This window comes from Gobius niger (assembly GCF_951799975.1).
Source record: "Gobius niger genome assembly, chromosome: 16".
NCBI classification, from domain to species: Eukaryota; Metazoa; Chordata; class Actinopteri; order Gobiiformes; family Gobiidae; genus Gobius; species Gobius niger.
The window spans coordinates 31,031,579-31,103,667 of NC_136867.1; the positions used below are offsets into that span (position 1 = coordinate 31,031,579).

A 72,089-nucleotide genomic window follows, 5' to 3' on the forward strand; every position below is an offset into this window, starting at 1 on the left:
TAAAATAAAAATAATAATAAAAAATAAAAAAATTATATAGAGGAAAAATTATTTTGTTTTTGAGGACATTTCGGGTCTTGTACAGAGAGATCATGGACCCAGTGACTGATGTAAATGATCATTTTTCTAATTCATAAATGTTCTTTTTAGATTCGACTTGTGAAAGTGTAATGCAGTTAATAGGAAAAACTGGGCCCGGTGACATCATCATATTCTAGAACCTGCAACCCAGCAATTCTGATCTGAGGAGCGAGAGGAGCGTCTGCGCCTCATCATCGCCTCCTCCTCTGCTGCTCACTTTGTTTCTGTCTCAGGCAGAGATTCTCCTGCGAATAAATGAACTTCGCTTTAATGAGCTTCAACCAGCGCAATTACCTTTGTAGCTACCGGTGGTTTGACAGTGAGGGTGACGCAGAGGGGGCGGGGCCAGAGAGGGCGACGCAGAGGGGGCGGGGCCAGAGGGGGCGGGGCCAGAGCGCAGAGTCTGATGTTCAGAATGAGCCAAAGCAAAACCCTCAGCTTTACCCGTTCACAGCCACAGCCTCGTTTCAAAACAACTAAAAACGGACAGTTTCATTTCATATTATTAGTATAGTATAGTAGTATTAGCTGAGTCGGGGCAAAGCTCTCGATTTACCGATCGATCTACGTTCCCGCCCTCACCTATGGTCATGTGATCCTCACCTATGGTCATGTGATCCTCACCTATGGTCATGTGATCCTCACCTATGGTCATGTGATCCTCACCTATGGTCATGTGATCCTCACCTATGGTCATGAGATCCTCACCTATGGTCATGTGATCCTCACCTATGGTCATGTGATCCTCACCTATGGTCATGTGATCCTCACCTATGGTCATGTGATCCTCACCTATGGTCATGTGATCCTCACCTATGGTCATGAGATCCTCACCTATGGTCATGTGATCCTCACCTATGGTCATGAGATCCTCACCTATGGTCATGAGATCCTCACCTATGGTCATGTGATTTGGGTCATGACCGAAAGGACGAGATCGCGAATACAAGCGGCCGAAATGAGTTTCCTTCGCAGGGTGGCTGGGGGGGAGGAGCTCAGTTACCCGGGAGGAGCTCGGAGTAGAGTCGCTGCTCCTTCACGTCGAAAGGAGCAGCTGAGGTGGCTCGGGCATCTGTTCCGGATGCCTCCTGGTCGCCTCCCGCGGGAGGTGTTCCAGGCATGTCCTAGTGGGACAAGGCCTCGTGGACCCAGGACACGCTGGTGGGACTATGTCTCCGAGCTGGCCTGGTGTGGCCTCGGGGTCAGAACAGCTGGAGGAGGTGTGGCCTCGGGGTCAGAACAGCTGGAGGAGGTGTGGCCTCGGGGTCAGAACAGCTGGAGGAGGTGTGGCCTCGGGGTCAGAACAGCTGGAGGAGGTGTGGCCTCGGGCCCAGAACAGCTGGAGGAGGTGTGGCCTCGGGGTCCCCCCAGAACAGCTGGAGGAGGTGTGGCCTCGGGGTCAGAACAGCTGGAGGAGGTGTGGCCTCGGGGTCAGAACAGCTGGAGGAGGTGTGGCCTCGGGGTCAGAACAGCTGGAGGAGGTGTGGCCTCGGGGTCAGAACAGCTGGAGGAGGTGTGGCCTCGGGGTCAGAACAGCTGGAGGAGGTGTGTGTGGATCGGGAGGTTTGGGCATCTCTGCTGAGACGCTGCCCCCGCGACCCGGCCCCGGATAAAGAGAAGAAAATGGATGGACGGATGGAATAGTATTAGTGTTTATTTAGGACCAGACATTCTTATTGCCTCTCACTCAGGCAAGTAGAAATGTTTGGAAAACCTGCTTCACAGTAATAATGGATGAAATAGATGTTAAATAGATTTTTTTTTTGGTGATATTCATCATGTCAAAGTGGGGGGTACGTGACTCGTGCACGGCTGCTCCCATAAAGCCCAGTCTGCTTTTACCAACCCCCCACCAGTCAACCACCGGGCTCTCGCGCTGTGGAGCAGAGCCTGCTAATGAAAAAAATGTCTTCGTTTGTGCTGTTACGTTTTTGAGATATGAATGATTGTTTTATTGGTCAGATCTGAGGCACGTGCTCATTATAAAGCTCTAAAACGGGGACAAAAGGTGACACCGTCTCCTGTACACCTCTGCTGTTTTGTGCTGTAAAGTTTTCCGTTTGTGCTGGTTCGGTTTTTAAACTATTACAAACTTCAGAGCCTTGAGGCGTCACTCTCGTCCTCCTCTGAGGCGCGCGCACGTGTCAGAGGCGCACGGCAACACACACAAAAAAGTGTGGGCGGGGCACATCCACTTTTCAGTCTCTGTCAAGTGACTCTCAGTCTGTGGACTTGTTTGGACTTCTGTGCTCGTGGACTCGTGAAACGTCATCACGCGCGGCCCAAGTCCTGTTCACATTCAAAGTTCGCTTCTCAAGCCGGGCTCAGACCAAGCGGCAAAAAAACGCTTTCCGTCGCTCAGCTTGCTCTACTTCCTTCGCCCCCCCCCTTGTGCAGGAGGTGGGTTTGAGACGCAGCTTTTGCGCATGAGCCAATTACGCACAGGTGTCTGTCAGATCTAGTTCTGTGGTTGGTGGAGCCGCCGCCGGAAATGGCTCTGTATTTGCATAGCGTTGACATTTTTTTTAACGCTAGTCTCCGCTGCGGCCGCCCGTGTCTCGCCGCTCTCCTGTGGATTTCCGGAGGCTTCTTTCCGGTCGCCAGGCAGCATCGGGAATGAATGGAAGCTCGCCGCTCTCCTCTCTTCTGCCGCTCTAGGTCTGAGCCCGGCGTCAGCAAGTTCGCTGTAAATCCCCGGATGAGAACTTGCTCCGCCCGTTTTACCCAGGATGCATCAAGGAGGCCGTTTCTCAATCCCCAGTATGCGTACTCAGTACTCGTGAACTCGTGAACTCCGGGGTACGGACTTGCGGGTTCAGACTCGGAGAACGGACTTGAGGAGTTCACGAGTTTGGACTCGGCTTTTTCAGCGTTTGGAACGAGTGAACTCGATGACATCACAGGAAGCAGCTCCTGAACACAGGGCTGTGAGCTTTTATAACATTAAATCACCTCATATGAAATTAAAAGGGTGACACTGCAGGCGAAGTGGAAATATGTTTTTAAAGACATAAATTATACACTTTTGCAATAATAAAACATAAATGTTTACATTTTAGACAATTTCACATTATTATTTTTTTTACAATTATAGCCTTTAAATAAGGCGTTTTGTGGAAAGTCATTAAAAAATCTGATGTGCAAACTGAAACAATAATAATAAAAAACAAATAGGTCAAATTTGAACTTGTTTGGGGCAAATTATTCTGAAAAAACAAACAAACAATTTAGACTTTAAAATATGTAGCTGTTTTTGAAGTTCCCATATAAAGATGTGTCTGCAGCGCCCCCTATATAAAACAATGTAAAAGTAAAATGCATTTGTCCTCAATGACCTGTTCATGACGTTAAGATTTTAAATGAAACTGTTGCTGTTGTGAGAACATGAAAGCATGTTTAAAGTTGTTTCCACACGTCTGCTCAGAAAACCATCTTAAACAGGAGACACGTCTCTGAGGAAAAAAGACTCTTAAACCGGGAACATCTCCGTGTTTATTTCCATGTGCGCGATCAGCTGTTGTTCAGGTGAGGTTCTCAGTGCGCGCGGAGGAGGGGCCGCTGCAGGCGGGGGCTCGCGGTGAGGCGCGTGCTCAAAACGAAACGGATTGTGGGAAATATAGCTGGCGGAGACGCACAAGTCTCCTCTGATGCATCCTGGGTAAAACGGGCGGAGCAAGTTCTCATCCGGGGATTTACAGCGAACTTGCTGAGAAGCGAACTTTGAATTGGAACAGGACTTGTGCCGCGCGTGATGACGTTTCACGAGTCCACGAGCACAGAAGTCCGCACAAGTACACAGACTGAGAAACGGACGGAGACTTGTGCGTCTCCGCCAGCTATATTTCCCACAATCCGTTTCGTTTTGAGCACGCGCCTCACCGCGAGCCCCCGCCTGCAGCGGCCCCTCCTCCGCGCGCACTGAGAACCTCACCAGAACAACAGCTGATCGCGCACATGGAAATAAACACGGAGATGTTCCCGGTTTAAGAGTCTTTTTTCCTCAGAGACGTGTCTCCTGTTTAAGATGGTTTTCTGAGCAGACGTGTGGAAACAACTTTAAACATGCTTTCATGTTCTCACAACAGCAACAGTTTCATTTAAAATCTTAACGTCATGAACAGGTCATTGAGGACAAATGCATTAGACTTTTACATTGTTTTATATAGGGGGCGCTGCAGACACATCTTTATATGGGAAAAAACAGTTACATATTTTAAAGTCTAAATTGTTTGTTTGTTTTTTCAGAATAATTTGCAATCCCCAAACTAGTTCATATTTGACCTATTTGTTTTATTATTGTTTGTTTGCACATCAGATTTTTTAATGACTTTCCACAAAACGCCTTATTTATAGGCTATAATTGTAAAAAAAATAATGTGAAATTGTCTAAAATGTAAACATTTATGTTTTATTATTGCAAAAGTGTATAATTTATGTCTTTAAAACCATATTTCCTCTTCGCCTGCAGTGTCACCCTTTTAATTTCATATGAGGTGATTTAATGTTCTAAAAGCTCACAGCCCTGTGTTCAGGAGCGACTTCCTGTGATGTCATCGAGTTCACTCGTTCCAAACGCTGAAAAAGCCGAGTCCACACTCGTGAACTCCTCAAGTCCGTTCTCCGAGTCTGAACCCGCAAGTCCGTACCCCGGAGTTCACCAGTACTGAGTACTGAGTACGCATACTGGGGATTGAGAAACGGCCCCGGCTTCAGTTTCTGAGGGTAACACGCCCACTTCGAACAGTCTGCGCGCTCTCTCCCGTGGACTTCAGCGCTTTGTAAAGGGAAATGTGTCTCTGCATTTAACCCATCCTTCGATGAAGGATGAAAAATATGTCAATCGTTTGTGCTGTTACCGGTTTGTGCTGGTCTCCAAACGGACAGAAAAAGCAAACATACACTGCGCAGATGCGTGATGCGTATCTTTGTGTCCCACTTTGTAGTGGTTATATGGTAATACTGCACCGCTGCTGTAGGGGTGCAAGTATCTTTACTCAGAATGTACAAAACTACTCTAAAGTACAGTTTCTCCAAAAGTTACACAGATACTTGTACTTGAGTATCTGTAACTGAGTACTAACCGCCTCTGCTACAGTTACTTAAGTACAAGTACTTTCCCTTGAGCTCTGAGGCTCAGGGAAAAAGTGAAATAATTAACTTTTACTAAAATGATTTTCCTGCAGAAATATAAAGAATCATGGATCTGAAGATGTGTTTTAGTGACACATGTACGAGTGCAGTACTTTTTACTTTGACTTATGAGAGATATTATGACTCTTACTGAGAGTAAATGTTAAAGTCACACAAGCTCCATGTGTTAAACACAGGCAGGAAAACAAAGTGTTAACTTTACATTTTATGAGTAAAAGTCTGAGGAAACAAACTTACCACAGAGTCTGCATCAGCGTGAGCCTTTACACAGTCGGTGTGATTTCCTTTTACCTGAGACACCAGTCCCCTCTCTGTGCTGGGTACACAGCGTGTGTTTGGTACCCAGAGGAGGAGGAGCTACTGCTGCGTGACGCATATGATGAAACGGACAGCGGTACACCAGCAGCCAAAAGTGTTTGTGAAACTCCTCCCTCATGACTTCCTAAGCTTAGCTCCTCCTCCTCCTCAATAATACAGACTGTTCTTCATGGTGTTTGTAGAACCACAGCGTGTTCTCTGTTACAGCTCTGGACTCAGGCTCAGCTCTGAGGGTGAAACTGTGTAACTCTGGGTTCCTGAGAAATCTAAGCTAAACAGAGGCTACATTTGATCAAAATGACTGATTTATTTCTAGATTCTGAGATGATGAATGCTTTATTAAACCCTCTCCTCTCCTCCTCAGTGGGGGAGGAGAGAGGGGGAGACAGTGGGAGATCAGAACTAAAACTGTGTGTGAAAAGTTTGACATTAATTAATAGTTCTGCTGCTGATCTATGGATGGATGAACATTTGTCTTGGGCTCGTTGCTGCAGCCGTCACACATACAGCACAACCACTCATATAAAACCCTTCAGTTCATCTCAGGTCTGACTCTTCACCTGCTCTTCATCCTCACTTTGTTTAAAAGAGACACAGATTTGGTCAGAGCCGTGGGAAGATGTTTTAGTGAGGAGGCGCTGAGGGACAAAATTTACCCCCAAATACTTTTCCTGAGCATAAATCCTTTGTATTAACCTCTTAACTCCCGCCTGAACCCAGAGCATTTTCTCCAGTTCAGCTTTACCCAAATCCTGTAGGCCAGTGTAACGCCTCATTTGAAAGACCTACAAAACTAAATGGATCTTTTTCCTCACGGCAGATTGTTTTTCATCACTTTTTTTGTCGGGCAGTCGACTCTTTTTTGTCACATTTTCGTGACTTTTTTTTGTCACTTTTTTGTCAAATTATTCACATTTTTTTGTCCATTTTTTCTCAATTTTTCATCAAATTTTTCTCACTTTTTTGTCATTTTTTTTTTTTTACATTTTTTGTCACTTTTTCTCAGTGTTTTCTCACTTTTGGTCACATTTTCATCCTTGTTTTTGTCTCAGTTTTGTTGCTATTTTCACACCTTTTTCCCAGAAGCTTTTGGATTGGGGTAAAGCTGGAGAAAATGTGCTCGGTTCAGGTGGGAGTTAAGGGGTTGATATTGCCTGCAGCTCACAAACTATCCACCAGGGGGTGCTAGTGCTTCCTCTCATTTCCTTTTGAAATGATCTTAGACTAGAAAGAGTGAGAACATTTTCTAAATATTCCACTAACAGTGAGTTTTTCCACACTGAGATATGTTCTTACCTGAGCTTAGACGAGTTGATGCGTAACTGTCTGGTCTTAACGTGTGCCCTCAGTCACGCAAAAAGACCAAAGATGTTGTTAGCATTTAGCCTCTCCTCCTCTCCTTTATGGGGCCAAACGGGGGTGAGGTTAGAAGCGACCCAAGCTCTTCCACGTTTCCCCTATTTAAAGCAGTACTAAGTAACTCTTGCCCCTAGAGGCTATAAGCGCAACTGCCGGTGTCCGTGAGAGTAAATACTACGCTGACAGAAAAGGCAAAGAGAGAGAGGGATATTGTACATCCAATTATACAATGGAAATGATTTTTTTCACTCAAACTTGGCTGTAAATACTGTTTAAGTGGCGCTAGCCCGCAGCTAGCTTTGCCCCTGAAGAATTATAAAATATATACAAGGTTTTATACTGTTTTTTATTCTTATTACTGTTTAGCTTGACTTAACAAAATGTATGCGAAGTATTCTCAGTTCTCTGTTACAGCGGAAAAGTACCAGAACACCAAAGTGTGTGAGCACAGAACCCCCGTGCCCCATAAAGAAATAAACAACTGCCTTTCTCCAGAGGATCTTATCAGTTGCAACATTCCATTGAAGACATAAAATTGGGGGTCGCGGGGCGGAACTATGTGACGCAGCAGAAGCACTGGAGCCAATGGAACCAATGAGATTTAGTTTTAGGCTCATGAATATTCCAATGTTTAATGTGATACAAATACTCTGCTTTCTTAGTTTTGACCCAGTCTCTCCTATGGCAATGGACAGCTGGTAGACTCGATGTTAGGGAACTAGGGAAGCAGAGCTCTGTATTAGATGACCTGTTAGGGAAATAAACCTTCGTGACTTAAATCTTCTGAATCCTGGTCATCTATATGCTGGTATGTGTTATTAGCTGGTAGTGTAGCGTTGTTTGTCAATAACTCTTCTTCCAGTGTTGAACACGCCTGGTGTTGTCCGACGTTTGGGTAATTAATTAGGAAGTGGACAACACAGGAGAAGGAGTGAAAAACTCCTTACTCTACACCCCTTAGCCTGTTAGCTGATTCCATTAGTGGGTATTGGTGGCTTTGACCTGGTGGCAGTCAAGTTGCAAGTGTATATTTTTGGTCAAAGACACCAGGGGGACTACGGAAAGGATTTATTAAGGTGAGACTCTGCAGGTGAATAGGGAAATAAAATAAATGTAGAGATGTCAATATGAAACTTCTGCTGAACATCACAGATATAAATATGAGAAAAAAATGTGTTGCACTTTTTCTGTCATTTTATGTTTTCACATAAAAATAAAGCATTTTGAGCATTAAAATGGCCAAAATTGCCTATATTTTCACGAAATCCAAATAATGAATTGATCCAGATTAAATGTTATGGTTTTATTTTATTGACATATCAGTAACTAAGATTTTTTCAGAGGGATTTTGGATATTTTGTTTAGTTTTTCAATAAACTAATCATCAGTGAAAAAATCTGTAAAAACTCAAATTCCGCCTGTTTTTTTGGTTTCAAAGCTGAATAAATCAGGTTAGGAATTAGATATTAAAAAATCCCTCTGAAAAAACCTTCATAATGTTGTTGTGTCTCAGCCTGTAAAGTGTGGAGTCTGTGGGAGCTTCTATAAGGGCTCAGGCTCTGCCCGAGTGCGGCTTCTCTCATTCAGAGAAAACCAGCCCTGAAGTTTTGTAGCGAGTGCGCATGCTCGGCCCGTTCTTCCACTTTTCCGCTCCAGCGTCTCGTAGGAGGAAAAACACCATATTTGGGTGAAAGCGTCATCACGGGGCCCCTTAGCAGGACACGTGGATGTCAAATCTGTCAATATTTATGAATGAAAACCCGCGGGAAAGACGGCCTTTCTACTTCCGGGTCGCCCCCACCTCGCAGACAAAACATCAGAAAATAAACATCATCATTTTTATATCTGACATGAAAACTAAGATGTAAAGGGAGGAAAACAGATACAAATCTCCACTTCCACCACTGCGGGAAACATCAATACTTTCACCTAAAGTGTCTCGCATTAAGGTTAACAAGTTACTTAGTGTTGCTTTAAAGGTGGTTACGTGAGTAGTTACATGATCCAAGTATAGCTACACAAAATTAAACATGTCAATTTTCTAAGCGGATGATGTATTACCCAGACTCTAACCCTAAGGTTGGAGCCCCTAACCCTAGCCTTAATCCTAACCCTAATCTTAACCCAATTCTAACCCTAATCCTAAAACCACATCTTGACCCTCAAACAGTCCCTCAGATAAGTTAGGACCCCCCAAATTGTCCACCCGAGGTACCCACCCACGGCTCAGCCAATGGTGAGTTACCCCCCAATCCGCCTTTAAAGTGGCAGAATAACTGCTCCATGTGGACGGGGGGTTGAATCTATGAGATAATGAGGATAAAGCAGCCGCGCTTTACTTCACAGCCCAGTCAGAATAACAGGAAACAACATTTTGCATTATAATTCCGAGCAAAGACCATGTTCCCTGGTAGTTGATGGTCTTTACGCTGCTTTAAAGGAACAGGCCGGCGTTTTTCCACACTGAGATATGTTCTTACCTGAGCTGTGACGAGTTCTTTAGGACCTGTCTGATCTTCAGTCACGTAAACACAGCACAGACGGCGTTAGCATTTAGCCTCTCCCTCTCTCCTCTATAGCGTTAGCATTTAGCCTCTCCCTCTCTCCTCTATAGCGTTAGCATTTAGCCTCTCCCTCTCTCCTCTATAGCGTTAGCATTTAGCCTCTCCCTCTCTCCTCTATAGCGTTAGCATTTAGCCTCTCCCTCTCTCCTCTATAGCGTTAGCATTTAGCCTCTCCCTCTCTCCTCTATAGCTCCAAAACAGGTCAAGATAGAAGCTACCAAGCTCTTCCACGTTTTCCCTGTTTAAATATGGTTACGTGAAGTGTTCCACTGGTAACTTGAATGAACAAAGGCGCGTGTTTAGTTTGAAGGAATTTTATGTGGGACGAGATTGATTGTCTTTGACTAGTGGTGGCGCAGGTGGTAAAGAGGGTTTCCTCATGTGCAGAAGGTTGGTGGTTCAAATCCCCTGTATGTTATTGCTCACTTTGCTTTCTTGGCTTTATTAATTTGCAATTTATTATATTTCCTGGATACTTAATTTATATGTACCATAATTTTAAACTTTAATTTATTTTTACTCTTTAACCAACATTAAGATGATCTATATCTCTGGGAACAGAAATAATGTGTTGTGTGTTGTGGTAAATGATGACAACCGGCGGTATAACTTGTAGTTTTAATTTATACCGGGCAACAGGATACGCAGCAGGTACATGCCTGGCTGGTAGGTATCGGCCATAGAAATATATACAGTATCGGCGCTAGTAACACACAGTGCGCATGTCCGAAGTACGGAAGCTTAGTAGGGCAAACATAAATATTACTGTAAACACAGTCTACATAATGGTTGATGCTTCTGCCTGTATGTCTCACAATTGGAATCACTATTGACAGTTTGCGCATGAGCCCCATATCCCCGGTTTATTGTAAAGCCCTCTGTTATTCAAATGTCATTTATCAGAGCCTACGTGAAGGTGCATCTGTTTGAGGTGAGCCTATTGAGGTTCATAGCGCCATCTAATGGACATATAAGGATACGTCCCTGAGTCCTGACAGGACTGTCCTGAGGCACGCCGATAAACAAACCCCAAATAACCCCGCCCACATAGATCCTCAACACTGTTACCGCGGCAGCTCTGCTTCCCTGTCTCCGTCTAAAACCAGGGAGGGCTACTGCTGAGTTGAATATCAAAGCTAAATCTATCTAAAACCACATACTATTCCTTGTATAATAACAATTGTTCTCTCATAATTTAAAACTAACGTAGTGTTTGTTTGTTTTTTCACCCAGATTAATGCGTGTGGCTCGTTACTGTAAGACTTACTATAAGAACTGTCGGATCACCAGCCACCCAGCTGTGCCATAAGAAAGCAGGAACTGGCTCTGACTCAAACTGCTGTACCTGGGACACTTTCGCCACAGCCAATCAGATCATGACTCAGGGAGCCCAAACGCTCTGACGTTTTGACTTACCATTGACAGTCTGTTCAGACTCTGCTTCAGTCTCTGGTGAGTAAAACATTTTACTAACGACATAATTCCTTTGACTAAAACCTTTACTCCTATAATCCAAAGTTACATCGAGACTTTCTTTTGCTACAGATGTTTAAGGTCGACATGAAACTTTTGTAACTTTAACTTTTACTCACTATTATACTTATTCTAACTTTTTTTTTTTACTACTCATGCAAGAGTAAATATACTTCATTATTACTCAAGTAGAAGTAAAAAGTACTGAATGATACAGTGCAAAATGTGCTCTATGTCGATATAACACGAGATGTGTTATATCGACATAGAGCACATTTTGCACTTTGTGTCAATGAGTATTTCTGCACATTGTTCCCTCGTTCATTATTATTATTATTATTTATGTTCTAAAATCCCTGAAGTCTCAGCTTTATTTTTTACAACTATTCTAAGTGTGTTCAGTCAGTAAAACCCGTCACACACACGTCTCTCAGGGGGTCCGGGCTCCTCATGCCTGGTGTCACTGGCTGCTTGTTTTGTCTTAGAACATGTTAGATTCACAGACGTGAGGATGTAATGTTCTGTCTTCTGTTATTCAAGAAGTCACTCATGAACATTTGTGCTGCGAGCTTCTGCGAGCTTCTGTGAGCTATTTATTTTTCAATGGAGCCATGAACGTGTCCCTTTCACCACGGTTTGGGCGTCGAACAGGGCTGGACTGGCAGAAAAAATCGGCCCGGGACTTTTGGGTCAAGACCGGCCCTCTAAAAAAAAAAAAAAACGTCATATTCAATGCAGTAGTCGAGGTGATGAGCAAAACAATAAGGCCTCGGCTTGAACTAAAACAGTATAAGCTACAAATCAAGGACAATAGCTGCATTTTGTTTCTGCTGAATTCAAGCTCAGGCCTCAGACTCAACACTTTCATCCTTTCATTCATAACTTGAAGGAACTTTTGTAAAACTTCTAAACAATCTTAAAATGTGAGTTCTGTTAATGAAGTTCCTCTCGCGACTGCAACACAAATAAACCTCTCAAAACCACATGATCGACTGTAGATGAAGATGAAACGGTAAAACTCACCACAGAGTCACAGAGGTGTGGAGTGAGGATAGAAATCCCAAAAAGGTCAAACATTGTAAATCCTTTCAATGGAAACTAGAAGATTTACAAACTGCACTGACGACGAGGAGCAAGAGTCACCTGACAACTCCCAGCATGCACTTCTTTGCAAACATTTGTCTAAAATGTATAAAAACAGAGGTCTGAGGTTCTGTGGGTCCTGGAGGGAGTTACAATAAACTATTTCCTCTTATATTCACACTGTGAGGGGCATGAGTGTTATGTCCCAGAGGCCCATCGCTCATTATACCAGATTATCTGAACCATGACTCAAGAAAGGCCACTAGAGGGGTGTAAAAGGCGTCACGTCCCTCTAGTGGAGGAGTTGTGTAATTGCATAAATGTAATGATAGAGATTCTGATGGCTTTTCCTGTTAATTGTGGGCCGGTGTGAGGTATTATGGGTGTAGCTCCCAGCTGAATGAATACGTGTACAAGTGGGATATGCCTTTTTTCCGTTTTATTTCCAGTGAGATCTCCGTATATCACCACCGTAAGAGCTAAAACATATATTACAGTGCATCAGTTTTAGGTTTAAGTAACATTGCAAACATAAAATAGAACACACATACCTTATTTCCCCATCAGCTAGGGCTAAGAGAGCCATTCAAAACCATCTAACCATCCAACCCGCCATGACCTTTTTAAACACTTCCTGCTTCTTCATAACAGGAAATGGCTTGAGCAATGCCGGAAGTTACCAAAATAAAATCCAAAAAGAAGAGGAGAAAACTTAGTCCAATACAATGGGCCTTATTTCGGTGTGATTGGCCCATCCGGCCCGAAAGTACGTCGGCCCACCGGGAAAACTCCCGAATCTCCCGATGGCCAGTCCAGCCCTGGCGTCGAAGACCTCGCCAGCGTCTTATCGTAACAAGGTTGGCTTCACTTTCAGAAGGCGAGTGTTTTGCTGAGGCGAGCGCCCCCTGCCGGTGCTGTCTAGTATCGCGAAAACGTGTCGTAAAATAAAAAAAGGCGACATTGTACTAAAAATCAATCCGCGTAACAGTGAGGGCCCGCTGTACTGCAGTGAGAGTCAGTACTTTCACAGAGTATTTCTATGATTCAGTACTTTATACTCGAGTAATATTGCAATGAAGTATTAAGTTCAGTAGCACTTGTGCCGCTGTGAGTAAATGTTAAAGTCACAAAAAGTAAAGTATCTGCAGTTTGTGTTTCATACTTTTTTCCCATGACTGAAACAGTTACTCTACTCAAGTACTTTGTTACTTGTACTGCAGTATTAGGTCGATACCTTCATCACAGACTCATGTCCAGGTTAAAAATAAACACTAATCTTGATAATATTGCTTGGATCCACTGGTCTTTACTTCTTATTGAGTAAAGGTATTTGTTAGTGAAGTTGCTCTGACTTGAGTGAATATCGTGACTCGCCTCAGTCACGTATAAAAACATGAAGAAACAGGAAAGACGTGAGTCTGGGGCTTGGTCTGGACTGGGCTTCAGCTCCAGGTGAAAACTCAAGGCAGAAGAATGGAGTAAGGGCGCCACCTGGTGGGGAGCAGATATAAAGCAGCGTGACGTCACAAGCCTGAGCCTTTTCTCTCTCCTCTGGAGCGAAAGTCTGTTTGTTTTTATGTGTTTTATGGTGTGTTTAGAAAAGGAACGAGAGGATATTTCCGTCACTTTATACAAATACTGTGAACTTTGTACGGTTCACACTTCTGATTGGCTGATCAAAGGCTCACAATGGAACAACTCAGAAAAAAATGTTTAAAAATCACAAACGTGAAGTTTAGAGAGTTAACCCCGAACCCCTGGAGACGGATCTACCACAGGACTTTTCTGTAGCGCACGTGCACAAAGCCTTTTCTGGAATCTTTACCCAAAGAGCATTAGTTGTTTTTTGCTTTTGGACACACTTTGATCTGGAAAAGGCCAGTTTTATTTGATTATATTATGATTATCTACTCATTCAAACCAATCAAACTGAACATGTGCATCATGACATGTGCTCTGCTGTAATGAAGGAGGAAACTTCTCATGGTGACGTCACGCGGCTCCTGCAGGTGGAGAAAGACCAAGGCTCGTTTCTGTTCTGAAGCTCTGTCTGAAACGCCATGTTGGAAATGGGGGAGCATGGACCTCATGGGGTTCAAAAGTTTAAGTCAGGTTTTCGAGTAGTTTTACCATATTAGGTTTGTTCCTCTGGAGACTGAGACTGTCCTCTGTGTTTATCAGGAAACGTAAAGCTTAAAGAAACTCCAGCGCCATCAGCTGAGTGACTTCTTCTGGTTACAAGATGATTATATTTGGTTGATTTGGTGTTTCTGTCTCTGCAGTTTGTGAAGAAGAAGAAGAAGAAGAAGAAGAAGAAGAAGAAGAAGAAGAAGAAGAAGAAGAAGAAGAAGAAGAAGAAGAAGAAGAAGAAGAAGAAGAAGAAGAAGAAGAAGAAGAAGAACTTTATTTATATAGAAGAGTGGGTGATGAAGATCCTCAGGATGAAGCCAGACCTTCAGTGAGTCTCAACATCTGCTCTGGACGACTGAGAGCCTCCACTAACTCCTGTTTCTCTGTTACAGACCAATGTCTCCCACTGACCCCCCAGTGTCTCTCACTGACCCCCCAGTGTCTCTCACTGACCCCCCAGTGTCCCTGAAGAGGAGAAACTCTAAACGCGTCTTCATCCATTTCAGACCTGAGTGAGTATCCGGTTCTTAAGTAACTGTTACTCTGATGGGAGAGTATTTAGAGTAAAAATATTTTCCTGAAGTCAAAGATAAAGTCATTAAATAATAAAAATAGTAATAGTAGTTAAAAAGGTCATGTGACTTCAAAGGTCATGTGACCTGTTCCTCCTCAGGAGGAACTCGTTCAATCCTGAATCACCAGGACTTTAACGATACTGATACTTTTAATACTTTAATATTTTAATATATTTGAGTCTAAACAGAAACAGAATAAAGTTGATTAGTTCCATAAAGAGCTTTTCTCTAAGTTTGTTTCCTTTATCTGTGACTTTCCTCAGAGTCGTTCCTGGACCCACAACCTCTGGACCTGGATCTGAACTTCGGTAACTTTGATTTCCAATGAGTGACTTTAACAGGATCAGGGTCAGGGTCAGGATCTGGATCAGGATCAGGGTCAGGATCTGGATCAGGATCAGGGTCAGGGTCAGGATCAGGATCTGGATCTGGATCAGGATCTGGATCAGGATCAGGATCAGGATCAGGATCAGGGTCAGGATCTGGATCTGGATCAGGGTCAGGGTCAGGATCAGGATCTGGATCTGGATCAGGATCTGGATCAGGATCAGGATCTGGATCAGGGTCAGGGTCAGGATCAGGATCAGGATCAGGATCAGGATCAGGATCAGGATCAGGATCAGGATCAGGATCAGGGTCAGGATCTGGATCAGGATCAGGGTCAGGATCAGGATCAGGATCAGGATCAGGATCAGGATCAGGGTCAGGATCAGGATCAGGGTCAGGATCAGGATCAGGATCAGGATCTGGATCAGGGTCAGGGTCAGGGTCAGGATCAGGATCAGGATCAGGATCTGGATCAGGATCAGGATCAGGGTCAGCCCTGCAGTGACTCCCCTGGTTTCTTGTGTTTCAGGTGGTCTCCAGTTGGTTCCTTTGTGGAAAGCACAGCTTCAGTGAGTCGCCTTTAAACACTCAGGATTTATTAAAGATCATTTCATGTAGAAACATCATGTTCTCCTCAGACGGCAGAGACTGTGGCCTGACTCCACACGGAGACCTTCCAGTGTCAGGGCCAGCTCTGTCTCTACAACATCGTCCTCAGATCCTCCAGATGCTCTTCCTCCAGATGCTCTTCCTCCAGATGCTCTTCCTCCAGATGCTCTTCCTCCAGATGCTCTTCCTCCAGATGCCCTTCCTCCAGATGCTCTTCCTCCAGACGCTCTTCCTCCAGACGCTCTTCCTCCAGATGCTCTTCCTCCAGATGCCCTTCCTCCAGATGCTCTTCCTCCAGATGCTCTTCCTCCAGATGCTCTTCCTCCAGATGCTCTTCCTCCATTGTTACAGTTCAATCCACATTTCTCTAAAACACAACAGTATTTCAGACTTTTACTTCTGTCACAGCTGTAGTTAAAGTTTTACTTTAACTTTTCAAATGTTTCAATGTTTTATGTGAAAATGAAGAATGTTTTTTGAGGATTGTTCTCATTGATTTGAAACATCTTCTTCAGGCTCTTTTTTCACTCTTATGTTTATATTATTGTAAAACATTATAAAGAAAAATATGAACATGATTAAAATGACAAAGATGAGATGAACAGATTATTCAAATATATAAATGTGTTTTATTTGATCCTTAATCTCAGGTAAACATTTGCATATTTCCTTCATCTCAAATGTCTAAATGTTATTTTTATATTGAAGAAAAGCTAAATAAAAGTCTCTCCTTCTAAATGTGCATAAGTTTGATTTATCATGTTTTGTTTTTGTCCTTATACTTATTACTTTTAAAGAAAAATGCTGTCGAATTTGATCATAAATAATAAATCAAAGGTAACAGTCCGCTTCCGGTGTGGCGCCGCTCCCTCCGATCCAGCAGGGGGCGCAGCTCCGCGTGCGCCGCTGTTATTGTTGTTAGCAACAGTTGTAGTTTCTGTAGTTTCTGTTTTCGACACTGTTTTTCATCCTTTTCTGTGTTTTCTGGTGCCTGAGCTTCTTCAAACCGCTCATACAGCGGGACACGGCTTTAATAAAGCTCCTCCTCCGGGGTTTTATCCACTTTAGTCACTTTTTCTCTCGTTTGGAGCCGAGGAGGAGCGGGAAGTTTGAACATGTAGCATCTGTTAGCCGCGATGCTAACTCTGACAAACACAACTTTTTCACCTTTTACTCGACTTTTCCTCATGTTTCTCTGACCTGGACGATTTAATCAGACATTTATGAACAGTTATGATGTTCTAGGCCTTTAGTCCAAACTTATTTCAGGAATATTCACGGATAAATGAAGATAAATCAACAGAACATCAGGAATATGATAGAATTAGGCTGAGATGAGGCACAAAGTTAGTTTTATTTTTGTAAATGAAGTCAGACTCGGGTCAGATTAAACCTAATCGTCCAAAGAGTCGCAGCTAAACGGTGTTAACCCAGTGTTAAAGTGCAGGATGTTGGTGTCAGACCCGGGTCAGGACCGGCCTCTGTCCCCGGACACTGAGGACCTGCTGATCCGCTCCACATGGGTCAATCTGCGGGTCCAGAGACACGGCCCGGGCCCTGTGCACCTCCACACCGGACCAGGAGAGTTCTCAACACCAAGAGAGTCGTGTTTATTACAGACTTTGAATCTGGTTTGATCCAGAAACAAAATGTCAGAAAACAAAGACCGACGTGTGTTTGTTTTTGTTTCAGGCCAAATATTCACTTTAAGGAGTGACTTATTTAACGGTTTGACTCACGTGAAGACAGGGCGGGACTGGGACTGAAAAACAGCCCTGGACTCTGACCAGCCCGGCCCAAATTAGCGTAATTGTGACTTCCACAAATCCATATTTTAACCTCTGACCAAACGCCTTAACCGAGAGCATTTCCCCCAGGTCGACTTTTTATTATCATGTTTTTGATCGGCATCATCAGCAAAAAGAGCGGGAAAGGCGGTCGTAGAAACAGAAGCAAAATCATTCATATAAATAATAAATAATAATGTTCCCAAAACTGACCCTTGTGGTGCACCATACTCCACGGAATTCCTTTTAGATTCATGTTTTTTTATACTGGGCTTTACCCAAATCTAAAAGCTTCTCGACTGGAGAGCAACAACGTAACGCCTCATTTGAAAGCTAAGACCTACAAAAGTGACGGAAACTTTTTGTCACGTCATTTTTGTCATATTTTAGTTGTTTTTTGTTGTTGTTTTTTATTTTTTGTTGTGTTTTCATCACGTTTTTGTTTTGTTTTCATCCCCCTTTTCTCGCTATTTTGATGCTTTTCTTTTTAGCTTTTAGATTTGGGTAAAGGTGAGTTGAAGCGGGACTGGTGGCCCTTCTGTGCTCTTCCAGAATGGACATGTGGCCACAGTCCGCCCCTGCGTGAAGATCAAATCTATAATCTTACATGAAATAAGATGTTTTATTTCCAAAATACCTACTTACCCCCCCCCCTTTCCTCTCCCTCAGATATTTGGAAAGTGATCATTTAAATCTACTGCTTGCCTGGAGGAGACAAGGGCATGGATGACTGACAACTTCCTTCAGTTCAACAGCTCCAAAACAGAAGGTCTCCTCATTGGGACCCCACACCAACTCCGACCCCGGGATCAGAACTGCGCTGCCAGGGTCCTGATGAGGGTGCGTAAGTCTGAGCACATCACACCCATCCTCCATAAACTACACTGGCTTCCTGTTAGGTTCAGGATTGAGTATAAGATCTGCCTCCTGACCTATCAGTGTGTCCACGGCAGCGCACCAGTGTACCTTAAAGAACTCATCAACAGCCACAAACCAACCCGACAGCTCCGCTCCTCTGACAGCGCCACCTCCTGGTCCCCAAGACAAAGCTCCGCACTATGGGAGATAGGTCGTTCCAGGCAGCTGCTCTTCCACTGTGGAACGCCCTCCCCAATCATCTGAGGGCACCACAGTCTATTGAGGTTTTTAAAAATAAACTTAAGACCCACTTATTTTGTGCGGCTTATTCTTAGTGTGTTATTTTGTGTTTTTACTGCTATTACTCTTCAGGTTTTTACTATTGAAATGTTTTGTTGTCTTTGCTGTTTGTTTTTTTGTGTCAATTGTAGCACTTTCAGATGTGTTTTTCATATGTAAAGTGCAATACAAATAAAATGTATTATTATTATTATTACTTCTTCTAGACCAGGGGGATCCAAACTTTTTGTCTCCGAGGCCAAAATGAAAAAGTGCCTGTGAGTCTTGGGTCAAACACGGCGACATCAAGCACGAAACACACATATAACTGCAAATTATGAAGCTACTTTATTTTATTTACTTTTAATCTTTCCGATAGCCCACATTTGCATTTGATTCTATCTATGCAAATAACACGCTACATTAAAACAAATGGTAACTCTGGCAAAAGCCTAGTTTTAGTAAAACAAAATCAACCATTGTAACAACAATAAAAAACACCTGTATCTACAGCTCCTACAGTAACTATAATAATAATGCATCGGTTTTATACAGCGCTTTTCTGGACACTCAAAGACGCTTCACATTGCACTATTCGTTCACTCCATACCCAGTGGTGGTAAGCTACTATTGTAGCCACAGCTGCCCTGGGGTAGACTGACGGAAGCGAGGCAACCAGTCTGCGCCATCGGCCCCTCCCACCACCACCAACCACTCACTCACTCACTACATTCTCTAGGCTTCCTGGTGTTACTAAACGGTCTCCCATCCAAGCACCGACCAGGCCCTTCAGCTGAGCTGACGGGATTGGGCAGAGCAAAGGCGGGATGACTTTATTTGTTAACTTAAAGAAAAGGCCACATTAGATCATTTTGAAAGTGTCGGTTCAGCATCAGTTCTTTTATAAGTCAGTTTTAACATATACTGTTGTCGACGTAACAACCTTTGCAATAAAAAAATTGAAAAACTGAAAGTTTCTGCTACAACGCTCTGTGACTGATAAAAACCAAGACTCCACAACAGTGTTTCCTTAACTTTGTGAAAGGAGTGAAACAGCGCCCCCACTTTGACGCTGGTGGTCAAAAAGTGAACTGCATCCATATTTACCTTTGAGAATGAATGGAAGAGAGTTAGTATTAACCACAGCAGCGCTAAAGGCCACTCTCTGACAGGCCAACAGAGTTGTTTCCGCGGGCCCCACTTTGGGCACCCCTGTTCTAGACAAAAATCAAATGTTTTGTTTCCACATGAAGCTCAAAGTCCTCATTCGCAGCCCCCCTGTTTGGGAAACACTGCCTCGTCTAATAAGATTGCACCTATTTCACAAATGAAGCGTTCGTGCATGTTTTTATTTGAGATGTAAAGTTTCCATGTTTTCCTTGGAGCTTTTTATCACCAATGTTCTGGAGTTTGAAAATAAGAAGTTTATCCTGAATCTGGAGTTTTGTTTCATATAAATATAACTTTGATTCGACAAAAACCAACAAGATCAGAATAACTTTAATTCCTGCATTCGTCCATTTCTAACCTAATGTCACGTGACTCCATTTCATTCACTTTAAAGACACTAAGTCAGATTCCTTTCTGCTGATAAACACCTCGGCTTTGGGAAACCGCCGCTCCCCCTCCCTCAGGGCTCGTTTCAGACCGAACACTGTAGTGAGCAGAAACAAGAGCACCCAGGTTTCCACCCGCACCAGTGATAAACATGGGCTTGGTTTTAACCCCTTAACTCCCACCTGAACCGAGCACATTTTCTCCAGTTTGGCTTTACCCCAATCCAAAAGCTTCTGGAAAATAGCAACAAAACTGAGACGAAAACAAGGATGGAAATGTGACAAAAAAGTGAGAAAAAATGACAAAAAAATGTGACAAAAAAAAAGACAAAAAATGATTAAAAATTGACAAAAAATGATACAAAAACTGATGAAAAAAGGACAAAAAAAATGACGAAAAAATGATAAAAAATTGACAAAAAATGACAAAAAAAGACAAACAATTGACAAAAATGAGTTGAAAACCCAACAAAAAAATGATGGAAAAAAAATGTAATGACGTGAGGAGAAAGATCCTCTCGGTTCAGGCGGGAGTTAAGAGGTTAACAAGCATTGTTACCTGCGTATGGTTTGATCATTAAAGTGATGTTTTTAAACTTAACACAAACTCTCCTGGATTCTATGGAAGGCGAGCACGAGGCGCGTCTGGAACCTCAACAATACATCAGCGTGAACCTGGTCCCATCATACTCACATTTAAATGAAAAATATGTCAATCGTGTCAAAGCATATAATCAAATTTATTTATTTATTTATTTGATATGACATGTGTGAACAATAAACATGTACCACACTACAACATTTATAGCCAAGGCTAATAAAAGGTCAATCTATGCTTATTTAAACAACTGTTTTATGAATAACAGAGGCCAGGAAACTGTTTATGTGGAATAAAAGTGAGTTAAAACTAATAGTTTTGCAAGAAAAGAAAAAAGAAACTATGCTGCAGTGCATCATGGGTAATTTCAGCTCTCCGAGGTGTTTCCTTCGTAAATGAGCCAAACGGAGGAGTCGAGCTGCGAGGGGGCGAGTGGTTCAGGTGAAATGGAACTTCTCTCGCCAACCAGACTCCGCTTCTTTACAGAAGAGTCTCCTGTTTATCAATTAATAAACATCGGAGATTAGTCTGGATGCAAGGCTAAATTGGAACACCACTTGGCGGCGCTGTGATGACGCGAATGACGTCGATCCTGGCTGTTTCCCAATTGCCATAGATCTCATCCGGGTTTTTTCAAGTGCTTCAGGCCTTAAACTTAATATTAATAAATGTGAACTCCTCCCAATTAAGTCTTGTACTCAATTGTCCTTGTATAATATCCCTGTCAAATCCGAAGTCACTTACCTTGGCATTGTTATTTCCAAAAACATAGAAGAAAGATGCACTCTGAACTTTGATCCTGTCGTTGAGAAAACAAAACAAAAATTGAACCACTGGCTTCAAAGAGATCTATCTTTAAGAGGTAGAATCCTTTTATCTAAATCGGAGGGGCTGTCTAGGTTAACATATGCTGCTCTCTCTTTGAATGTTAACGCTTCAACTTGTAAATCCATCGATAAAATGCTCTATAGGTTTATTTGGAAAAACAAGCCCCATTTCATTAAACATAGTGTGCTTGTAAACCCAATAGATTCTGGAGGACTTAATTTTTTAGATTTCACCACTTTAAATCATACATTTAAAATTAAATGGATTAGGAAGTTTCTAATGGATCCTATTTCAGTGTGGAATTTTATCCCTAATTATATATTCTCAAAAGTCGGTGGCCTCTCGTTAGTACTAATGTCAAACTTTAAGATTGATAAACTGCCCGTAAAACTAGCCAATTATCACAAACAGATGCTCCTAGCTTGGTCTCTTATTTATAAACACTCTTTCTCTCCCCACTCATTTCAAATTTGGAACAATGCTTGCATTCTATATAAAAACAAATCGATTTTTTTTTCAAACTGGTATAATAATAATTTAATTTTTGTCAAGCAACTTTTCAATCCTGAGGGGTTCCTGATGTCATACTCTGAATTTTTGTCATCCTTTCAGATTCCGGTAACTCCCGAGGAGTTTGCTATTGTTATGGACGCTATTCCTCAAGGTGTGCTCATGTTATTTCGGGGTGGGGTTCATTCACTTACCGAGAGGCCAATTGCTTCTTCTTTGTCAATCTTTGAGACTGTTGTGGGCAAAATCTGTTTTGCCTCCAGTCCTTCCATGAGTAACAAAAAAATTAGAGCTTTACTTCAGAAAGATATTGCTACTGTGCCTTATGTCGGAGGACTCAGGCTGTTTCTCAATTGCGAGGATCCGTCCTCCGTTTGACGTCCTCGGTGGCGGCTCCTCCAGAGTGTCCTCTCTCCGCCGCCTTTGAGCTCAGATGGAACGACCTCCGGAGCGGCTGCGTCAGGTCACGTGTCAATCTATGCTCATTAAAACAACTCTTTTATGAATAACAGAGGCCAGGAAACTGTTTATGTGGAACACAACTTTTTTAAAGTGAGTTCAAACTAATAACGTTTTGCGAGAAAAGAAAAAAGAAACTATGCTGCAGTGCATCATGGGTAATTTCAGATCTCCGAGGCAGCGGAGGATCCTGGAAATAGGGGAAAACAGCCTCTACGGTAGAAACCCAATTCTCTGATGCGGCTCGTGCCCTGGGAGCGACAGGTGGATCGGCCACAGGGAATCGAGTGGTTGGTGCACAGCGGCCAATGAGAGCAGAGAGGGGCGGGATGCCTCTGCTCCCTCCTCTCACGAAGTTCATCCCCGCACACGGTAAAGATACATTTTCCACCCTCTTCAGCCTCAGGTTCAGTCTCTGGTTCAGTCTCTGGTGAGTAAAACTTTTTACTGGTGACTTTACTTCATTTTTCTATAACTTTGAGTCACAAAATCAACGTTCACTCAAGACTTTGTTTTACTACAGATGTTTAAGGTCGACATGAAGTGACTTTAACATTTTACTCTCAGCGGCACAAATACTTTTGTTTTTACTCAGGTAACAGTTACAATACAAGTCATGAGTAAAAGTAAAAAGTACTGACATAATAACTCATCTCCTCGTGTCACTGTAACATCTCCTTTGTATCGAGGATCCTTCATGTTTCTGAACATATTATATCTGTATATTATATGTATATAGTGTGAGCTGTTATTGTATATTATATTTATATAGTGTGAGCTGTTATTGTATGTTATATTTACATAGTGTGAGCTGTTATTGTATATTATATTTATATAGTGTGAGCTGTTATTGTATATTATATGTATATAGTGTGAGCTGTTATTGTATATTATATGTATATAGTGTGAGCTGTTATTGTATATTATATGTATATAGTGTGAGCTGTTATTGTATATTATATGTATATAGTGTGAGCTGTTATTGGCCACAACATTATTCACTGATTGAGTTTGTTTGTTCTGAGCAGAAACCAAGAATAACACATATACAACACAATACTAACCCTAGTGGGTGTATTGTACATGTTAGTTTCCCTCTGATATGAATGAATGAGGGTGGGCCTCACTTCTTTAGCTGTAGTTAATGTTGTAAATCTGATGCTAAATCAGCGTCTCTGTCTTTTTTAAATAAAGCTCTTTTGACTCGTTAGTGTCATTTTAACCACATTTAAACTCATTTAAACTCATGTTAAACTCATGTTAAACTCATGTTAAACTCATGTTAAACTAATGTTAAACTCATGTTAAACTCATTTAAACTCATGTTAAACTCATTTAAACTCATTTAAACTCATTTAAACTCATTTAAACTCATTTAAACTCATTTAAACTCATTTAAACTCATTTAAACTCATTTAAACTCATTTAAACTCATGTTAAACTAATGTTAAACTCATGTTAAACTCATTTAAACTCATGTTAAACTCATTTAAACTCATTTAAACTCATTTAAACTCATTTAAACTCATGTTAAACTAATGTTAAACTCATGTTAAACTCATTTAAACTCATGTTAAACTCATTTAAACTCATTTAAACTCATTTAAACTCATTTAAACTCATGTTAAACTCATGTTAAACTCATTTAAACTCATTTAAACTCATGTTAAACTCATTTAAACTCATTTAAACTCATTTAAACTCATGTTAAACTCATGTTAAACTCATGTTAAACTCATGTTAAACTCATGTTAAACTCATTTAAACTCATTTAAACTCATGTCTCCACAGTACCTTTTGCTCATGTAATAAAACATGTCTGAGTTTGGTTGTTGTTGCTGCTTCTGTTAATGAAGTGACGCCTTTTTCACCAGAACGTTTCAGCTGCTCAGCTCTGTGTCCACCAGAGGGCGCTGTGTGGCCAGTTTGTGAAGATCCTCAGGATGAAGCCAGACCTTCAGTGAGTCTCAACATCTGCTCTGGACGACTGAGAGCCTCCACTAACTCCTGTTTATCTGTTACAGAGAAATGTCTCCCACTGACCCCCCAGTGTCTCTCACTGACCCCCCAGTGTCTCTCACTGACCCCCCAGTGTCTCCCACTGACCCCCCAGTGTCTCCCACTGACCCCCCAGTGTCTCTCACTGACCCCCCAGTGTCTCTCACTGACCCCCCAGCGTCTCCCACTGACCCCCCAGTGTCTCTCACTGACCCCCCAGTGTCTCTCACTGACCCCCCAGTGTCTCTCACTGACCCCCCAGTGTCTCTCACTGACCCCCCAGCGTCTCCCACTGACCCCCCAGTGTCTCTCACTGACCCCCCAGCGTCTCTCACTGACCCCCCAGCGTCTCTCACTGACCCCCCAGCGTCTCTCACTGACCCCCCAGTGTCTCTCACTGACCCCCCAGTGTCTCTCACTGACCCCCCAGCGTCTCCCACTGACCCCCCAGCGTCTCTCACTGACCCCCCAGCGTCTCTCACTGACCCCCCAGCGTCTCCCACTGACCCCCCAGTGTCTCTCACTGACCCCCCAGTGTCTCTCACTGACCCCCCAGCGTCTCTCACTGACCCCCCAGCGTCTCTCACTGACCCCCCAGCGTCTCTCACTGACCCCCCAGCGTCTCTCACTGACCCCCCAGTGTCTCTCACTGACCCCCCAGTGTCTCTCACTGACCCCCCAGTGTCTCTCACTGACCCCCCAGTGTCTCTCACTGACCCCCCAGTGTCTCTCACTGACCCCCCAGTGTCTCTCACTGACCCCCCAGTGACCCTGAAGAGGAGGAGCTCTAAAGACATCTTTGAGGACTTCAGCCCTGGGTCTGAGTGAGTATCTGGATCAGGATCAGGATCTGGATCAGGATCAGGATCAGGATCAGGATCAGGGTCAGGATCAGGATCAGGATCAGGGTCAGGGTCTGGATCAGGATCAGGATCTGGATCAGGATCAGGGTCAGGATCAGGATCAGGATCAGGATCAGGATCAGGATCAGGATCAGGATCAGGATCTGGATCAGGGTCAGGATCAGGATCAGGATCAGGATCTGGATCAGGATCAGGATCAGGATCAGGATCAGGATCAGGATCAGGATCAGGATCAGGATCAGGATCTGGATCAGGATCAGGATCAGGATCAGGATCAGGGTCAGGGTCAGGATCAGGGTCAGGATCAGGATCTGGATCAGGATCAGGATCAGGATCAGGGTCAGGGTCAGGGTCAGGATCAGGATCAGGATCTGGATCAGGATCAGGATCTGGATCAGGATCAGGATCAGGATCAGGATCAGGGTCAGGATCAGGATCAGGATCAGGGTCAGGGTCTGGATCAGGATCAGGATCTGGATCAGGATCAGGGTCAGGATCAGGATCAGGATCAGGATCAGGATCAGGATCAGGATCAGGATCAGGATCTGGATCAGGGTCAGGATCAGGATCAGGATCAGGATCTGGATCAGGATCAGGATCAGGATCAGGATCAGGATCAGGATCAGGATCAGGATCAGGATCAGGATCTGGATCAGGATCAGGATCAGGATCAGGATCAGGGTCAGGGTCAGGATCAGGGTCAGGATCAGGATCTGGATCAGGATCAGGATCAGGATCAGGGTCAGGGTCAGGGTCAGGATCAGGATCAGGATCAGGATCAGGGTCAGGATCTGGATCTGGATCAGGATCAGGATCAGGGTCAGGGTCAGGGTCAGGGTCAGGATCAGGATCAGGATCAGGGTCAGGATCAGGATCAGGATCAGGGTCAGGATCAGGATCAGGATCTGGATCAGGATCAGGGTCAGGGTCAGGGTCAGGGTCAGGATCAGGATCAGGATCAGGATCAGGGTCAGGGTCAGGATCTGGATCTGGATCAGGATCAGGATCAGGGTCAGGGTCAGGGTCAGGGTCAGGATCAGGATCAGGATCAGGGTCAGGATCAGGATCAGGATCAGGGTCAGGATCAGGATCAGGATCTGGATCAGGATCAGGATCAGGGTCAGGATCAGGATCAGGATCTGGATCAGGATCAGGATCAGGGTCAGGATCTGGGTCAGGGTCAGGATCAGGATCAGGATCAGGATCTGGATCAGGATCAGGATCAGGGTCAGGGTCAGGGTCAGGGTCAGGGTCAGGGTCAGGATCAGGATCAGGATCAGGGTCAGCCCTGCAGTGACTCCCCTGGTTTCTTGTGTTTCAGGTGGTCTCCAGTTGGTTCCTTTGTGGAAAGCACAGCTTCAGTGAGTCGCCTTTAAACACTCAGGATTTATTAAAGATCATTTCATGTAGAAACATCATGTTCTCCTCAGACGGCAGAGACTGTGGCCTGACTCCACACGGGGACCTTCCAGTGTCAGGGCCAGCTCTGTCTCTACAACATCGTCCTCAGATCCTCCAGATGCTCTTCCTCCAGATGCTCTTCCTCCAGATGCTCTTCCTCCAGATGCTCTTCCTCCAGATGCTCTTCCTCCAGATGCTCTTCCTCCAGATGCTCTTCCTCCAGATGCTCTTCCTCCAGATGCTCTTCCTCCAGACGCTCTTCCTCCATTGTTACAGTTCAAGCCACATTTCTCTAAAACAGACTTTTCCTTTTGTCAGAGCTGTAGTTTTGTCTTTGTACGTTTGTCGCACTTTAACTTTTCAATGTTTTATGTGAATATGAAGAATGTTTTTTGAGGATTGTTTTCATTGATTGAAACATCTTCTTCAGGCTCTTTTTTCACTGTTTATGTAAAACATTATAAAGAAAAATATGAACATAATTAAAATGACAAAGATGAGATGAACAGATTATTCAAATATATAAATGTGTTTTATTTGATCCTTAATCTCAGGTAAACATTTGCATATTTCCTTCATCTCAAATGTCTAAATGTTATGTTTATATTGAAGAAAAGCTAAATAAAAGTCTCTCCTTCTAAATGTGCATAAGTTTGATTTATCATGTTTTGTTTTTTGTCCTTATACTTATTACTTTTAAAGAAAAATGCTGTAGAATTTGATCATAAATAATAAATCAAAGGTAACAGTCCGCTTCCGGTGTGGCGCCGCTCCCTCCGGTCCAGCAGGGGGCGCAGCTCCGCGTGCGCTGCTGTTATTGTTGTTAGCAACAGTTGTAGTTTCTGTAGTTTCTGTTTTCGACACTATTTTTCATCCTTTTCTGTGTTTTCTAGTGCCTGAGCTTCTTCAAACCGCTCACACAGCGGGACACGGCTTTAATAAAGCTCCTCCTCCGGGGTTTTATCCACTTTAGTCACTTTTTCTCTCGTTTGGAGCCGAGGAGGAGCGGGAAGTTTGAACATGTAGCATCTGTTAGCCGCGATGCTAACTCTGACAAACACAACTTTTCCACCTTTTACTCGACTTTTCCTCCTGTTTCTCTGACCTGGACGATTTAATCAGACATTTATGAACAGTTATGATGTTCTAGGCCTTTAGTCCAAACTTATTTCAGGAATATTCACGGATAAATGAAGATAAATCAACAAAACATCAGGGATATGATAGAATTAGGCTGAGATGAGGCACAAAGTTAGTTTTATTTTTGTAAATGAAGTCAGACTCGGGTCAGATTAAACCTAATCGTCCAAAGAGTCGCAGCTAAACGGTGTTAACCCAGTGTTAAAGTGCAGGATGTTGGTGTCAGACCCGGGTCAGGACCAGCCTCTGTCCCCGGACACTGAGGACCTGCTGATCCGCTCCACACGGGTCAATCTGCGGGTCCAGAGACACGGCCCGGGCCCTGTGCACCTCCACAGCGGACCTCCTGCAGCCCCCAGGAAGACCCAGCTCCACACCGGACCTCCTGCAGCTCCCAGGAAGACCCAGCTCCACACCGGACCTCCTGCAGCTCCCAGGAAGACCCAGCTCCACACCGGACCTCCTGCAGCCTCCAGGAAGACCCAGCTCCACACCGGACCTCCTGCAGCCCCCAGGAAGACCCACCTCCACACCGGACCTCCTGCAGCCTCCAGGAAGACCCAGCTCCACACCGGACCTCCTGCAGCCTCCAGGCCGAGCAGGACGCCTCTTCCTCCGGGTAAGAAGGACCTTTTCAAGACTGTGTAAAGCTTAAAACCTGTCTTACACTTGCAGATGATGACAGATAATGTTCAGTGGACGTGTCCTGCAGGTGAAGCTTAAAAGCGACTTCAAAACCTTATTTTGGAGCCTCAGTTTTGATATTTTACGTTGTATAATTTAAAATATATTTCTGCATGTATTAAACAGGGTCATTCCCTCTCAAATCAACCACGTCCTCCAGACCCGCTCAGACGTCAGGGTCTCTGTAGAAGAAGTGCTGAGCGATCGTGATCTAACCTCACTGCCGTAGAAGCAGGAGGTGGATCTGATCAAGGGTCTTTGAGTTACATGTGAAACAAACATCTCGCGTCCTGTCCAAAAGGCTTCGTCAGACACTTCGACTACAGAGTACAGATGATGACTCAAGAACATTCTTTCAAGGGGGTCCATTAACACAAAACACAGTAAAAGACAAGATACAGACGGGACAAAACACACATTAGGACGGTCACACAGACACAACAAACCTGCTCCACAATCCTCCCAAACCCCTCAAGATACTTAGACAACATTTACAAAAAATAAATAAAAATAAATAAATAAAAAACAACAGAAATATAATCAAAAGGAAACAATTCCAAGAGATGAGGTAAAAGTACAAAATTACAAATACACTTAAAGACATAAACAAGGTGTTTTTAGGTGAGAAAATAAGGAGGCTCTAAATAAACCAAACGATGTTAAAGAACGAATGGATAAAGGTAAACTGTTCCAGTCAGAGGAGCTTTGAACTGAAAAGCTCTGCGACCTATTTCTTTATTAACACGTGGGATTAACACGTTATCCTGCTTTAAACCAAACAAAAAAAGTAACTCATGTAAAGATCAATCTATAATCTTTGCTAAAATGTTTTATATCCAAAATAACAGCTTACACCCCTCCCCTCTCTCCCCTCTCCCCCCTGTTTGTGGTCACAGGTGAGGAGGAGCTGCAGACGATCCGATTGGCTGCTGGAGGGCGAGGGGCGGGGCTAGAGGCGCTCAGACAAAGGTAACGCTCGACTTCACTGGAGACAAACCAGGAGTTTAAATTTAATAATGATCCACTTCTGTGTCAGGAGTCACAGCGCCCCCCACAGGCGACCGGTCAGAGTCACACTGCTGGACTCCCACGATGCACCGGGGCAGGACTCCAGCTCCCACGATGCACCGGGGCAGGACTCCAGCTCCCATAATGCACCAGGGCAGGACTCCAGCTCCCACGATGCTCCAGGGCAGGACTCCAGCTCCCATAATGCACCGGGGCAGGGCTGTAACATGGAGAGAGTGTCGGAGCTCACGGAGTCGGTGCAGAAGCTGCTGCAGAACCACAGGTCAGATCTATGTCCTGTATGTGAAGCTTCTAAACGTGTGACAGCAGGGGGCGCTGTGTGAGGGCACAGGGCTGATTTACCCAGGACATTCAGAGGGAGCTCATTTAAAGAGAAGCAGCGACTTTAACCTCTTAACTCCCACCACTTTTTCTCCAGTTTGGTTTTACCCCAATCCAAAAGTTTTAAAAAAAAGCATCAAAATAGCAATGAAAACAGGGATGAAAATGCGACAAAAACGTCATGAAAACAAGACAAAAAGCAATGAAAAACACAAGAAAAAAGTGACAAAATTATGTCAAAAGACTGACAAAAACGTGACGGAAAAGCAACAAAAATACGACAAAAAAAGAAATGAAAAAAAAAAAAAAAAGCCACAAAAATGTAACAAGAAAGCGACAAAAGAGAGACGTAAATGTGCTGCAAATGCAACATAAATACAAAGAAAAGAAAAAAGACAGAAATGTGACGAAAACAAGACAAAAAAACGATGAAAAAGCAACAAAAACACAACAAATAAATGACCAAAAAGAGTAAAAAAAACAGAAAAACGTGACAAAATCGTGCCGGGAAAGCATCAATGAAGAGCAATGAAGAAAGCGCTGGAAAAAGCCACAAAAGGTGAGAAAAAATAGACGAAAACACACAAAATGCTTCAAAAAGTTGACTGTGATGAGGTGACAAAAAAGCTTTCACGATCACTTTTGTAGGCCTTAGCTTTCAAATGAGGCGTTACACTGTTGCTGTCCAGCCCAGAAGCTTTTGGATTGGGGTAAAGCCAAACTGGAGAAAATGTGCTCGGTTGAGGTGGGAGTTAAGGGGTTGAAACACGATGCAAAGTCCAGTAAATACAACAAACTCCAGCCGACAATAACGACAAAGACAAACAACAGTCTCAGAGTCTCTGTAGGAAACGAGCTCCTCAGCTTTGGGGCTCCGTCCCCACGATCATATATCGGGATCACAAGCCCGATATATCGGTCGACCTCTCGTCACATTTGGATTTAATGTGACCAAAAAAAAGCCGAGCACATTTTCTCCAGTTTGGCTTTACCTCAATCCAAAAGCTTCTGGACAAAAGCTGTGAAAATAGCAACAAAACTGAGACGAAAACAATGACAGAAAAATGCCAAAAAAATGCCAAAAAAATGCCAAAAAAGTGACAAAAAAGTGACAAAAAAATGACAAAAATGTGACAAAAATGTGACAAAAATGTGACAAAAAAATGACAAAAATGTGACAAAAAAATGACAAAAATGTGACAAAAAATGACAAAAATGTGACAAAAATGTGACAAAAATGTGACAAAAAAATGACAAAAATGTGACAAAAAAATGACAAAAAAATGACAAAAATGTGACAAAAATGTGACAAAAATGTGACAAAAATGTGACAAAAAAATGACAAAAATGTGACAAAAAAATGACAAAAATGTGACAAAAAAATGTCAAAAATGTGACAAAAAAATGACAAAAATGTGACAAAAATGAGACAAAAAAATGACAAAAATGTGACAAAAAAATGACAAAAATGTGACAAAAAAATGACAAAAATGTGACAAAAAAATGACAAAAATGTGACAAAAAAATGACAAAAATGTGACAAAAATTTGACAAAAAAATGACAAAAATGTGACAAAAAAATGACAAAAAAATGACAAAAATGTGACAAAAAAATGACAAAAAAATGACAAAAATGTGACAAAAAATGACAAAAATGTGATTAAAAAAATGACAAAAATGTGACAAAAAAATGACAAAAATGTGACAAAAAATGTGACAAAAAAGTGACAAAAAAATGACAAAAAAAAGGACAAAAATGTGACAAAAAAATGACAAAAAAATGACAAAAATGTGACAAAAAATGTGACAAAAAAATGACAAAAAAATGACAAAAAAAAGGACAAAAATGTGACAAAAAAATGACAAAAAAATGACAAAAATGTGACAAAAAAAATGACAAAAATGTGACAAAAATGTGACAAAAAATGACAAAAATTTGATTAAAAAAATGACAAAAATGTGACAAAAAAATGACAAAAATGTGACAAAAAATGTGACAAAAAAGTGACAAAAAAATGACAAAAATGTGACAAAAAAATGACAAAAAAATGACAAAAATGTGACAAAAAATGACAAAAATGTGATTAAAAAAATGACAAAAATGTGACAAAAAAATGACAAAAATGTGACAAAAAAGTGACAAAAAAATGACAAAAATGTGACAAAAAATGTGACAAAAAAGTGACAAAAAAATGACAAAAATGTGACAAAAAAATGACAAAAAAATGACAAAAATGTGACAAAAAATGACAAAAATGTGATTAAAAAAATGACAAAAATGTGACAAAAAAATGACAAAAATGTGACAAAAAATGTGACAAAAAAGTGACAAAAAAATGACTAAAATGTGACAAAAAAATGACAAAAAAATGACAAAAAAAAGGACAAAAATGTGACAAAAAAATGACAAAAAAATGACAAAAATGTGACAAAAAAAATGACAAAAATGTGACAAAAATGTGACAAAAAATGACAAAAATTTGATTAAAAAAATGACAAAAATGTGACAAAAAAATGACAAAAATGTGACAAAAAATGTGACAAAAAAGTGACAAAAAAATGACAAAAATGTGACAAAAAAATGACAAAAAAATGACAAAAATGTGACAAAAAATGACAAAAATGTGATTAAAAAAATGACAAAAATGTGACAAAAAAATGACAAAAATGTGACAAAAAATGTGACAAAAAAGTGACAAAAAAATGACAAAAATGTGACAAAAAAATGACAAAAAAATGACAAAAAAAAGGACAAAAATGTGACAAAAAAATGACAAAAAAATGACAAAAATGTGACAAAAAAAATGACAAAAATGTGACAAAAAATGACAAAAATTTGATTAAAAAAATGACAAAAATGTGACAAAAAAATGACAAAAAAATGACAAAAATGTGACAAAAAATGACAAAAATTTGATTAAAAAAATGACAAAGTTACATAAATGAGTTGAAAACCCAACAAAAACATGCTGGAAAAAGAATGTGATGACGTGAGGAAACAGATCCTCTCGGTTCAGGCGGGAGTTCAGAGGTTAAACCCAGTTTGTGTTTGTTCCAGGGGCCAGACTCTGACGGAGGAGACTCTGCACCGACTGGAGACTCTTCACAACCAGCAGCTCAGCCTACAGGTGCCTCTGAGCCTCTGAGCAACACACTTCTGTCTCACCTGGCTTTAGTTTAACCCTACAGGTGCCTCTGAGCCTCTGAGCAACACACTTCTGTCTCACCAGCCTTTAGTTTAAACCCTACAGGTGCCTCTGAGCCTCTGAGCAACACACTTCTGTCTCACCAGCCTTTAGTTTAAACCCTACAGGTGCCTCTGAGCAACACACTTCTGTCTCACCAGGCTTTAGTTCAAACCCTACAGGTGCCTCTGACTCGTGTCTCCTTTAGAACCAGCTGTTGGACTCTGCGCTGTCGTTGGCGCTGAGACCTCAGGCCCCGCCCCCTGCTGCTGCTGCTGTTCCCACGGCGACGTTACCTGTGTCCGTGGCCCCGCCCTGCCGCTGCGAGCGAGCGTCCGAGCGGTGAGGAGGAGGAGGAAGGAGCAGGATTCAGGTGTTTGTGAAACGAACCGAGGCTTTACTTCCCTGTTTCTGACCCGTCTCCCAGGGCAACGCTGGAGGAGGCGGGGCTTAGGCCGGAGCAGGTGCTGATGGAGATGCAGCGTCTGAGGGCGGAGCTCCGGGCGGCGCTCGCGGTCAGGACTTACTTTATCAGGTTTAATTAGAAATGTAAATGACTTTCCTCGACTCTTTGGTTCTCTCTCTCAGCAGCGACAAGAACCAGAGAAACCTCCTCCTGAGAAACCCTCCAGAACCTTCCAGAACCCGCCCAGATCCTCCAGAATCCCCGTGGCTGGACCTCACACGAGGAGCGAAAGCAGAGCTCGGACTCCACAGAGGAGCATGAGGAAACACGACCACCAGGGGGAGACACCGGGACCACAGCCGAGCACAGAGGAGACACAGAGGGGGGAGGAGCCGACCCTGAGGGGGGAGGAGCCGACACTGAGGGGGGAGGAGACCACGCCGAGGGGGGAGGAGACCACGCCGAGGGGGGAGGAGCCCACACAAAGTAAACACAGAGGAGGAAATCTGTCTTAACTTAACCTCTTAACTCCCACCTGAACGGATCCCATTTTCTCCAGTTTGGCTTTACCCAAATCAAAAAGCTTCTTGGGACAAAAGCACCAAAACAGCCACTAAAAATTAGAAGAAAACAAGGATGTAAACGCGACAAAGATGTGATAAAAATGTGACAAAAATTCAACAAAAATTCAACAAAATTCAACAAAAATGTGACAAAAATTCAGCAAAAATTAAAAAAAAAATGACAAAAATGCAACAAAAAAATGACAAAAATTCAGCAAAAAAGTGACAAAAATTCAACAAAAAAATGACAAAAATTCAACAAAAATCTGACAAAAATTCAACAAAAATTCAACCAAAAATTCAACCAAAAAATTACAAAAATTCAACAAAAAAGTGACAAAAATTCAGCAAAAAATGACAAAAATTCAACAAAAAAATGACAAAAATTCAACAAAAATCTGACAAAAAATCAACAAAAAAATGACAAAAATTCAACAAAAATCTGACAAAAAAGTGACAAAAATTCAACAAAAATGTGACAAAAATTCAACGAAAATGTGACAAAAATTCAACAAAAAAATGACAAAAATTCAACAAAAATGTGACAAAAATTCAACAAAAATCTGACAAAAAGTGACAAAAATTCAACAAAAATCTGACAAAAATTCAACAAAAATGTGACAAAAATTCAACAAAAAGTGACAAAAATTAAACAAAAAAATGACAAAAATTCAACAAAAATCTGACAAAAAATCAACAAAAAGTGACAAAAATTCAACAAAAATGTGACAAAAATTCAACAAAAATGTGACAAAAATTCAACAAAAATTCAACAAAATGTGACAAAAATTCAACAAAAATGTGACAAAAATTCAACAAAAAGTGACAAAAATTCAACAAAAAAGTGACTAAAATTCAACAAAAAGTGACAAAAATTCAACAAAAATTCAGCAAAAAATGACAAAAATTCAACAAAAAAATGACAAAAATTCAGCAAAAAAATGAGAAAAATTCAACAAAAAGTGACAAAAATGGAAAAAAAGAAAGAAACAAACATACAAAAGGTGACCCAACACAGCAACAACACGAGGACAAAGATCAGTTTTGTGGGTCTTAGCTTTCAAATGAGCTGCTACACAGGCCTATATAAAAGCCAAAGAATGCATTTGGTTTCGGCGGGTGGTAAGAGGTGAACTTTGTCCAATAACTCCTGAAATAAGATCTCTTTTATTCTTTAAAGTGATCGTCTGGAAGTCTCAGTGTTTTACAAATGTTCTAAAATGTGTCAAATCCACCTCCTGGTCTTGCATTTTGATGTAAAGTAAGTAATAATATATATATTCCTAATCAGAGTCCAGTGTCCTCCCTCGTCGACCAATGAGACGAGCTTTTCCTGTGAACCAGCCTGTCAGGGCCAATCAGGAGGAGGGGGAGGAGCTCGTTCCATCTCCCCTCACTTTGCAAACTTACAGAATATCACTTAAAGCAGAGACAAACCTCTTAACTCCCGCCTGAACGTCCTCACGTCATCAGATTGTTGGGTATTCAACTATTTTTTGTAACTTTTTTGTCACATTTTTATCATATTTTGTCACATTTTTGTCCAATTTTGTCAATTTTTTTTATCACATTTTCCTCCTTTTTTGTCACATGTTTGTCATTTTTTTTTTACATTTTTGTCATTTTTTGTCACATTTTTGTCATTTTTTTGTCACATTTTTATCATATTTTTGTCATTTTTTTGGTCATTTTTTGGTCCCATTTTTGTCATTTTTTTGTCACATTTTTGTCATTTTTTGTCATTTTTTTTTGTCTTTTTTTTTAAAAAATTTGTCATTTTTTGTCACATTTTTGTCACATTTTTGTCATTATTTTTGTCATTTTTTTGGTCAAATTTTGGTCATTTTTTTGTCATTTTTTTGTCACATTTTTGTCATTTTTTTGTCACATTTTTGTCATTTTTTTGTCGCATTTTTGTCATTTTTTGTCACATTTTTGTCATTTTTTTGTCATTTTTTTGTCACATTTTTGTCATTTTTTTGTCACATTTTTGTCATTTTTTTGTCACATTTTTGTCATTTTTTGTCATTTTTTTTGTCTTTTTTTGTCATTTTTTGTCACATTTTTGTCACATTTTTGTCATTATTTTTGTCATTTTTTTGTCAAATTTTTGTCAAATTTTGGTCATTTTTTTGTCACATTTTTGTCATTTTTTTGTCGCATTTTTGTCATTTTTTGTCACATTTTTGTCATTTTTTTGTCATTTTTTTGTCACATTTTTGTCATTTTTTTGTCACATTTTTGTCATTTTTTTGTCACATTTTTGTCATTTTTTGTCATTTTTTTTGTCTTTTTTTGTCATTTTTTGTCACATTTTTGTCACATTTTTGTCATTATTTTTGTCATTTTTTTGTCAAATTTTTGTCAAATTTTGGTCATTTTTTTGTCACATTTTTGTCATTTTTTTGTCACATTTTTGTTATTTTTTTGTCACATTTTTGTCATTTTTTTGTCACATTTTTGTCATTTTTTGTCACATTTTTGTCACATTTTTGTCTTTTTTTTGTCATTTTTTTGTCACATTTTTGTCATTTTTTTGTCACATTTTTGTCATTTTTTTGTCACATTTTTATCATATTTTTGTCATTTTTTTGTCAATTTTATGTCAATATTTTCTCTCTTTTTTGTCACATTTCCATCATTGTTTTTGTCTCAGTTTTATTTTCACAGCTTTTTCCCAGAAGCTTTTGGATTGGGGTAAAGCCAAACTGGAGAAAATGTGCCCGGTTCAGGTGGGAGTTAAGGGGTTAACGTTCACCTGGAAAGTGCGCCTCTATTGGCCAGTCAGAGTTACTGAAGTTACGGTCAGATAGTCTGAATGTGAGTGGTTTTATCTTATGAAGACTTCCTGTTTTTGCAGAGCAGCAGCTGAAAGACGCTGAGGCGAGAGAGAACTCAGACCAACACCTGAACGTCTGTGAAGACCAGGAGAACCAGGAGAACCAGGAGCAGGAGAACTACATCCAGTACTTACAGAACAGGATCGAATCCAAACAGCACGACCTGAGAGTCAGCGGGAAGAGAAGGTCTGGAGCCGAGACGGAGCTGAGAGGAGAGACTCAGGGGAAGGAGAGGCTGAAGGAGAGGCTGAGGGAGAGGCTGAAGGAGAGGCCGGATCTCCTGGCAGGTCCTGAAGCTCCCCCCTCGGCTCTGGACGAGGCTCGGCTGGTCCTGAGGAAAGTGCAGAGACAGAGGAAGGTCCTGGAGGAGAATCTGGAGTCTCAGCTCAGAGCCAGGTCTGCAGAGCTGCTGCACTGTCGCCTGGACGCCCTGAAGGAGAACAGGTACAGACTGAAACATCTACAGGAGAACAGGTACAGACTGAAACATCTGCAGGAGAACAGGTACAGACTGAAACATCTACAGGAGAACAGGTACAGACTGAAACATCTACAGAACAGGTACAGACTGAAACAGACCGACAGGATCTCCGTTTAGTTTGAACTCTGACACAGTAAAATCTCCCTCTTTACGATGTTTATTCTGAGATTTATCCAGGAAGTGACTCCAACATGGCGGCGAGTTTAGAGAAGATTGTAATAATTCCAAAACTTAACAAGATCCAAAATCCGTCTGAGCAAATCTTTACAGTCTCCTCTTCAAAATCCCCAAATCTCAAATCCCTCTTCGTCACAAAATAAAACCTCACATTTAACCCCTTAACCCCCACCTGAACCGAGATTTACCCCAATCCAAAAGCTTCTGGAAAAAAGATGAGAAAATAGCAACAAAACTGAGACGAAAACAATAATGGAAATGTGACAAAGAAGTGAGAAAACTTTGACAAAAAAGCGATGAAAAATTGATGAAAAAGTGGCAAAAATGTCACAAGAAATTGACAAAAATGTGACAAAAAAATGACAAAAATTGGACAAAAAAATGACAAAAATTGGACAAAAAACAAACAAAAAAATGACAAAAAAATGACAAAAATTGGACAAAAAAATGACAAAAATTGGACAAAAAACAAACAAAAAAATGACAAAAAAATGACAAAAAAATGACAAAAAAATGACAAAAATTGGACAAAAAATGCCCAAAAAATGTGACAAAAAAATGACAAAAATGTGATAAAAATGTGATAAAAAAATGACAAAAAAAATGACAAAAAATGATAAAAATATGACAAAAAAATGACAAAAATTTTACAAAAATATGACAAAAAATGACAAAAAAAATGACAAAAAATGACAAAAAAATGACAAAAAATGACAAAAATGTGATAAAAAAACGACACAAATATGACAAAAAAATGACAAAAATGTGACAAAAAAATGTGATAAAAATTTGACAAAAAAATGACAAAAAATGGACAAAAAATGACAAAAAATTGTCAAAAATATGACAAAAAAACGACACAAATATGACAAAAAAATGACAAAAAATTTACAAAAATATGACAAAAATGTGATAAAAATGTGATAAAAATATGACAAAAAAATGACAAAAGATTTGAAAAAAATGTGAAAAACATTTGACAAAAAAGTGACAAAAAAATTACAAATATATGACAAAAAATGTGATGAAAAAATGGACAAAATATTGACGAAAAAGTGACAAAAAAGTGACACAAATGAGTTGAATGCCCAACAAAAAAATGCTGGAAAAAAGAATCTGCTGACGTGAGGAAAAAGATCCTGTCGGTTCAGGCGGGAGTGAAGAGGTTAAACCTGGATCAGAACATTCTGTGGATGAAAACCTCCTGACCTCCGCCTCTACAGCAGGAGCTTCTGTTGTGTTTCAGAGACTGCTCCGCTGAGATCCGCATGAAGAAGGCGGTGGACTCGTTCATCAGAGACATCCAGGTGAGTCCCACCCGCTCAGGGGCGTGGCCTGTTTCTGATCCTGATCCTCCCGTTTGTCTGTGCAGGCCGAGACGGAGGCGGAGTCTGCGGCAACCAAGGCCAATAGGAAGGCGGCGGCGAGCAGGAGAAACCCCGCCCCCCAGACCAATAGGAACGCAGCAGAGAGGAGAAACCCCGCCCCCTCTGGCAAAGCGGTGAGACTTTAACCTCTTAACCCCGCCTTCACAAGCCCTTGTTCCTCAGGCATTACCCAAACCTAAAAGTCCCCTGGAAAGAGCTTGTAGCGATGCAGGTGCCTCCAGGGGGCGCTGTCCTCCGCCTCCTCACTCTCCTCTGCTTCCAGACGGCGCCGGACCCGGAGGAGCGTCTGCGGCGTCTTTACGGTAAAGCGGCTCACGACGGGCAGAGGCGGAGTCTGAAGAGGAGCCCGTACCTGCGGCTGAGCTCACCTGTGTCACCTGACCGCAGCAGGCCCCGCCCACGCCTCCTGCAGAGCGTCAGAGGTGAGGAGTCAGGCCACACCCTGCAGGTGACAGGAGGTATTACGGTCAGCAACAGAATCTAAATAACGAGAATCAGCCGGGTTTAAAACCTCTTCATGTTTACTCAGTGTGGAGGAACGAGGTTCTAATTGATTTTATTGGAAATGAATTGAATATTTTATAGCGAGCCATAAATATAAGTGTTCTAGGATCTGAAATAGTAACTTCCAGAATATTAGGGGTCGGCTGACTTGATGCAAGTTTTTCCTTTTATACTCACTACTGGCGCCTCAGGTCATACGTGTAACTGCAGCTTCTATATTAACCTCTTACCACTCGCCAAAACCAAATGCATTCTCTCCTCTCTGCCATTGTCGTCACTTTTTATTTCCCTCATGTGTTTTTGTCACTTTTTTATTACTTTTTTTTGCTGCTCTTTTGTCATTTTTTGTTGAGTTTTTGTCGCTTTTTTTGGTCACTTTTTTGTTGTGTTTACATCCTCATTTTCTTTTTTTCTTTTTTATCGCTGTTTTGAAGAAGCTTTTAGATTTGGAGAACAGGAGAAAACATGTTCAGGTGGGAGTTAAGAGGTGAAGCTCGTGCAGGATTTTAGAGGCAGTTGTGGTGAACAGGTCTGAGCTCATTCTACACATGAGGACATGGAGGAACATGCAGGCGAGGAGAATACTTAGTTTAACATTTTAAACTCTGTATAGTCCCTTGAATATAAGATGTTGGAAACATATTCCATGAATATACAATAATAGTAAACAATTTTACTGAATTGATATTCAGTAAAATTGTCATTTCAGTTACGTCGGCCATTTTGTTTCTTCAATTAATGAAGAAAGTATTTTGTTTATTTCAAACCTGAGAGTTGATAGTATCAGGTCAAACCACACACACTCTGCCAATGTCATGAGAAAATCTTAACTTTCTAACCTTCGCTTTGGTCTGTTTGACTTTTGACTATTTAATATTTTTTACTTTAACTTAAAACACTTGTTATCATTGTAGCTGCACTGGCTCTCACACTGTTTCTCCTCTGTCTCAGGAGTGAAGCTGAAGTCGTGTAAGACCCAGACTCCAGGTCCAGGTCCAGGTCCAGGTCCAGGTCCAGGGTTCAGTCCCGGTCTGGACCTGAGCCCGGGTTCAGTCCGGTCTGGAGACGTTTTCCCCGCGGTGGCCGTTCCTCTGGGTCAGTGCAGTCGTCTCTGAAACATCCTGGTTTTAATCAAAGTAACATTTCTGAGACTGAAACTCTGTGACCTGGTGATGATTCACAGGTCGATCCAGAACAGGCCCCGCCCACAGAGTCCCACAGGAAGTGACGTCACCGCCCAGAGCCCCGCCCCCTCCTCCTTCACCACCGCAGCAGGAAGTGACATCAGTGGCGACGCCTCCAAAGGAAGAGTCTGCAGCGGAGCGTCCGGAGCAGGTCAGACTTTACCCGCTCTGTCAGCAGGGGGCGCTCTGACCACGAGGCAGAGAGGCCGGACTTAACCCCTTACCTCCCGCCTGAACCGAGCACATTTTCTCCAGTTTGGCTTTACCCCAATCCAAAAGCTTCTGGAAAAAAGCAACAAAACTGAGACGAAAACAATGATGGAATTGTGACAAAAAAGTGAGAAAAATGTGACAAAATGTGACAAAAAATGTGACAAAAAATGTGACAAAAATTTCATTAAAATTGACCAAAAAATGACAAAAAAATAACAAAAATGTGACAAAAAAATGACAAAAATGTGACCAAAAAAAAATGAAAAATTGACAAAAAAATGAAAAAAATGTGACAAAAAATGTGACAAAAATTGACAAAAAATGTGATAAAAACTTGACAAAAAAATTAAAACAATTTGACAAAAAATGACAAAAAAGTTACAAAAATGAGTTGAAAACCCAACAAAAAAATGATGGAAGAGAAATCTGATGATGTGATGAAAAAGATCCTCTCGGTTCAGGCGGGAGTTAAGAGGTTAAAGAGCAGGTTTTAGACTTTAGGGCTCCTCCGCTCATGTGTTTCTCATCACTGCTTTGGCCACTTTGAGGATCACCTGAAGGAGCCGTTGTTTATGTTTTAGTTTATGAAATGCTGTTAAAGAATAACTGAGAACATATGAGTTTATGTTTATATAGTTTATATTAATGTCATTAAAGCCGGTCATGGACATAAAACTGTCCAGTGATCCTTGTTCAATGTTTTCCATTAGTTTATAAGTTAATATCATTGAAGTAAAGATCAGACTTTATTGATCTGAAAATGAGAGTTGAGGAGCATTTATTTAACCTCTTAGCCCCCGCCTGAACCGAGAGGATCTTTTTCCTCATGTCAGATTTTTTTCCCATCATTTTTTTGTTGGGTATTCAACTCATTTTTGTAACTTTTTTGTCATTTTTTGTCACAATTTTTGTAATTTTTTGTCAATTTTATTTTTTTTGTCAAGTTTTTATCACATTTTTGTAATTTTTTTTTTTTTTTAATCACATTTTTATCAATTTTTTATCATATTTTTGCAGTTTTTTGTCAATTTTTTGTAATTTTTTTTGTAATTTTTTGGTCAAATTTTTATCACATTTTTATCAAATTTTTGTCATATTTTTGTGACATTTTTGCCACTTTTTCATAAATTTTTCGTCACTTTTTTGTCTTTTTTTTGTCAATTTTTTATCACATTTGTAAAAAAAAATTGTCACCTTTTTTTTCCATTTTTTCGACAATTTTTGCCTTTTTTGTTACATTTTGGTCATTTTTTTGTCATTTTTTTTGTCAATTTTTCATCAATTTTTTATCATTTTTTTTGTAAATTTTTTGGGTCATTTTTTGTCACATTTTTGTCACTTTCTTGTGACATTTTTGTCACATTTTTGCCTCTTTTTCATCCATTTTTCGTCATTGTTTTCGTCTCAGTTTTGTTGGTATTTTCACAGCTTTTATCCAGAAGCTTTTGGATTGGGGTAAAGCCAAACTGGAGAAAATGTGCTCGGTTCAGGCGGGAGTTAAGCGGTTAAAGCCACTTTTTCAGAAAGTCTCTCGATATCGGTTAATATCAGATATCGGCAGATACTCGATCCTCCAGTATCGGAATCAGAAACAGAACAGTTGCATTGGTGCATGTCTGTAATTGAATGTGTAAATCTGTTTCTGTCAGAGCTCAGATCCTCCTCCCGTGGTGACAATCCAGACCTCGCCTCACCTTCAGGAGGAGGAAGAGGCGGAGTTTCCTGGGACGCACTTCCTGTCTGTGGCTGATGTAGAGCAGGTAACGTCACACTGGAATAACAATAACGTCAGCTCTGGGCCTTAAACCTTCTCCGTCTGCTGGGCTCAGTCTGAGGCAGGTTCTGAAGCTGCTCCCGGAGGTTCTGAGGAGCTCCTGCAGCTGGAGGGAGGTCCCGGTCCAGACCTGGTCCAGTACCAGGGTCCACAGTTCCCTCCACAGCCCCCAGGCCAGCCTCCGCCCTCGGCCCAGGAGCGGAGCCTCGATCTGGGCCTCGGCCTCCAGAGAGACGCCCTGGAGCAGCGCCTCGTCCAGTGGTAACGCCTCCCTCCCCTCCCTCGCCTCCCTCGCCTCACTCGCCTCCCTCTCCTCACTCTGCGCTCACAGGAAATGACCATATTTGGATTGTTTCCTCCTCAGGGTGGAGCAGCAGCTGATGTCGAGGATCATCTGCGACATGTACCGCCCCCCGCTCTCTGACCCCACCCACTCGCCCTACACCGGCCAATCAGAGCCTCAGCACAGTCCTGAACCCGCCCACACGCCGTCTCCCGTCCAATCAGAGCCCAGCGCCGCCTCCCACCTCGGTGAGACCAACCATCTTCATGTCATAGGAGACACATTTCATATCTTTTACTATATAATTCATATAGTTTACACAGAGTATGTATCGTGCCTTGCGTGACTCCATTCATTCAGATGCTACTTCATATATTCGCACAAAAGGTTTACGGTATCTAAATAACTTTTTAATAGGGATGCACGATAATATCGGCATTTTGGTGCCATCCCCGATAAACCGCTAAAAAAAAAATTGGGCCGATAATTCTAAGCTGAAATGACATTGAACCCTCGGCTCCAGCTCGCTGCCTTTCTCTCTCCGCCCGCTCGTCCTGCAGCCCGGAGCTGCTGCAGACTCAGGACAGCACGTTTACAGCAGCAGATGCACGCTCTCCACGGCCGACTCCTGCACGGCTTTAGCTGAAAAACACCACGAGTTTTCCAGAGAAACAGCTGTGCCGGCGCCTCCGGGAAGGAAGAGTTTTTAGCAACAAAATGAGAAAAAGACGAGGAAAGTGAACCTGTGACCCTGCAGACCCGCTCACGTGAGTTACTGGAGCAGAGCGAGGCCTAAACACATGTATTATCTTAGCATTTCTGATCAAATAAACACGACAGCCCCGAGACTGAAGTGCTGTGAACGAGAGGAGTTTTACTTTGATGAAATGAGCCTCGTCACAGATGCATAAATGATCCAGTGCAGGAGAGAGTCTGGTTTTTGTGCTGTAGGATCAGATTATTAGTCAGAATCTGTCACAGATTCAACATCACTTCTCTCTCAGGTCAGAGACACCTCGAGACTCAGTGAAATACTGTAATACTGCCTATATTCCAGGATTGTAAATAAGAAGTCATTATTATGATGTCAACAAAAAGAAAAATACTAGGAAGGAAGTAGCAGTAGTAAAACTATTCTTCTTTTTTTTTAATAAGATGTGACACAGATGAGCAGAGTCAGACCTGCTCAGATGATGAACTGTAAAACCCAGAGCTTTAGAAAAAGGTGAGACTCAAACCCAAATGATTTATATTTAGACACTTGTATTTTTCTCGGTAGAGTTTATACATTTTAGGCAGAACTGTTACAGTGAGTTCTTGTCACAAAATAAAGTGCAAATATATATATACATAACTATCGGTGTCATTATCGGTTCAAATTGGCATTATCGTGCATCACTACTTTTTAACCATGAAGACACTATTCCTCTGATTCGAGGTTAAATCTGACTCTCCAGCATCAAACACAAATACCTGGTAAAATATGGTCAGTATGGAAAATACTGTCAATTCTGTTAAAATTTCCTACCAGAAAAAAAGCCTATGTGTAAGTGGTGCTTTACTTTGGGCTGTAATTGGCTTTTGGTGTTGTATTAAATAGTATCGATACAGCCCCAAAAAAGTGAATATGAAGCCCTTTTTTTGTCTTCAGGTTTGAAAATATCACTAAAAACCCTGAAGTCGCTGTTTAACCCGTGTCCTGTTTGTTGCTCAGGTCACGGAGACCCAGGTCCGTCGGGTCTGCCGGGTCCGTCGGGTTTATCTCGGCTGCAGCTCCAGGTGGACTCCGGGCTGGACCTGGATGAGGAGCAGGTTCGGGGGCTGGTCCTGGAGGTTCTGACCGAGATCGTGGCTCTGTTCCTGGGCTCCAGAGAGTCCCCGGACCCACAGACCGGACCAGGACCAGGGCCAGAACCAGGACCAGACCTGGGAGCAGAGACCGGACCGGACGCTCAGAGCCTCACACAGACGCAGCAGGTCCAGGTTGTTTTTATTTGCATTAACTCGACATATTTGACCCTGGAATAAAATAATCTGGTTTTGTTTCAGACTTTGGTTTCGACGCCTGAAGCCACGCCCCCTCAGACCCCGCCCCTCTCTCCTGTAACCACGCCCAGGGCCACGCCTCCGCCCTCTGCGCCGCCCAGCGTGAAGGAGGACCCGCCCCCTGAGCATGTAGCCACGCCCCCGCCCACACCTCCTGAGCTGCCATTGGTCGAGGAGGAGGAGGAGGAGCCAGAGTGAGTCGTTAAATCAGACTCAGAACGTCAGTGTTTACTGTTTAAATATTAATAATATCCCTCCTCTCCTCAGAGCCCCGCCCCCGCCTGAGCCCAGCCCCACCCCCACTGCTGTAGCCCCTCCCCCTGGACCTCCCTCTCCCCAAGACGCCTCCCCCACCACCTCCTCCTCCTCTTCCTCGTCTGGGACCAGCGTCACGGCTCCGAGGCACATCTCAGAGGGAGAGCTCCTGCTGAGCCAGCGCCACCTGCAGGCTCTACACGGTACTACACTCTCATTACACTGCAGTCAGAGCCTCCTGCAGACTCTACACGGTACTACACTCTCATTACACTGCAGTCAGCGCCCCCTGCAGGCTCTACACGGTACTACACTCTCATTACTCTGCAGTCAGCGCCTCCTGCAGGCTCTACACGGTACTACACTCTCATTACTCTGCAGTCAGCGCCTCCTGCAGACTCTACACGGTACTACACTCTCATTACTCTGCAGTCAGCGCCTCCTGCAGACTCTACACGGTACTACACTCTCATTACACTGCAGTCAGCGCCCCCTGCAGACTCTACACGGTACTACACTCTCATTACACTGCAGTCAGCGCCCCCTGCAGACTCTACACGGTACTACACTCTCATTACTCTGCAGTCAGCGCCCCCTGCAGGCTCTACACGGTACTACACTCTCATTACACTGCAGTCAGCGCCTCCTGCAGGCTCTACACGGTACTACACTCTCATTACTCTGCAGTCAGAGCCCCCTGCAGGCTCTACACGGTACTACACTCTCATTACTCTGCAGTCAGAGCCTCCTGCAGGCTCTACACGGTACTACACTCTCATTACACTGCAGTCAGAGCCTCCTGCAGGCTCTACACGGTACTACACTCTCATTACACTGCAGTCAGAGCCTCCTGCAGACTCTACACGGTACTACACTCTCATTACACTGCAGTCAGAGCCTCCTGCAGACTCTACACGGTACTACACTCTCATTACACTGCAGTCAGAGCCTCCTGCAGGCTCTACACGGTACTACACTCTCATTACACTGCAGTCAGAGCCCCCTGCAGGCTCTACACGGTACTACACTCTCATTACTCTGCAGTCAGAGCCCCCTGCAGACTCTACACGGTACTACACTCTCATTACACTGCAGTCAGAGCCTCCTGCAGGCTCTACACGGTACTACACTCTCATTACACTGCAGTCAGAGCCTCCTGCAGACTCTACACGGTACTACACTCTCATTACACTGCAGTCAGAGCCTCCTGCAGGCTCTACACGGTACTACACTCTCATTACACTGCAGTCAGAGCCTCCTGCAGACTCTACACGGTACTACACTCTCATTACACTGCAGTCAGAGCCCCCTGCAGACTCTACACTCTCATTACTCTGCAGTCAGAGCCTCCTGCAGACTCTACACGGTACTACACTCTCATTACACTGCAGTCAGAGCCTCCTGCAGACTCTACACGGTACTACACTCTCATTACACTGCAGTCAGAGCCTCCTGCAGACTCTACACGGTACTACACTCTCATTACACTGCAGTCAGAGCCCCCTGCAGACTCTACACGGTACTACACTCTCATTACACTGCAGTCAGAGCCCCCTGCAGACTCTACACGGTACTACACTCTCATTACTCTGCAGTCAGAGCCTCCTGCAGACTCTACACGGTACTACACTCTCATTACTCTGCAGTCAGAGCCCCCTGCAGGCTCTACACGGTACTACACTCTCATTACACTGCAGTCAGAGCCTCCTGCAGACTCTACACGGTACTACACTCTCATTACACTGCAGTCAGAGCCCCCTGCAGACTCTACACGGTACTACACTCTCATTACACTGCAGTCAGCGCCCCCTGCAGACTCTACACGGTACTACACTCTCATTACTCTGCAGTCAGAGCCTCCTGCAGACTCTACACGGTACTACACTCTCATTACACTGCAGTCAGAGCCCCCTGCAGACTCTACACGGTACTACACTCTCATTACACTGCAGTCAGCGCCCCCTGCAGACTCTACACGGTACTACACTCTCATTACTCTGCAGTCAGAGCCTCCTGCAGACTCTACACGGTACTACACTCTCATTACACTGCAGTCAGAGCCTCCTGCAGGCTCTACACGGTACTACACTCTCATTACACTGCAGTCAGAGCCCCCTGCAGACTCTACACGGTACTACACTCTCATTACACTGCAGTCAGAGCCTCCTGCAGACTCTACACGGTACTACACTCTCATTACACTGCAGTCAGAGCCTCCTGCAGGCTCTACACGGTACTACACTCTCATTACACTGCAGTCAGAGCCTCCTGCAGACTCTACACGGTACTACACTCTCATTACACTGCAGTCAGAGCCCCCTGCAGGCTCGTTCATGTTCCTGTGTTGTCGTTCCAGAGGAGACCAGCAGCTTCTCCAGTTCTCTTCAGGAGCTCCAGGAGATGGTGAGTGGGAGGAGTCGGTCGCCACGGAAACACCGGGACGTCAGACTCACTTTGTCCTTGTCCCGACAGGAGCTGGACCCCCCCAGCGAGGGACAGGTCCACGGGAGGGGCATCTTACTGAGCTTCATCCACAAACTACAGCAGAGAGAGCCCCGCCCCCCTCCAGAGGTGAGACACGCCCTGAAACTACAGCAGAGAGAGCCCCGCCCCCCTCCAGAGGTAAGACACGCCCCTACACTACAGCAGAGAGAGCCCCGCCCCCCTCCAGAGGTGAGACACGCCCTGAAACTACAGCAGAGAGAGCCCCGCCCCCCTCCAGAGGTAAGACACGCCCTGAAACTACAGCAGAGAGAGCCCCGCCCCCCTCCAGAGGTGAGACACGCCCCTACACTACAGCAGAGAGAGCCCCGCCCCCTCCAGAGGTGAGACACGCCCCTACACTACAGCAGAGAGAGCCCCGCCCCCCTCCAGAGGTAAGACACGCCCCTACACTGCAGCAGAGAGAGCCCCGCCCCCCTCCAGAGGTAAGACACGCCCCTACACTGCAGCAGAGAGAGCCCCGCCCCCCTCCAGAGGTAAGACACGCCCCTACACTACAGCAGAGAGAGCCCCGCCCCCCTCCAGAGGTGAGACACGCCCCTACACTGCAGCAGAGAGAGCCCCGCCCCCCTCCAGAGGTAAGACACGCCCCTAAACTACAGCAGAGAGAGCCCCGCCCCCCTCCAGAGGTAAGACACGCCCCCCTCCAGAGGTAAGACACGCCCCTAAACTACAGCAGAGAGAGCCCCGCCCCCTCCAGAGGTAAGACACGCCCTGAAGCTACAGCAGAGAGAGCCCCGCCCCCCTCCAGAGGTAAGACACGCCCCTACACTACAGCAGAGAGAGCCCCGCCCCCCTCCAGAGGTAAGACACGCCCCTAAACCACAGCAGAGAGAGCCCCGCCCCCCTCCAGAGGTAAGACACGCCCCTAAACTACAGCAGAGAGAGCCCCGCCCCCCTCCAGAGGTAAGACACGCCCCCCTCCAGAGGTAAGACACGCCCCTAAACTACAGCAGAGAGAGCCCCGCCCCCCTCCAGAGGTAAGACACGCCCCTAAACTACAGCAGAGAGAGCCCCGCCCCCCTCCAGAGGTGAGACACGCCCCTAACCTACAGCAGAGAGAGCCCCGCCCCCCTCCAGAGGTAAGACACGCCCCTACACTACAGCAGAGAGAGCCCCGCCCCCCTCCAGAGGTAAGACACGCCCCTAAACTACAGCAGAGAGAGCCCCGCCCCCCTCCAGAGGTAAGACACGCCCCTGAACCACAGCAGAGAGAGCCCCGCCCCCCTCCAGAGGTAAGACACGCCCCTAACCTACAGCAGAGAGAGCCCCGCCCCCCTCCAGAGGTAAGACACGCCCCTAAACCACAGCAGAGAGAGCCCCGCCCCCCTCCAGAGGTAAGACACGCCCCTAACCTACAGCAGAGAGAGCCCCGCCCCCCTCCAGAGGTAAGACACGCCCCTAAACCACAGCAGAGAGAGCCCCGCCCCCCCTCCAGAGGTGAGACACGCCCCTAAACTACAGCAGAGAGAGCCCCGCCCCCCTCCAGAGGTGAGACACGCCCCTAAACCACAGCAGAGAGAGCCCCGCCCCCTCCAGAGGCAAGACACGCCCCTAAACTACAGCAGAGAGAGCCCCGCCCCCCTCCAGAGGTAACTCTCTCTTTGCCAGGTTTATCTCATCACCCTGACCTCTGACCTCTGACTGCAGGGCGCGTGGGGGCGTGGCCTGGAGGAGGAGGAGGAGGAGGAAGTGAGCGCCGGAGAGATCAAAGGCGTGGTGATGGAGAGTGCGGCCAATCACAGCAGGTCTCCGGGACAGGCCAGTCCAATCACAGGTCAGGACTTTATACAAATACGAATAAATCAAACGATAGGAAACAAACCCCGCCTGTTTCTGTCCAGGTGAGGCGTTCGAACGGACCAATCACAGCGCTCTGTCCGAGGGGCTGCTGACCTCCGACCTCCTGGACACGCCCCCGGCTCAGGTGAGGTGTGAGGTCATCAGCAGAGACTCGAAGGTAAAACCCCCCTCGCTTTGAGACCGTCTTGAATTGGAATAAAGTCTTTAACGCTTGGGCTGAATCCAGCTCTGTGGTTATAAAGCCAAGGCCGTGGGACCCCAGCGCCCCCTGGTGGATAGTTTGATAGAACTGCAGGCAATATTAACCCCTTAACTCCCACCTGAACCGAGCACATTTCCTCCAGCTTTACCCCAATCCAAAAGCTTCTGGGAAAAAGGTGTGGAAATAGCAACAAAACTGAGACGAAAACAATGATGGAAAAGTGACAAAAAATGTACGAAAAATTGAGGATAAAATGGACGAAAAAGTGATAAGAATTTGACAAAAAATGCGAATAATTTGACGAAAAAGCGACAAAAAATTGACAAAAACATGACAAAAAAGTGAGAAAAATTTGATGAAAAATTGAGAAAAAATGGACCAAAAAGTGACAAAAAAAAGGGAATAATTTGACGAAAAAGTGACAAAAAAATGAACAAAAAATGACAAAAATTTGACAAAAAACTGCGAAAAAAAAGGACAAAAAAGCGATAAGAAATTGACAAAAAAGTCACGAAAATTTGCCAAAAATGAGACGACTGCCCGACAAAAAAAGTGATGAAAAAAAATCTGATGCCGTGAGGAAAAAGATCCATTTAGTTTTGTGGGTCTTTCAAATGAGGCGTTACACTGGCCTACAGGATTTGGGTAAAGCTGAACTGGAGAAAACGCTCTCGGTTCAGGCGGGAGTTAAGAGGTTAATAAATAGGATTTATGCACAGAAAAAGTATTTTGGGGTACATTTTGTCCCTCAGCGCCCCCTAACTGAAATATCTTCCCACGGCTCTGATTAAAGCGACCGCAGAGTCAGACGCAGGTGAAAAAAGCAGGTCTGAGATCCATGAGAACAATGTGTTCAAACATAAAGCAGCAGAGAGTGACGTTTTATCCAGATCTTACACTGAGAGGAAGAAAAACGTCAAAATGTTCCAACGATCCAATTAAACGAACCACCATCATTTTTATTCCCATCAGCAGGATTCAGATTGTTTAACCCCTTAACTCCCACCTGGACCGAGCACATTGTCTCCAGTTTGGCTTTACCCCAATCCAAAAGCTTCTGGAAAAAAGCAACAAAACTGAGACGAAAACAATGATGGAAATGTGACAAAAAAGTGACGAAAAATTGATGATGAAATGAAAAAAAATTGATAAAAAATGTGACAAGAAATTGACAAAATTTGACAAAAAACTGAAAAAAATGTGACAAAAAATTGGACAGAAAAATGTCAAAAATGTGACCAAAAAACGACCAATAATAACAAAAAATTGATAAAAAATTGACGAAAAAATGACAGAAATATGACAAAAAATGACAAAAAAAATAAAAAAAATTGATAAAAATTTGACAAAAAAAACGACAAAAAAAAAAAAAAGTTACACAAATGAGTTGAAAACCCAGCAAAAAAATGATGGGAAAAAAATCTGGTGACGTGAGGAAAAAGCTCCTCTCGGTTCGGGCGGGAGTTAAGAGGTTAAGAGTGAAATAATACAGAACTTTTGTCTGAAAGTAACAGAAACTGGCCGTGTTTGTTGCCTCGACCAGCGGGCGCGATGTCGCAATGGCTCCTGGGATACGGAGTTTCTATAGTCAGGAAGTGAATGATGTCACAGCCTTGTACCTTTGCCTTTTCTCCAACATGTCGTCTTCTACTCTTAATATACGGGGGTTTTTTGCTCCCGGACCGGAGCAACAGGACTGCAAGGGGCGGGACTGTGGAGCTCTGTTATTGTTTCAAAAACACCTGAAGATTTAAATCCCCCTGAATGTGTTTCTCCTCAGGACGACGCCCCCTCTGACCTGCCCCCCCAGAGGAGCCCCCTGGAGCCCCCCCAGACCCAGGACCACGGTGAGGACGCCCCCCCCCTGTGTCCAGCAGAGGGCGCTGCATCACAGGCTCAGCTCAGGGATCAACATCAGGATTACATACACATGTTTCAGTGTCTGTTAAAAGGCTTTTATTTTGGCGTCCTGGATGGAAACAGGAAGTGACTCGTGACAGATGTAACAGTTCAGTCACTCATCAGCTCTTTCTTCTTCTACTCATTAGTTCAGTATCAAAGACCAGACATGAAGCTTTAATGTGCCTCATTTGAAAGCTAAGACCCGCAGAGCTCATGTAAACGGATCCTTTTCCTCGTGTTCTTTTCAACACAGCTTTTTCATCTGGTTTTTATTTGGATGGTTCGATCTGCTCAGGGTTAAGAGGTTTTAACTCAAATAAAGACACTAATGTTTATGTGTGATTTCCTCTTAACCTCTTAACTCCCGCCTGAACCGAGAGGAGCTTTTTCCTCACGTCACCAGATTTTTTTTTCCATCATTTTTCAATTCATTATTCAACTCATTTTTTATGAAATTTTTGTCATTTTTTTGTTTGTTTGTTGGTCATTTTTTAATCACATTTTTGTCACTTTTTTTTTTTGTCACTTTTTTGGTCATTTTTTGGTCATTTTTCTGTCATTTTGTGTCACTTTTTTTTGTAAATTTTTTATGAAAGTTTTGTCATTTTTTTGTCACATTTTTGTCAAATTTTGTCAAATATTTATCACATTTTTTGTAACTTTTGTGTCACACTTTTGCCACGTTTTCATGAATTTTTCGTCACTTTTTGTCACATTTCCATCACTGTTTTCGTCTCAGTTTTGTCGCTATTTTCTCACCTTTTTCCCAGAAGCTTTTGGATTGGGGTAAAGCTGAACTGGAGAAAACGTGCTCGGTTCAGGTGGGAGTTAAGGGGTTTATAATGACCTGATTTTTCCGGCAGCTTCACTTTCATTCACTTTAAACAGATTCATCTCAAATCAAACCACATTAAATGATCTGAATCTGAAGCTCGTGATTTATTAAAAAGCTTAAACCCCGGAGCGTCTGAGGGAGGGAGCGGCTGAGGGAGGGAGGGGGGGGGTGAGGCGGTCGCCGTGGAAACGCCCCGCGCTCGGAGACGGCGTGTGGGAGGGTTGCCGTGGCGACGCTTCGACGGACCAGAGAGACGACGCCCGGGGCCAGAACACGGAGTCACCGCAGACCAACACGCTACACGCTACTGCAACACGCTACAGCAACACGCTACACCAACACGCTACACCAACACGCTACACCAACACGTTAAACTTCAGGCTAATGTTTTAATCTCTGCAGGTGTGGGCGGAGCTGAGGGCGGAGTCTGGGCAGACGGAGGCCACGCCCCCCTGATGGTGGACGTCTTTGTGCCGTCGGCGGAAACGGCGGAAACTTCCGGAGACTCTTTCAGTGATGCTTTCTGAGGCTCCTCCCCCTCCTCACCCGCGGGGGGAGACACTTTTCTGAGATTTTTGAATAAAGATATTTTTATGAAGCTTTTTTTTTTTAAATAAATGTTAAATGATAAAATAAATAAATGAATAAAGTGCGTTGCGGCCGGGATGAGTTTCCTTCTCACGGGGGCTGGGGGTGAGGAGCTCAGTGACCCGGAAGGAGCTCGGAGTAGAGTCGCTGCTCCTAAAGAGGAAGAAAATGGATCAGACCCAGGGCTCCCACAGTTTCCATTTTAAACCAGGTTAAAGGAGATCTTTGTCCTGAAGCTTTTTGCAGGTGTTTGAATATTTGAAAGCACAAAGTTACTCGAGTACTGTGAGGAACTGAGTAACAGATGTTTCAGTTACATAAACATGACATAAAGGATGAGAAATAAAACATGTGGAAATCTGATTATTTACAAAGAAAATCCCAGAAAAATGTATAAAATATGAAGAAAAGGACGAAGCACAAAGTCCAGATGAAGCTTTTGTAACGAAATACTTCAAAAGTTACTGAAACACAGTACTCGAGTAAATGTAACTGTACTGTGTTTGTTCTAAATGATAAATGACCTTCACTCAGGCGCGAGCAGGAGCCGTAAATCACAGCAAGGGCAGCTTTAACAGGCGTGTGCGTGGGAGTGTGCACGTGGGAGTGTGCACGGGGGAGTGTGCACGTATGCAGATGAGGGGGCGTGGCCAGAGGGGGAGAGAGAGGGGGAGAGAGAGAGGCTCCTGAAGGAAACACTGAGCAGGAGAGACGAGCGGAGCTTTGTCCTGGATCCTCTGGACCTGGACCTGAGGCTGGACCTGGACCTGGACCTGAGGCTGGACCTGGACCTGGACCTGGACCTGGACCTGAGGCTGGACCTGGTTTACTTTGTGCCTCAGCTGGAGAAGAGGAGGAGGAGGAGCCGCTGGAGGTGATGATCCAGACTCTGATTCTTGAAGCACATTTGGGAAAGTCCTGAGCAGGTTTTTATGCTTAAAGACTTTAACCTTAAAGAACAGAGACAGTTTTCATTTTGACACTTGTTTTCGTTGAGTTAATAGTGATGGAGTCTTCTTCTCTCATGTACCTGAAGTCCTGACTCGTGACTCCAGCGTATCTAACACAGGCACGAGTTACTTCACATTTTACTCACATTACCTTGTACTAAATTTGGCAGGTACAATGTATGAAGAGTCGTGTAAAACAAAGTGTATCTGGGCATCTGTTCCGGATACCTCCTGGTCGCCTCCCTCTGCAGGTGCTCCAGGCATGTCCTTCACTGCAAAAAGTGGATTCTAAGCAAGTAAAAAATGTCTTACTTTAAGAAGTTCTTATTTTTTTCCCTAAAAAGTAATAATGTCTCACTGAGCAAAGTTTAGGAAATAAAATCTGGCCATTTCTTGTTCAGATAAATTTGTTAAAAACATGATTATTTTTCTTGTAACAAAAAAGAAAAACTTTTTGAATCTTCTTCAGTTTTAGACAAAGACAAACTCAGATCAACAACTCTTAATGTAAGACCTGCTTCTCACAGAGAGATAAAACATTCCATTCTTTAAAGTGGGCGGCTCGGTGGCACAGCGGTTAGAGCCTCAGCTTCACAGCTCGAAGGTCCCGGGTTCGATTCCCACCAGGACGGGGCCTTTCTGTGTGGAGCATGTTCTCCCCGTGTCTACCACTAAAACATGTACAATAGGTGAATCCTCCAGCAGGTGATTCTGACCATCAGCCTGGCTCCACATCATGGAGACGGGTCTCCGGGCAATACTTTCCTTAAATATTAGTTTTTATTAAGAACATTTTGCTTAAATCAAGCAACATTTAAGTAAAATACCCACAATGCTTCACTAAATAAGAATGTTTTCCTTAAATTATTCCATTTCCTGAGGACATTTTACTTATTTCTAGTTATTTATTTGCTTAAGTTTAGTGTTTCTTTCTTGTTTTATGATGAGAAAAATATTCTAGAAATAACAATTCTTAGCAAGAAAAAAATGCTGAGAAATTTTTCCTTAAAACAAAACAGATTTTTTTTCTTGTTGTTAGGAGGGTTCTTTTTGCAGTGTGGAGGAGGTCAGGTCCCCTCAGAACAGCTGGAGGAGGTCAGGTCCCCCCAGAACAGCTGGAGGAGGTCAGGTCCCCTCAGAACAGCTGGAGGAGGTCAGGTCCCTCAGAACAGCTGGAGGAGGTCAGGTCCTCTCAGAACAGCTGGAGGAGGTCAGGTCCCCTCAGATCAGCTGGAGGAGGTCAGGTCCTCTCAGAACAGCTGGAGGAGGTCAGGTCCCCTCAGAACAGCTGGAGGAGGTCAGGTCCCCTCAGAACAGCTGGAGGAGGTCAGGTCCCCCCAGAACAGCTGGAGGAGGTCAGGTCCCCTCAGATCAGCTGGAGGAGGTCAGGTCCCCTCAGATCAGCTGGAGGAGGTCAGGTCCCCCCAGAACAGCTGGAGGAGGTCAGGTCCCCTCAGATCAGCTGGAGGAGGTCAGGTCCCCTCAGATCAGCTGGAGGAGGTCAGGTCCCCCCAGAACAGCTGGAGGAGGTCAGGTCCCCTCAGATCAGCTGGAGGAGGTCAGGTCCCCTCAGAACAGCTGGAGGAGGTCAGGTCCCCTCAGATCAGCTGGAGGAGGTCAGGTCCCCTCAGATCAGCTGGAGGAGGTCAGGTCCCCTCAGATCAGCTGGAGGAGGTCAGGTCCCCTCAGATCAGCTGGAGGAGGTCAGGTCCCCTCAGAACAGCTGGAGGAGGTCAGGTCCCCTCAGATCAGCTGGAGGAGGTCAGGGTCCCTCAGAACAGCTGGAGGAGGTCAGGTCCCTCAGAACAGCTGGAGGAGGTCAGGTCCCCTCAGATCAGCTGGAGGAGGTCAGGTCCCCTCAGATCAGCTGGAGGAGGTCAGGTCCCCTCAGATCAGCTGGAGGAGGTCAGGTCCCTCAGAACAGCTGGAGGAGGCCTCGTGGAAGACCCAGAACAGCTGGAGGAGGTGGATCAGGAAGTCTGGGCGTCTCCGCTGAGGCCCCGCCCCCGTTGCTTCTCATCATATTTAATCCCTGGTTCAAACTCAGAGCTGCTCCTTGTGTTTGTAAATGATCCGACTTTTCCAAACTGGAGGATTTTCGTCTCTTTTTTCGCTTTTCACTTTGATTCAGTCGATTGAAACATCTGGACATTTTAGTCTCAAACTCCTTTTAGTTTTAGCCACGAAAAACATGACAAATATTTTAGTGGTTTCACTGACAGAGACTGAATGAAGAATGAAGAATAAAGAAGAGGAAATAGAAAAACAGAGAAGCTTTATTTTTACTTTACTCTTGCCTGAACCAGGAGCTTTTCATCTGAAGCTTCTGGACTGGAGGTCACAGCCCATAGGTCATTTAACGCCTCATTTGAAAGCTAAGACCTACAGAACCCATCGAGACCTTTGTGTTTGTGTTGCTCTTTTGTTGTTTCTTTGTCACTTTTTTTTGTGGCCATGAGCTTTTAGATTTGGGTAAAGCCGACCTGGAGAAAATGACTGAGCGAATCTGCTTCAAAAACAGGTGGAACTCTGGGCCTGAGGCGGAGTTCACCTGAGGTTCAACACTAAACTCTTGTTACTTTGAGACTTATCGAGCTGATCTGCTTTGTCCTCCTCTGTCTGACTCACATCACAGAACCTGGTCTGACGTTCTCCTGAAGTCCCTCTGAGGTTCCTCTGAAGTCCTTCTGAGGTTCTCCTGAGGCCCTCCTGCAGTCCCTGATGTCTGTGGGCGTGGCCTCCTCCCGCTCGCAGCCTCAGGTTCACGAGCGTCTGCAGCGCCTCCTCTGGTCACTGCGGGAGCTGGAGCAGAGGCGCCTCAGTCAGAGAGTCCTGGTCCGGTCCGTGTTGGACCTGAACCCGGTCCTGGTCCTGCTGAAGAACCCAGACCCGGACTGTGGGCGGAGCCACGAGGAGGAGCGGCCGGAGAGAAAGGTTCTTATTTTTCATCTGGAAATACTGTTTCAGTGGCGCTAGCCTGCAGTTAGCTTAGCCCTTTAGCCCGTTAGCTCGTTAGCCTGTTAGCCCGTTAGCCTGTTAGCCGTTAGCCCGTTAACCTGTTAGCCGTTAGCCATTAGCCTGTTAGCCTGTTAACCTGTTAGCCTGTCAGCCCGTTAGCCTGTTAGCCGTTAGCCTGTTAGCCCGTTAACCTGTTAGCCTGTCAGCCCGTTAGCCTGTTAGCCGTTAGCCTGTTAGCCCGTTAACCTGTTACCCTGTCAGCCCGTTAGCCTGTTAGCCATTAGCCTGTTAGCCTGTTAACCTGTTAGCCATTAGCCATTAGCCTGTTAGCCTGTTAACCTGTTAGCCTGTCAGCCCGTTAGCCTGTTAGCCGTTAGCCTGTTAGCCCGTTAACCTGTTACCCTGTCAGCCCGTTAGCCTGTTAGCCATTAGCCTGTTAGCCTGTTAACCTGTTAGCCCGTTAGCCTGTTAGCCATTAGCCTGTTAGCCTGTTAACCTGTTAGCTGTGTATTGGGGAAAGCTGTGATTATAATAATATAATGTAATAATATAATAAAATAATGTTTTTATGATGTAATAATATAATATAATGTAATAATATAATAATATAATGTTATTATGATGTAATAACAGAGGGGGAGGAGCCTCGACCCTGAACTCAAGTCTGAGCTCCAGGACTTGGACCGACAGATCCTCGAGCTGCGATTGGACGCTGCCTGGTCACATGCCCCGCCCCTCAGCCCTGAGAGCCCCGCCCCCGACAGCCGCCCGAGCTCCGGTGAGTCAGATGCCCTCCCGCCCTGTGTAGTTTCTGTAATAATAACATCCCTCTGCTCTTACAGGCTTCTTCAGTGACGCAGCGTCTCGCTCTAACTCCGCCTTCAGCCTCTGCTCCGCCTTCCACACCGAGGCCACGCCTACATCACCTGTGACCGCGCCCCCCGCTGCAGAGGCCCCGCCCCCTGTCTCAGGTGAGCTCAGCATTAGCCTCACTGATTTCATCTGTTTTTAAACCTGTTTCTCGTGTCTGTGCTTCAGGCGTGCCCCGCCCCCCGGCGCCGCTGCAGCGCTCCGTCTCCGCCCCCTCCTCGGCTCCTCCCCTTTCCCCGCCCCCTCCCGCTCACCTGGACAAGTTCATCTCGTCTCTGCTCCAGCGACGGACTTTATCCTCGGCTCAAACCAGAACCTTTAGACCTGTGCTGATCCAGACCTCGCTGAGCCACAGGACTGGAGCTCCGCCCACGCTCGCTACGGGGCGCTTAACCCCGCCCCCTGGAGCTCCGCCCACGCTCGCTACGGGACGCTTGACTCCGCCCACGCTCGCTGCAGAAGGAGCCGCTGTATCCAATGGGAGAAAAGCGGCGGCCATTTTGAGATCCCAGACGGAGGAGAGAGAGTTCAGCTGTGGTGAGTCTGAGGAGCAGAGGAGGAGGAGGAGGAGGTCCCACAGGAGGAGGTCCAGGAGGAAACATCTCACACACGCAGTCAGAGAGGGGAGTCCTGCCCAAACCGAACGAGGAGGAGCAGAGAGGAGGAGGAGGAGGAGGAGGAGGAGGAGGAGGAGTGCAGAGGAGGAGCAGGGCACAGCATCTCTCCACTCACACAAACTCCGGACGAGGCTCGGCCAATCGCAGAGCAGCAGAGCGATGATGTCACCGGAGCACAGCGAGGGGGGCGGGACCGAGGAGGAGACAGGAAGTGAGGGCGAACGCACTGGAAGGGGCGGGGCCAGGAGGCTGCAGCTCGTCAGAATAAAAGCCTCTCGGAATCTGAAGAAGCGGATCCTCCGGCAGAAAACGGCCACGTTCACTTTAATGACCACGATCTGACCACGATGTGACCACGATGTGACCACGATATTTAGTTTTCTTGCTGACGTGTTTTATTTATTTGTGTTTTTCTTCTTCTATGAACTGTATTCATGAGATGGACGAATGTTTGGGGAGAAATAAAGTCTCTGAAACATTTGCTCCAGAAGAAACAGATGGTTTTGTTTCCAGTGGATCAAACACTTTGATAGAAATGTTTTAATGAAGGAACCAGGAGGAACCAGGAGGAACCAGGAGGAACCAGGAGGAACCAGGAGGAACCAGGAGGAACCAGGAGGAACCAGGAGGAACCAGGAGGAACCAGAGGAACCAAGAGGAACCAGGAGGAACCAGGAGGAACCAGAGGAACCAGGAGGAACCAGGAGGAACCAGGAGGAACCAGGAGGAACCAGAGGAACCAGGAGGAACCCGGAGGAACCAGGAGGACTTCCCTGTAAAACTTCATCTGATCGTTTGACTCTTCTGTGAATGAAGCTGGTCTGATGTCATTAGAGTGTCATTAATTAGCTTTAGCTCTGGCTCCTCCCCCTTGATTATAATATGTTGAATAATTAATGAGATGGAGATTAAAGTCAGTCTGACCTCAGGCTGAAGCTGAACCACCTTTATCTCCAGGATCAGCTTTGGTTTAATTAGTTTGATGATTTAACGCCTGAAGTATCATTCAAATGCAGGATCAGGACCTGAACCAGGACCTGAACCAGAACCAGGATCTGAACCAGGACCAGGACCAGGATCTGAACCAGGACCTGAACCAGAACCAGGATCTGAACCAGGACCAGGACCTGAACCAGGATCTGAACCAGGATCTGAACCAGGACCTGAACCAGAACCAGGATCTGAACCAGGATCTGAACCAGAACCAGGACCTGAACCAGGATCTGAACCAGAACCAGGATCTGAACCAGGACCTGAACCAGGACCTGAACCAGGACCTGAACCAGAACCAGGACCTGAACCTGGATCTGAACCAGGACCTGAACCAGAACCAGGATCTGAACCAGGACCTGAACCAGAACCAGGACCTGAACCTGGATCTGAACCAGGACCTGAACCAGAACCTGGATCTGAACCAGGACCTGAACCAGAACCTGGATCTGAACCAGGACCTGAACCAGAACCTGGATCTGAACCAGGACCTGAACCAGAACCTGGATCTGAACCAGGACCTGAACCAGAACCAGGATCTGAACCAGGACCAGGACCTGAACCAGGATCTGAACCAGGACCTGAACCAGAACCAGGATCTGAACCAGGACCAGGACCTGAACCAGGATCTGAACCAGGACCTGAACCAGAACCAGGATCTGAACCAGGACCTGAACCAGAACCAGGATCTGAACCAGGACCTGAACCAGGACCTGAACCAGGACCTGAACCAGGACCAGGACCTGAACCAGGACCTGAACCAGGACCTGAACCAGGACCTGAACCAGGACCTGAACCAGAACCTGGATCTGAACCAGGACCTGAACCAGGACCAGGACCAGGACCTGAACCTGGATCTGAACCAGAACCAGGATCTGAACCAGGACCTGAACCAGGACCTGAACCAGGACCTGAACCTGGATCTGAACCAGAACCTGGATCTGAACCAGGACCAGGACCTGAACCTGGATCTGAACCAGGACCTGAACCAGGATCTGAACCAGGACCTGAACCAGGACCAGGACCTGAACCTGGATCTGAACCAGGACCTGAACCAGGACCAGGACCAGAACCAGGATCTGAACCAGAACCAGGACCTGAACCAGGACCTGAACCAGGACCTGAACCAGGACCTGAACCTGAACCAGAACCAGGACCTGAACCAGGACCTGAACCAGGACCTGAACCAGGACCTGAACCTGAACCAGAACCAGGACCTGAACCAGGACCTGAACTAGGACCTGAACCAGGACCTGAACCAGGATCTGAACCAGGACCTGAACCAGGACCTGAACCAGGACCTGAACCAGGACCTGAACCAGGACCAGGACCAGAACCAGGATCTGAACCAGAACCAGGACCTGAACCAGGACCAGGACCAGAACCAGGACCTGAACCAGGACCAGGATCTGAACCAGGACCTGAACCAGGACCTGAACCAGGATCTGAACCAGGACCAGGACCTGAACCAGAACCTGAACCTGAACCAGAACCAGGACCTGAACCTGAACCAGGACCTGAACCAGAACCTGAACCAGGACCAGGACCTGAACCTGAACCAGGACCTGAACCTGAACCTGAACCAGAACCAGGACCTGAACCAGGACCTGAACCAGGACCTGAACCAGGACCTGAACCAGGATCTGAACCAGGATCTGAACCTGAACCAGGACCAGGATCTGAACCAGGACCTGAACCAGGACCTGAACCAGGACCTGAACCAGAACCAGGACCTGAACCTGAACCAGGACCAGAACCAGGACCTGAACCAGGACCTGAACCAGGACCTGAACCAGGACCAGGACCTGAACCAGGACCAGAACCAGGACCTGAACCAGGACCAGGACCTGAACCAGGACCTGAACCAGGACCTGAACCAGGACCTGAACCAGGACCTGAACCAGGACCAGGACCAGGACCCCTAGAGGCCATAAGCGCCACTGCAGGTGTCGTACATTTGTTTAAGCGGCGTTAGCCCACAGTTAGCTTAGCCCGTTAGCCTGTTAGCCCGTTAGCTTCTTCCTCGTGACTCCATTAGTGTGTATTGGGGAAAGTTGCAGTTGTGGTTTTCTGTCCAGAGCCACCAGGGGGCGACGAAAGACCCCCCTGGGGGCGACGGGGAGGGTTCTGGAGGGTTTATTAAGGGAAACAAGTTACGTGGTGCTGCTTTAAAGCCTCTCATGTCCGGATTTTTATTAATACTATATTTAATGCCACAAAACATCAGGATTTAACGTCGGTCTGTTTCATTCAGACTCGTTATTACAGAGAGAGCGGAGATGAAGAGGATCTGCCTCCTCTTCCTCAGGGTGTGTGTGGGAGGGGGGGGGGCAGGAGGGGGGGCGGCAGGAGGGGGGGCAGGAGGGGGGGGGCTGTACTGACCTTGACTGTGGAGGAAAACGCCTCAAAGGTAAAGTGTTTGTGGATCATCATCTCTGAGGCTCCAGGTGGAAACACAGACTCAAGAGGAACGTTTCTCCTCCAGGACTGAAATAAATGTGGAAACACTTTTGTACAAAACAAAGAACGGACGACAAAAGAAAGAAAGAATGAAGGTTTATTCAGTTACAAAACTTAAAACTAAATGTATTTACTGCAAATTCATCACACACAAGGCGGGAAACGGAAAAGGTGCCGACACTATTTACAAAACAACAACAACATCTACCCTTCAAAACAAAAAACAAATATATACAATACATTATATACATACACACATATACAGTATTATATATGTACTTATACATACACACACATACAGTATTATATATGTACTTATACATACACACACATACAGTATTATATATATACTTATACATACACACACATATACAGTATTATATATGTACTTATACATACACACATATACAGTATTATATATATACTTATACACACACACATATACAGTATTATATATGTACTTATACATACACACATATACAGTATTATATATGTACTTATACATACACACACATACAGTATTATATATGTACTTATACATACACACATATACAGTATTATATATATACTTATACATACACACATATACAGTATTATATATATACTTATACATACACACATATACAGTATTATATATGTACTTATACATACACACATATACAGTATTATATATATACTTATACATACACACACATATACAGTATTATATATATACTTATACACACACACATATACAGTATTATATATGTACTTATACATACACACATATACAGTATTATATATGTACTTATACATACACACACATACAGTATTATATATGTACTTATACATACACACATATACAGTATTATATATATACTTATACATACACACATATACAGTATTATATATACTTATACATACACACATATACAGTATTATATATATACTTATACATACACACACATATACAGTATTATATATATACTTATACATACACACATATACAGTATTATATATATACTTATACATACACACATATACAGTATTATATATGTACTTATACATACACACATATACAGTATTATATATATACTTATACATACACACACATATACAGTATTATATATATACTTATACATACACACATATACAGTATTATATATATACTTATACATACACACATATACAGTATTATATATATACTTATACATACACACATATACAGTATTATATATGTACTTATACATACACACATATACAGTATTATATATGTACTTATACATACACACATATACAGTATTATATATGTACTTATACACACACACATATACAGTATTATATATGTACTTATACATACACACATATACAGTATTATATATGTACTTATACACACACATACAGTATTATATATGTACTTATACATACACACATATACAGTATTATATATATACTTATACATACACACACATATACAGTATTATATATATACTTATACACACACACATATACAGTATTATATATGTACTTATACATACACACATATACAGTATTATATATATACTTATACATACACACATATACAGTATTATATATGTACTTATACATACACACATATACAGTATTATATATGTACTTATACATACACACATATACAGTATTATATATATACTTATACATACACACACATATACAGTATTATATATATACTTATACACACACATACAGTATTATATATGTACTTATACATACACACATATACAGTATTATATATGTACTTATACACACACACACATACAGTATTATATATGTACTTATACATACACACACATACAGTATTATATATGTACTTATTCATACACACATATACAGTATTATATATGTACTTATACACACACACACATACAGTATTATATATGTACTTATACATACACACATATACAGTATTATATATGTACTTATACACACACACACATACAGTATTATATATGTACTTATACATACACACATATACAGTATTATATATGTACTTATACATACACACATATACAGTATTATATATGTACTTATACATACACACATATACAGTATTATATATGTACGTATACATACACACATATACAGTACATGTATTTTTTCTTTTCTAAAATAAAAACTTGGTCATTTGTAAAAACAGATGCAGGAGCTGAACCACATTTTCTTGAGCTGTTTTGTAGATTTCTCAAAGATTAAGGTTTGAAACTGTTTTTTGAAATAATGAGTGGATTTGCTCCTCTTAAGATCATCAGATCATCAGATCATCAGATCATCAGATCATCAGATCATCAGATCATCAGATCATCGCTGAGGTCGTTCCACAGGTCGAGCCCTTTGACCGAGATGCTTCATTTTAAACATCAGAAAAAACACATATTTCTTTATTGTGTTTCTTTTCTTCTTCTGTTTTCTTCTTTTATTCCCCTTTTGTTTTTAAAGGTTTCTGCCACATTCCTCTACATTGGTTTACTGATACTGTACATTTAGATCTTTAGTCCTGGTTTAGTCCTGGTTTAGACCTGGTTTAGTCCTGGTTTAGTCCTGGTTTAGTCCTGGTTTAGTCCTGGTTTAGACCTGGTTTAGTCCTGGTTTAGTCCTGGTTTAGTCCTGGTTTAGACCTGGTTTAGTCCTGGTTTAGTCCTGGTTTAGACCTGGTTTAGTCCTGGTTTAGTCCTGGTTTAGTCCTGGTTTAGTCCTGGTTTAGACCTGGTTTAGTCCTGGTTTAGACCTGGTTTAGACCTGGTTTAGTCCTGGTTTAGACCTGGTTTAGTCCCGGTTTAGACCTGGTTTAGCCCTGGTTTAGTCCTGGTTTAGTCCTGGTCTAGTCCTGGTTTAGTCCTGGTTTAGCCCTGGTTTAGTCCTGGTTTAGTCCTGGTTTAGACCTGGTTTAGACCTGGTTTAGTCCTGGTTTAGACCTGGTTTAGTCCCGGTTTAGACCTGGTTTAGCCCTGGTTTAGTCCTGGTTTAGTCCTGGTTTAGTCCTGGTTTAGACCTGGTTTAGTCCTGGTTTAGTCCTGGTTTAGTCCTGGTTTAGACCTGGTTTAGACCTGGTTTAGACCTGGTTTAGTCCTGGTTTAGTCCTGGTTTAGTCCTGGTTTAGTCCTGGTTTAGCCCTGGTTTAGTCCTGGTTTAGTCCTGGTTTAGACCTGGTTTAGACCTGGTTTAGTCCTGGTTTAGACCTGGTTTAGTCCCGGTTTAGACCTGGTTTAGCCCTGGTTTAGACCTGGTTTAGTCCTGGTTTAGCCCTGGTTTAGACCTGGTTTAGTCCTGGTTTAGACCTGGTTTAGTCCTGGTTTAGTCCTGGTTTAGACCTGGTTTAGACCTGGTTTAGACCTGGTTTAGTCCTGGTTTAGTCCTGGTTTAGTCCTGGTTTAGTCCTGGTTTAGACCTGGTTTAGTCCTGGTTTAGTCCTGGTTTAGTCCTGGTTTAGTCCTGGTTTAGACCTGGTTTAGTCCTGGTTTAGTCCTGGTTTAGTCCTGGTTTAGACCTGGTTTAGACCTGGTTTAGTCCTGGTTTAGACCTGGTTTAGTCCTGGTTTAGTCCTGGTTTAGTCCTGGTTTAGACCTGGTTTAGACCCGGTTTAGACCTGGTTTAGACCTGGTTTAGTCCTGGTTTAGTCCTGGTTTAGTCCTGGTTTAGTCCTGGTTTAGTCCTGGTTTAGACCTGGTTTAGTCCTGGTTTAGTCCTGGTTTAGTCCTGGTTTAGACCTGGTTTAGACCCGGTTTAGACCTGGTTTAGACCTGGTTTAGTCCTGGTTTAGTCCTGGTTTAGTCCTGGTTTAGACCTGGTTTAGACCTGGTTTAGTCCTGGTTTAGACCTGGTTTAGTCCTGGTTTAGTCCTGGTTTAGACCTGGTTTAGTCCTGGTTTAGTCCTGGTTTAGACCTGGTTTAGACCTGGTTTAGACCTGGTTTAGACCTGGTTTAGACCTGGTTTAGTCCTGGTTTAGTCCTGGTTTAGTCCTGGTTTAGACCTGGTTTAGACCTGGTTTAGTCCTGGTTTAGACCTGGTTTAGTCCTGGTTTAGCCCTGGTTTAGACCTGGTTTAGTCCTGGTTTAGACCTGGTTTAGTCCTGGTTTAGTCCTGGTTTAGTCCTGGTTTAGTCCTGGTTTAGTCCTGGTTTAGTCCTGGTTTAGACCTGGTTTAGACCTGGTTTAGTCCTGGTTTAGACCTGGTTTAGACCTGGTTTAGTCCTGGTTTAGTCCTGGTTTAGTCCTGGTTTAGACCTGGTTTAGACCTGGTTTAGTCCTGGTTTAGACCTGGTTTAGTCCTGGTTTAGCCCTGGTTTAGACCTGGTTTAGTCCTGGTTTAGACCTGGTTTAGTCCTGGTTTAGTCCTGGTTTAGTCCTGGTTTAGTCCTGGTTTAGTCCTGGTTTAGTCCTGGTTTAGACCTGGTTTAGACCTGGTTTAGTCCTGGTTTAGACCTGGTTTAGTCCTGGTTTAGACCTGGTTTAGACCTGGTTTAGTCCTGGTTTAGACCTGGTTTAGACCTGGTTTAGACCTGGTTTAGTCCTGGTTTAGACCTGGTTTAGTCCTGGTTTAGTCCTGGTTTAGACCTGGTTTAGACCTGGTTTAGTCCTGGTTTAGTCCTGGTTTAGTCCTGGTTTAGACCTGGTTTAGACCTGGTTTAGACCTGGTTTAGACCTGGTTTAGACCTGGTTTAGTCCTGGTTTAGTCCTGGTTTAGTCCTGGTTTAGTCCTGGTTTAGTCCTGGTTTAGACCTGGTTTAGTCCTGGTTTAGACCTGGTTTAGTCCTGGTTTAGTCCTGGTTTAGTCCTGGTTTAGTCCTGGTTTAGTCCTGGTTTAGTCCTGGTTTAGTCCTGGTTTAGTCCTGGTTTAGTCCTGGTTTAGACCTGGTTTAGACCTGGTTTAGTCCTGGTTTAGACCTGGTTTAGTCCTGGTTTAGACCTGGTTTAGACCTGGTTTAGTCCTGGTTTAGTCCTGGTTTAGACCTGGTTTAGACCTGGTTTAGTCCTGGTTTAGTCCTGGTTTAGACCTGGTTTAGACCTGGTTTAGACCTGGTTTAGACCTGGTTTAGACCTGGTTTAGTCCTGGTTTAGTCCTGGTTTAGTCCTGGTTTAGTCCTGGTTTAGTCCTGGTTTAGACCTGGTTTAGTCCTGGTTTAGACCTGGTTTAGTCCTGGTTTAGTCCTGGTTTAGACCTGGTTTAGACCTGGTTTAGTCCTGGTTTAGACCTGGTTTAGTCCTGGTTTAGCCCTGGTTTAGACCTGGTTTAGTCCTGGTTTAGACCTGGTTTAGTCCTGGTTTAGTCCTGGTTTAGTCCTGGTTTAGTCCTGGTTTAGTCCTGGTTTAGTCCTGGTTTAGACCTGGTTTAGACCTGGTTTAGTCCTGGTTTAGACCTGGTTTAGTCCTGGTTTAGACCTGGTTTAGACCTGGTTTAGTCCTGGTTTAGTCCTGGTTTAGACCTGGTTTAGACCTGGTTTAGTCCTGGTTTAGTCCTGGTTTAGACCTGGTTTAGACCTGGTTTAGACCTGGTTTAGACCTGGTTTAGACCTGGTTTAGTCCTGGTTTAGTCCTGGTTTAGTCCTGGTTTAGTCCTGGTTTAGTCCTGGTTTAGACCTGGTTTAGTCCTGGTTTAGACCTGGTTTAGTCCTGGTTTAGTCCTGGTTTAGTCCTGGTTTAGTCCTGGTTTAGTCCTGGTTTAGTCCTGGTTTAGTCCTGGTTTAGTCCTGGTTTAGACCTGGTTTAGTCCTGGTTTAGTCCTGGTTTAGTCCTGGTTTAGTCCTGGTTTAGTCCTGGTTTAGACCTGGTTTAGACCTGGTTTAGTCCTGGTTTAGTCCTGGTTTAGTCCTGGTTTAGTCCTGGTTTAGACCTGGTTTAGACCTGGTTTAGTCCTGGTTTAGTCCTGGTTTAGACCTGGTTTAGTCCTGGTTTAGTCCTGGTTTAGTCCTGGTTTAGCCCTGGTTTAGTCCTGGTTTAGACCTGGTTTAGTCCTGGTTTAGTCCTGGTTTAGTCCTGGTTTAGTCCTGGTTTAGTCCTGGTTTAGACCTGGTTTAGACCTGGTTTAGTCCTGGTTTAGTCCTGGTTTAGACCTGGTTTAGTCCTGGTTTAGTCCTGGTTTAGTCCTGGTTTAGTCCTGGTTTAGCCCTGGTTTAGTCCTGGTTTAGCCCTGGTTTAGTCCTGGTTTAGTCCTGGTTTAGCCCTGGTTTAGTCCTGGTTTAGCCCTGGTTTAGTCCTGGTTTAGCCCTGGTTTAGACCTGGTTTAGTCCTGGTTTAGACCTGGTTTAGTCCTGGTTTAGTCCTGGTTTAGACCTGGTTTAGTCCTGGTTTAGTCCTGGTTTAGTCCTGGTTTAGTCCTGGTTTAGACCTGGTTTAGACCTGGTTTAGACCTGGTTTAGTCCTGGTTTAGTCCTGGTTTAGTCCTGGTTTAGTCCTGGTTTAGCCCTGGTTTAGTCCTGGTTTAGTCCTGGTTTAGACCTGGTTTAGTCCTGGTTTAGTCCTGGTTTAGTCCTGGTTTAGACCTGGTTTAGACCTGGTTTAGTCCTGGTTTAGACCTGGTTTAGACCTGGTTTAGACCTGGTTTAGTCCTGGTTTAGACCTGGTTTAGACCTGGTTTAGTCCTGGTTTAGTCCTGGTTTAGTCCTGGTTTAGACCTGGTTTAGACCTGGTTTAGACCTGGTTTAGTCCTGGTTTAGTCCTGGTTTAGTCCTGGTTTAGTCCTGGTTTAGACCTGGTTTAGACCTGGTTTAGACCTGGTTTAGTCCTGGTTTAGACCTGGTTTAGACCTGGTTTAGACCTGGTTTAGTCCTGGTTTAGACCTGGTTTAGACCTGGTTTAGACCTGGTTTAGACCTGGTTTAGACCTGGTTTAGACCTGGTTTAGACCTGGTTTAGTCCTGGTTTAGTCCTGGTTTAGTCCTGGTTTAGACCTGGTTTAGTCCTGGTTTAGTCCTGGTTTAGACCTGGTTTAGTCCTGGTTTAGTCCTGGTTTAGACCTGGTTTAGTCCTGGTTTAGACCTGGTTTAGTCCTGGTTTAGTCCTGGTTTAGTCCTGGTTTAGACCTGGTTTAGACCTGGTTTAGTCCTGGTTTAGACCTGGTTTAGACCTGGTTTAGTCCTGGTTTAGACCTGGTTTAGTCCTGGTTTAGACCTGGTTTAGACCTGGTTTAGTCCTGGTTTAGACCTGGTTTAGTCCTGGTTTAGTCCTGGTTTAGTCCTGGTTTAGTCCCGGTTTAGTCCTGGTTCAGACTCGTGGTTTCTCAGTCCGGTCGTAAACCTGATTTATAGACTTTGATTAAAGTGGATTACATCATCACTACGGCAACACAAGGTCAGGACTGAACCGGGACTGAACCAGGACGTTGCCATAGTTACCGCCTTCAGGTCCTGCAGATTCACAACAATAATAAACAAATAAAAACATTATAATAATCATTAAAAAGACTTAAGCTCCTCCCCCTCAGGCCCAGGCAGGAACATTCTAATACTGATGACGTCACTTTGGACACAGCGCCCCCTGTGGTCAGTCCCGCAGGGCCCAAACCCGCCTGCAGAGGGCGCTGCAGAGGCACTGATATAATTTACTTATAATTTATTTTTGGTTTGTTTTTTTATTTATTTTATTTATTTTTATATATATTTGTTATATTTTTAATTAATTATTATTTACATTTAATTATTTGTATTTTTATTTCACATTTATTCATATTTTATTTTGTTTTTGAAACATATATAATTACGGTTTTATTCTAACTGCCTTTATGCTTTTATTTTTTTTTATTTTTTTTATTTTTTTTATTTTGAAATCGCAGTGACTGCGTGTGTAGTTTCCTTCCGCAGGGGGCGCTCACGAGCCCTGTCACATGACCACGTGCGCTCTGACATGTGAGTCTTTTATTGCGAAGGCCAGTTTCCGGTCAGCCTTTGTAGTTTTCCGGTGCGTGTTTGTAGTCCTCCCCCAGCGGACACTTGTCTCTCGTTTCCCCCGCGGTGCCTCGCCTCCTCCCGGCCTCCGCTGCCCCTCACGGCCCCTCACGGCCCCTCACGGCCCCGGGACCCTCTCCCCGGGCCCCGTCACCGTCCCACGCCGGGCACAGAGCTCTTCCCCCCGGGGAGAGCCGGAGGCAGGACCCGCCGGGCTCCGCCGGGCTCCGGGATGAACCAGCGCTGGGTCTGAGCCAACATGCCGCTGTTTGTGTGGATTTCTCCGCTGTTTCTGCTGCTCGGGGGCCCCGGGGGCTCCGGGGGCTCCGGAGGCTCCGCCACGGCCACGGGTGAGTCTGAATCCTCCAAGAAATCACTTTAAACACGCGGAGAAAGTGAAGAACTAAAGTTTGAAAACAAACAGCGGGGACTGAGCGGAGCTAATCTGCATAAACTCTGCATTCAGGTCAGAGAGGGGGGGGGCACAGAGGGGGGGGGGGGCAGAGGGGCAGAGAGGGGGGGGGGCACTAACAAACACTCTTTACCTCTGGGGGTTTTAAAGCACAGTTTCTCTTCATATTGTTCATGTAGAGACGGAGCAGATGTTTGTAAACAAGAACTTTATGTCCCAGATGTTTCTTCACGGGATCATAAACCTGTCACCATCACATCTGTGGAAAACATGTGTAAGAACCATGAGGATGATGATGATGATGATGATCCTTTAACTCAATGAAGAATGAAACACTTGTTTGTTTGTTTTTGAGATAAAACTGAACCAAAACACTGAGAGTCAAAACATCTGTAAAACTCGCGGCACCAGAGCCGAGACTAAACATCTGCTCAGGTTTGGATCAGAAAACACAGTACTTTATCCAGTATCACAGTGTTCTGCAAAATCGTCTTTTTCCAGCTTTCCATCATGTTATTCTGTCACTCCCTCATTAAAAACATGGCTGAAGTGTTGCCTTGGCACATTCACGTATTTCTGAGTAATCTGTAAAAACTCTGATGGCGGCCATTTTGAGTCATCTGTAAAAACTCTGATGGCGGCCATTTTAGGGATAGGTTTGCCTGAGTCCTCCTAGGAACGCCCCCACCTCCTGGAGACGCCTCCGAGCTTTGGTCACCAGCCGAGTAACCAACCACTGCTCCTCAGCAGAACCCCCTCCCCACTGATGCCACAGACAGCGTGTGGAGGGGGCGTGTCTAAAGGCTCAGAGGTTCTTAAAGAGACAGAGGCCTATTTCAAGACATTCACTACAGCCATTTTGAGAGAGACATTTTATACAAGGCAGTTATTCTAATTTACTGCATTTACAGACCAACAGAAGGTTTGTCATCATTGTAGTGAGATATAGACTGGTGCTATGGGACTGACAAAAGCAGAACACCCCCACTTTAAAGCAGAACACCCCCTCTTTAAAGCAGAACACCCCCTCTTTAAAGCAGAACACCCCCTCTTTAAAGCAGAACACCCCCTCTTTAAAGCAGAACACCCCCTCTTTAAAGCAGAACACCCCCTCTTTAAAGCGGAACACCCCCTCTTTAAAGCGGAACACCTCCTGTTTAAATGCTTTGTTTTTTCCTTTGTGAGTGAACTGTGTTACATTTAGTGCTGATGTTCTTACTCATTATTTAGTCTTTGATAAATCGCTGGTGACTGAAGTTTGTATTTAAAGATCACCTGACGCTGAAGAGTCTGTGAGGACGAGTTCTGGAAGAAACTTAAAGAGTTTGTTTCTTGGAGCTGATTCTGATTTTTGTCAAATGTTCAAACACAAACTTTAAAACTAAAGTTTGATCAAATGTTCTCGTCTCGTTTGAGTCTGAGTTCACTGGAAAAGAGGAAACTAAAACATCACGGATCAGTCGTTTCTTTAATAAAAGTCAAACTTTCACACAAGGCTTTAGTTTAAGGTGAATCACTGATTATTATTATTATATGATTTAATTATTATTATTCTCCAGCAGCTTCTTCAAATCCAACTTTATTTATTTATTCCAAAAGCTGAAACCGTTTCCACAGTAGAATTAAAGAATGATAAAAAGTCAAGCCTCTGATAAACGAGTGAGTCTTTAAGTGTTTCTGCTGAAGCGTCTGTAGTTTTATAACATTGATCATGTTTTTACTGAACCTTTAAATCCAGGACTGAGGAGGAAAAACACTGAAACATCAGAGGTTCAAACCAGAGGAACCGGAGGAACCGGCCTGGTGTTTTCAGTCAAAACAGACCC

At 43.9% G+C, this 72,089-nt stretch overlaps 2 protein-coding genes across 2 annotated transcripts in view; both read left to right on the forward strand.

Moving 5' to 3' along the window:
• Window positions 1-28,052: 28,052 nt before the first annotated feature.
• kiaa0586 (KIAA0586 ortholog) lies at window positions 28,053-53,078 on the forward strand. The gene is made up of 25 exons (XM_079573695.1): window positions 28,053-28,566; window positions 29,528-29,600; window positions 29,668-29,922; window positions 33,040-33,109; window positions 33,375-33,509; window positions 33,583-33,681; window positions 33,755-34,058; window positions 36,996-37,419; window positions 38,880-38,940; window positions 39,006-39,134; window positions 39,284-39,443; window positions 40,477-40,620; window positions 40,709-40,860; window positions 42,572-42,682; window positions 42,752-42,957; window positions 43,061-43,227; window positions 44,694-44,956; window positions 45,029-45,219; window positions 45,293-45,483; window positions 47,637-47,683; window positions 47,753-47,851; window positions 49,433-49,562; window positions 49,618-49,709; window positions 51,568-51,634; window positions 52,927-53,078. The coding sequence occupies exons 1-25, from the start codon at window positions 28,161-28,163 to the stop codon at window positions 53,049-53,051; spliced, it is 4,101 nt and encodes a 1,366-aa protein (XP_079429821.1). The 5' UTR covers window positions 28,053-28,160; the 3' UTR covers window positions 53,052-53,078.
• A 16,779-nt stretch (window positions 53,079-69,857) lies between these two features.
• Window positions 69,858-72,089, forward strand: part of tyro3 (TYRO3 protein tyrosine kinase) — a 39,256-nt gene continuing 37,024 nt past the window's right edge. Inside the window, exon 1 of the mRNA XM_079573922.1 lies at window positions 69,858-70,201. Within this exon, the coding sequence (XP_079430048.1) occupies window positions 70,111-70,201 (91 nt within the window). The 5' untranslated portion in view covers window positions 69,858-70,110. The remainder of the gene's footprint in view (window positions 70,202-72,089) is intronic.

Coding starts and splice junctions, on each gene's coding strand:
- kiaa0586 (XM_079573695.1), top strand. CDS start 28,161: ATGTTGGTGTCAGACCCGGGTCAGGACCAGCCTCTGTCCCCGGACACT. Junction 37,420..38,879: donor GACGCCCTGAAGGAGAACAG/GTACAGACTGAA, acceptor GTTGTGTTTCAG/AGACTGCTCCGCTGAGATCC. Junction 42,683..42,751: donor CTGTGGCTGATGTAGAGCAG/GTAACGTCACAC, acceptor TGCTGGGCTCAG/TCTGAGGCAGGTTCTGAAGC.